Source organism: Triticum aestivum, chromosome 6A (genome assembly GCF_018294505.1).
Source record: "Triticum aestivum cultivar Chinese Spring chromosome 6A, IWGSC CS RefSeq v2.1, whole genome shotgun sequence".
NCBI classification, from domain to species: Eukaryota; Viridiplantae; Streptophyta; class Magnoliopsida; order Poales; family Poaceae; genus Triticum; species Triticum aestivum.
Window position 1 is genome coordinate 91629158 of NC_057809.1, and position 72089 is coordinate 91701246.

General features: G+C 45.6%; 1 protein-coding gene across 1 annotated transcript; it reads left to right on the forward strand.

The window, feature by feature from the left end:
• The first annotated feature begins 26237 nt into the window (after positions 1 to 26237).
• Positions 26238 to 36838, forward strand: LOC123132247 (DNA repair protein RAD5A). Its single transcript, XM_044552032.1, has 20 exons — positions 26238 to 26893; positions 26976 to 27109; positions 27202 to 27337; positions 27714 to 27767; positions 27839 to 27985; positions 28073 to 28224; positions 28317 to 28401; positions 28512 to 28781; positions 28972 to 29118; positions 29744 to 29899; positions 30082 to 30149; positions 31080 to 31202; positions 31268 to 31367; positions 31499 to 31611; positions 31785 to 32060; positions 32166 to 32366; positions 35050 to 35143; positions 35261 to 35332; positions 36284 to 36382; positions 36477 to 36838. The coding sequence occupies exons 1-20, from the start codon at positions 26354 to 26356 to the stop codon at positions 36597 to 36599; spliced, it is 3090 nt and encodes a 1029-aa protein (XP_044407967.1). The 5' UTR covers positions 26238 to 26353; the 3' UTR covers positions 36600 to 36838.
• Positions 36839 to 72089: the final 35251 nt, after the last annotated feature.

Below are 72089 nucleotides of genomic sequence, written 5' to 3' on the forward strand. Positions count from 1 at the left end.
TTTATTTATGACCTGCGTGTCAACATAAACATCATGTAATTACTTTACTTTATTGCTAAAGCGTTAGCCATAGTAGTAGAAGTAATAGATGACGAGACAACTTCAAGAAGACACGATGATGGAGATCATGATGATGGAGATCATGGTGTCATGCCAGTGACAACGATGATCATGGAGCCCCGAAGATGGAGATCAAAGGAGCAAATGATATTGGCCATATCATGTCACTATTTGATTGCATGTGATGTTTATCATGTTTTACATCTTATTTGCTTAGAACGACGGTAGCTTAAATAAGATGATCCCTCATAATAATTTCAAGAAAGTGTTCCCCCTAACTGTGCACCGTTGCGAAGGTTCGTTGTTTTGAAGCACCATGTGATGATCGGGTGTGATAGATTCTAACATTCGAATACAACGGGTGTAAGACAGATTTACACACGCAATACACTTAGGTTGACTTGACGAGCCTAGCATGTACAGACATGGCCTCGGAACACAGAAGACCGAAAGGTCGAGCATGAGTCGTATAGAAGATACGATCAACATGAAGATGTTCACCGATGTTGACTAGTCCGTCTCACGTGATGATCGGACATGGCCTAGTTAACTCGGATCATGTTATACACTGGAGGGATGTCTATCTGAGTGGGAGTTCATTTAATAATTTGATTAGATGAACTTAATTATCATGAACTTAGTCTAAAATCTTTACAATATGTCTTGTAGATCAAATGGCCCACGTTGTCCTCAACTTCAACGCGTTCCTAGAGAAAACCAAGCTGAAAGACGATAGCAGCAACTATACGGACTGGGTCCGGAACCTGAGGATCATCCTCATAGCTGCCAAGAAAGATTATGTCCTAGAAGCACCGCTAGGTGACGCACCCGTCCCACAGAACCAAGACGTTATGAACGCTTGGCAGACATGTGCTGATGATTACTCCCTCGTTTAGTGCGGCATGCTTTACAGCTTAGAACCGGGGCTCCAAAAGCATTTTGAGAGACACGGAGCATATGAGATGTTCGAAGAGCCGGAAATGGTTTTTCAAGCTCATGCCCGGGTCGAGAGATATGAAGTCTCCGACAAGTTCTTCAGCTGTAAGATGGAGGAAAATAGTTATGTCAGCGAGCACATACTCAAAATGTCTGGGTTGCATAACCGCTTGACTCAGCTGGGAGTTAATCTCCCGGATGACGCGGTCACTGACAGAATCCTTCAATCGCTTCCACCGAGCTACAAGAGCTTTGTGATGAACTTCAATATGCAGGGGATGGAAAAGACCATTACTGAAGTATTTGCAATGCTGAAATCAGCAGAGGTAGAAGTCAAAAAGGAACATCAAGTGTTGATGGTGAAGAAAACCACTAAGTTCAAGAAAGGCAAGGGTAAGAAGAACTTCAAGAAGGACGGCAAGGGAGTTGCCGTGCCCGGTAAGCAAGCTGCCGGGAAGAAGCCAAAGAATGGACCCAAGCCCGAGACTGAGTGTTTTTATTGCAAGGGAAGTGGTCACTGGAAGCGGAACTGCCCCAAATACTTAGCGGGCAAGAAGGCCGGCATCACAAAAGGTATCTGTGATATACATTTAATTGATGTGTACCTTACCAGTACTCGTAGTAGCTCCTGGGTATTTGATACCGGTGCGGTTCCTCACATTTGTAACTCAAAGCAGGAGTTGCGGGATAAGCGGAGACTCGCGAAGGACGAGGTGACGATGCGCGTCGGGAATGGTTCCAAGGTCGATGTGATTGCCGTCGGCACGCTACCTCTACATTTACCTACGGGATTAGTTTTAAACCTCAATAATTGTTATTTAGTGCCAGCTTTGAGCATGAACATTGTATCAGGATCTCGTTTAATTCGAGATGGCTACTCATTTAAATCCGAGAATAATGGTTGTTCTATTTATATGAGAGATATGTTTTATGGTCATGCTCCGATGGTGAATGGTTTATTCTTAATGAATCTCGAGCGTAATGCTACACATATTCATAGTGTGAATACCAAAAGATGTAAGGTTGATAATGATAGTCCCACATACTTGTGTCAGTGCCGCCTTGGTCACATAGGTGTCAAACGCATGAAGAAGCTCCATGCAGATGGACTTTTAGAGTCTCTTGATTACGAATCATTTGACACGTGCGAACCATGCCTCATGGGTACCAAGACTCCGTTCTCAGGAACAATGGAGCGAGCAACCAACTTATTGGAAATCATACATACTGATGTGTGCGGTCCAATGAGTGTTGAGGCTCGCGGTGGCTATCGTTATGTTCTCACCCTCACTGATGACTTGAGTAGATATGGGTATGTCTACTTAATGAAACACAAGTCTGAGACCTTTGAAAAGTTCAAGGAATTTCAGAGTGAGGTTGAGAATCAACGTGACAGGAAAATCAAGTTCTTGCGATCAGATCGTGGGGGAGAATACTTGAGTCACGAATTTGGCACACACTTATGAAAATGTGGAATAGTTTCACAACTAACGCCGCCTGGAACACCTCAGCATAATGGTGTGTCCGAACGTCGTAATCACACTCTATTAGATCTGGTGCGATCTATGATGTCTCTTACCGATTTACCGCTATCATTTTGGGGCTATGCTTTAGAGACTGCCGCATTCACTTTAAATAGGGCTCCATCGAAATCCGTTGAGACGACACCGTATGAATTATGGTTTGGGAAGAAACCTAAGCTGTCGTTTCTAAAAGTTTGGGGATGCGATGCTTATGTCAAGAAACTTCAACCTGAAAAGCTCGAACCCAAGTCGGAAAAATGCGTCTTCATAGGATACCCTAAAGAAACTGTTGGGTATACCTTCTACCTCAGATCCGAAGGCAAGATCTTTGTTGCCAAGAATGGGTCCTTTCTATAGAAAGAGTTTCTCTCGAAAGAAATAAGTGGGAGGAAGGTAGAACTTGATGAACTATTACCTCTTGAACCGGTAAGTGGCGCAGCTCAAGAAAATGTTCCTGAGGTGCCTGCACCGACTAGAGAGGAAGTTGATGATGATGATCATGAAACTTCAGATCAAGTTGCTACCGAACTTCGTAGGTCCACAAGGACACGTTCCGCACCAGAGTGGTACGGCAACCCTGTCTTGGAAATCATGTTGTTAGACAACGGTGAACCTTCGAACTATGAAGAAGTGATGGCGGGCCCGAATTCCGACAAATGGCTGGAAGCCATGAAATCCGAGTTAGGATCCATGTATGAAAACAAAGTATGGACTTTGACTGACTTGCCCGTTGATCGGTGAGCCATAGAAAATAAATGGATCTTTAAGAAGAAGAAGACAGACGCGGATGGTAATGTGACCATCTATAAAGCTTAGCTTGTCGCTAAGGGTTATCGACAAGTTCAAGGGGTTGACTACGATGAGACTTTCTCACCCGTAGCGAAGCTGAAGTCCGTCCGAATCATGTTAGCAATTGCCGCATTCTATGATTATGAGATATGGCAAATGGACGTCAAAACGGCATTCCTTAATGGTTTCCTTAAGGAAGAATTGTATATGATGCAGCTGGAAGGTTTTGTCGATCCTAAGAATGCTGACAAGGTGTGCAAGCTCCAACGCTCGATTTATGGGCTGGTGCAAGCATCTCGGAGTTGGAACATTCGCTTTGATGAGATGATCAAAGCGTTTGGGTTTATGCAGACTTATGGAGAAGCCTGCATTTACAAGAAAGTGAGTGGGAGCTCTGTAGCATTTCTCATATTGTATGTGGATGACATACTGTTGATGGGAAATGATATAAAATTTTTGGAAAGCATAAAGGCCTACTTGAACAAGTGTTTTTCAATGAAGGACCTTGGAGAAGCTTCTTATATATTAGGCATCAATATCTATAGAGATAGATCGAGACGCCTCATTGGTCTTTCACAGAGTACGTACCTTGACAAGATATTGAAGAAGTTCAAAATGGATCAGTCAAAGAAGGGGTTCTTGCCTGTATTGCAAGGTATGAGATTGAGCACGGCTCAATGCCCGACCACGACAGAAGATAGAGAAAAGATGAGTGTCGTCCCCTATGCCTCGGCCATAGGGTCTATCATGTATGCTATGCTGTGTACCAGACCTGATGTAAACCTTGTTGTAAGTTTGGTAGGAAGGTACCAAAGTAATCCCGACATGGAACACTGGACAGCGGTCAAGAATATCCTAAAGTACCTAAAAAGGACTAAGGAAATGTTTCTCGTTTATGGAGGTGATGAAGAGCTCATCGTAAAGGGTTACATCGATGCTAGCTTCGACACAGATCTGGATGACTCTAAGTCACAAACCGGATACGTGTATATTTTGAATGGTGGGGCAGTAAGCTGGTGCAGTTGCAAGCAAAGCGTTGTGGCGGGATCTACATGTGAAGCGGAGTACATGGCAGCCTCGGAGGCAGCACAAGAAGCAGTCTGGGTGAAGGAGTTCATTACCGACCTAGGAGTCATACCCAATGCGTCGGGCCCGATGACTCTCTTCTGTGACAATACTGGAGCTATTGCCCTTGCCAAGGAGCCCAGGTTTCATAGGAAGACCAGGCATATCAAGCGTCGCTTCAACTCCATTCGTGAAAGTGTTCAAAATGGAGACATAGAGATTTGTAAAGTACATACGGACCTAAATGTAGCAGATCCGTTGACTAAACCTCTCCCTAGAGCAAAACATGATCAACACCAGAACTACATGGGTGTTCGATTCATCACAATGTAACTAGACTATTGACTCTAGTGCAAGTGGGAGACTGTTCGAAATATGCCCTAGAGGAAATAATAAAATGGTTATTATTATATTTCTTTGTTCATGATAATTGTCTATTGTTCATGCTATAATTGTGTTATCCGGAAATCGTAATACATGTGTGAATACATAGACCACAACACGTCCCTAGTGAGCCTCTAGTTGACTAGCTCGTTGATCAAAGGATAGTCATGGTTTCCTGACTATGGACATTAGATGTCATTGATAACGGGATCACATCATTAGGAGAATGATGTGATGGACAAGACCCAATCCTAAGCTTAGTTCAAAGATCGTGTAGTTCGTTTGCTGTAGCTTTTCTGAATGTCAAGTATCATTTCCTTAGACCATGAGATTGTGCAACTCCCGGATACCGTAGGAGTGCCTTGGGTGTGCCAAACGTCACAACGTAACTGGCTGACTATAAAGGTACATTACAGGTATCTCCGAAAGTGTCTGTTGGGTTGGCACGAATCGAGACTGGGATTTGTCACTCCGTATGACGGAGAGGTATCTCTGGGCCCACTCGGTAATGCATCATCATAATGAGCTCAAAGTGATCAAGTGATTGATCACGGGATCATGCATTACGGTGCGAGTCAAGTGACTTGCCGGTAACGAGACTGAACAAGGTATTGGGATACCGACGATCGAGTCTCGGGCAAGTAACGTACCGATTGACAAAGGGAATTGTATACGGATTGATTGAATCCTCGACATCGTGGTTCATCCGATGAGATCATCGTGGAGCTTGTGGGAGCCAACATGGGTATCCAGATCCCGCTGTTGGTTATTGACCAGAGAGGCTTCTCAGTCATGTCTGCATGTCTCCCAAACCCGTAGGGTCTACACACTTAAGGTTCGATGACGCTAGGGTTGTAGAGATATTAGCACACGGTAACCCGAAAGTTGGTCGGAGTCCCGGATGAGATCCCGGACGTCACGAGGAGTTCCGGAATGGTCCGGAGGTAAAGATTCATATATAGGAAGTCCAGTTTCGGCCATCGGGAAGGTTTCGGGGTCACCGGTATTGTACCGGGACCACCGAAAGGGTCCCGGGGGTCCACCGGGTGGGGCCACCTATCCCGGAGGGCCCCATGGGCTGAAGTGGGAGGGGAACCAGCCCCTAGTGGGCTGGTGCGCCCCCCCTTGGGCCTCCCCCTATGCCTAGGGTTAGAAACCCTAGGGGTGGGGGCGCCACCCTTGCCTTGGGGGGCAAGGCACCCCCTTGGCCGCCCCCCCCTAGGAGATTGGATCTCCTAGGGCCGTCGCCCCCCTAGGCACCCTATATATAGTGGGGGGAGGGAGGGGTGCGCACCCAAGCCCCTGGCCTCTCCCTCTCCCTCCCGTGACACTCCTCCGTCTCCCAGCGCTTGGCGAAGCCCTGCCGAGATCACCGTTGCTTCCACCACCATGCCGTCGTGCTGCTGGATCTTCATCAACCTCTCCTTCCCCCTTGTTGGATCAACAAGGAGGAGACATCTCCCAACCGTACGTGTGTTGAACGCGGGGGTGCCGTCCGTTCAGCACTAGGTCATCGGTGATTTGAATCACGTCGAGTACGACTCCATCAACCCCGTTCTCTTGAACGCTTCCGCTCGTGATATACAAGGGTATGTAGATGCACTCCTCTCTCCCTCGTTGCTAGATGACTCCATAGATTGATCTTGGTGATGCGTAGAAAATTTTAAAATTCTGCTACGTTCCCCAACAGTCACCCGGTGTCCCTTTCTACCTCTTTTCGTGTACAGGTGTTAAACATTTTCGGATTGGACCGAGACTTGTCATGCGGCCTTGGTTTACTACCAGTAGACCGTCTGTCAAGTTTTGTGCCATTTGGACTTTGTTTGATACTCCAACGGTTAACCGAGGGACCGTAAAGGCCTCGTGTGTGTTTCAGCCCAACACCCCTCCAATTTGGCCCAAAACCCACCTAAACTCTGTCCATCATATCGGTCATTCGATCACGATCGCGTGGCCGAAAACCGCACCTCATTTGGACTCTCCTAGCTCCCTCTACCTATAAATATGCCCTCCCCGTCCATTTTTCGCGGACGAAACCCTAGATCTACTCCTCACCGCGCCGCTGGACATGTCCGCCGCCGTCCGGACATGTCCAGCCGCCGCGTCGGACCAACGGCGTCGCGCCACCTATCCCGCCGGCCCTCTCTCTCCTTGCACCATGCCCGGCCCGGGGAACCCGAATCAGGCCCCCGAGAGCCCATCGCCGCCCCGCAGTGCCCGAGCGCGCCCGCCGCCTTCCGCGCCGGCCACGGCCTCCGTCCGGCTCCGCCGCCCCGCCGCCTTGAGCTCACCGGCCGGTGCCGCCTCGCCTCTCCTTCGACTCCAGCGACCCGAGCTCCTCCGGTGAACAGGAACTCCGGCCATCCTCGTAATCCGCACCAATCCAGATCTGGATCCACTTCGACGGTTGACTTTCTTCCCGTAACCCTAATTATTTTGCATTTTTCATCACATCATAATTCTGCATCGTGCGTGTAGCATATCAAAATGTTCGTCTCGACGATTACATAATTTCATCTCATTGCATCATTTTCATTTGAGCTCATCTTGATGCCCGAAATGTTGTTGGAAGAGGGCTATGTGATGAATATGTCAGATCTGTTTCAGCAAATGGCCTTTTGTCATTTTTGTCATGATTAATGTGTGCATGCTATGATCCTGAGCTCTACATGTGTTTTGTAGAATGCCATGCCATCTTTACAGAGGTGCTTGCCATGTATTTTTTTTATCTATGTGGTGACTAGCACAAGCATGCAAAGTAGCTTACTCAATGATGCTGATTTCAGGGACTTAGAATTTCACCAAGTCTTTGTCCTGTTATTATTTTTATGCCATATGTTCATGTTGTTTCCTAGTGATCCGTGCCTCTTTTGAGGATGATCAGTAAGGATGTTTTGTAGATATTGTGGTGCTCTATCCATCCATGTCTTTGTTTGCATTTATGAAGGACCCTAGCTTGAGTCAATCGAGCTCTACTTCTGCTATAAAATGTTCCTGGAAGATTGTTGACATGTTTAGCAATTTTGCCGAGCTTATTGTTGTTTATCCGTGCATGCTATGTTGTTGTTCTTGCCATGTATAGCTTCTATGCCATGTCTATTTGCTGGGTGTATGCTTAGTTTGTCATGCCATGCTTTGTAGTGAGTGCATCGAGCTCGTAAACATGCCTACTTGTTAATCTGTTTTGCATGCTCCAGTTTTTCACTAAGTCTGAATCTGTTTATGTTTTTGCTATGTTCACATTCTTGCAATTGAATTCTCTGGTCCCTTTTGGCTCATGATCACTAAGGGACTTTTGTTACATGCTTTGAGTAGCTTCATGCCATGCCTTACTTTGCCAGCATGTAGTTTTCATGCTCTAAAGATTGCTTCCTGATGATAAATTCCAGACTTGTGTTAATTTCACTAAGTCTGAAACCTGTTATCATTTGCACTTTTGCCATGCTTGTTTGAACCTGTTAATGGATGAATTAGCCGTAGCTCAGTGTTCATCTTTTGTCAAGCATCATGATTGGATCCCTATCATGTATTTTGTTGCCATGTTTGAGTGCAGTAGCTTATTTATCTTGATGCATTTAGGAGGCTACTTCCTATTTATCGCAGACCGGTGCCATATTTGTTTTGCTTGCCATTTCCAAACCGTGCATCCGATTCCGGTGATCTTTATATTGATTTCGACCGAAATCAACTCCTCTTTCCAGTGGAACTCTTGGATTTCCATGTTGAGGCCAGGTTCAATCATTCATGTCCAAATCATGCATATGCATCGCATACCGCATCCCGCATATCATACCATGTTCGTGTGTTGGTTGTTTACTATGTTGTGTGCTTCTTTCCGGTGTTGCTTCTTCGGGTTGGTTCCGATAACGTCGCGTTTGTGAGGACCCATTCGACTACGTCCGTTTGTCTTCTTCATGGACTCGTTCTTCTTCCTTGCGGGATTTCAGGCAAGATGACCATACCCTCAAAATCACTTCTATCTTTGCTTGCTAGTTGCTCGCTCTTTTGCTATGCCTATGCTGCGATACCTACCACTTGCTTATCATGCCTCCCATATTGTTAAACCAAGCCTCTAACCACCTTGTCCTAGCAAACCGTTGTTTGGCTATGTTACCGCTTTGCTCAGCCCCTCTTATAGCGTTGTTAGTTGCAGGTGAAGATTGGAGTTTGTTCCATGTTTGGAACATGGATATTTTGTTGGGATATCACAGTATCTCTTCTTTAATTAATGCATCTATATACTTGTTAAAGGGTGGAAGGCTCGGCCTTATGCCTGGTGTTTTGTTCCACTCTTGCCGCCCTAGTTTCCGTCATATCGGTGTTATGTTCCCGGATTTTGCGTTCCTTACACGGTTGGGTTATAATGGGAACCCCTTGATAGTTCGCCTTGAATAAAACTCCTCCAGCAAGGCCCACCATTGGTTTTACCATTTGCCACCTAGCCTTTTCTTTCCCTTGGGTCGGCCAGCCCAAGGGCCATCTTTATTTAAACCCCCGGACCAGTGCTTCTCTAAGTGTTGGTCCAACCCAGAGCACCGTGCAGGGCCGTCCCTTGGCAACTTGGGTTACGTTGGCTCTCGTACGCTTAGCTTATCCGGTGTGCCCTCAGAACGAGATATGAGCAGCTCCTATCGGGATTTGTCGGCATAGCGGGTGGTCTTGCTGGACTTGTTTTACCATTGTCGAGGATGTCTTGTAACCGGGGTGCCGAGTCTGATCGGATTGTCTTGGGAGAAGGAATATCCTTCGTTGACCATGAGATCTTGTGATGGGCTAAGTTGGGACACCCCTGCAGGGATTTGAACTTTCGAAAGGCGTGCCCGCAGTTATAGGCAAATGGGAATTTGTTAATATCCGGTTGTACAAAACCTAAAGTTGATCTTAATTAAAATGCATCAACCGCGTGTGTAACCGTGATCGTCTCTTCTCGGCGGAGTCCGAGAAGTGAACACGGTGTTGGAGTTATGCTTGACGTAGGTTGTTCTAGGATCACTTCTTGATCATAGTTGTTCGACCGTGCTTTTGCCTTCTCTTCTCGCTCTCATTTGCGTATGTTAGCCACCAAATATGTTAGTCGCTTGCTGCAGCTCCACTTCATACCTTTACCTTACCCATAAGCTTAAATAGACTTGATCGCAAGGGTGTGAGATTGTTGAGTCCCCGTGACTCACAGATACTTCCAGAACCAGTTTGCAGGTGCCGATGTTACCGAGCAGGTGAAGCAACCAAGCTCAAGGACGAACTCGACGAAGATCTTGTCCTTTGTGTTGTTCCATTTCCAGTTGATCAGTAGTGGAGCCCAGTTGGGACGATCGGGGATCTGTGTAGCATTTGGGGTAGTCTTCTTTTATTTTGGTTCCGTAGTCGGAACTTGATTGTATCTGGTTGATGTAATGCTTTGTTCATGTAATTGTGTGAAGTGGTGATTGTAAGCCAGCTATGTATCTCTTTCCCTTATGTATTACATGGGTTGTGTGAATATTACCTCACTTGCGACATTGCTTTCAATGCGGTTATGCCTCTAAGTCGTGCTACGACACGTGGGAGATATAGCCGCATCAAGGGCGTTACAAATCGCTAATATTTCTTATACAGAGTGGTATACTAAGAACTGCCTCCGCATCGATAGGTAAAAAGACAGACCGGACAAGTGCTTCATTTCATGTGGCAGTTGTTGTAGAGATCAGTTCAGACACCATGATCGGCGACGATGGGATCCTCGAGGAAATAGGCCTCATCATGCCATGTCTTGGTAACCAGTTATGGCTCCATATGCATGTAGATTGCCCATTACCAATTCTACGGATTATCCCCAATCTTAGCATATCCCGGCCATCCAGGACCGCCCTCCAGATCTAAGACGGCCTCCCACCAAGTTCGGCATTCAGCAATGTGGTTTCCGGGAAGTAAGCCGCTTTCAGAATTCTCGCACTAAGAGAAGCAGGCTCAGTAAGTACTCTCCAGGCTTGTCTGGCAAGCAAAGCAAGGTTGAAAATCTCCATATCACGGAATCCCAGACTGCCCAAGTGTTTTGGTCTCATCATGATATCCCAGGCCACCCAGCTAGGTTTCCTCTTGCCCGCTTTGCTTCCCCACCAGAACTGGCAAAAAATAGATGTGATGTTCTCACATAGACCACGGGGAAGCCTAAAACAAGCCATAGAGTAGACCGGCAAAGCTTGGGCCGCCGCCTTTATGAGTACCTCCTTGCCCGCGGCTGATAACAAATTTTCCATCCAGCCTTTCACCTTCTCCCAGACTCTGTCTCGAAGATATCTGAAAGTACCCATCTTTGACTGCCCCACATCCGTTGGCATCCCCAAATATCGGTCACTCAAGGATTCATTCTGTACGTTGAGAGTGTTCTTGATATTATCCCTTAGAGGTTGCGGGCACCCCTTGCTGAAAAAGATAGAGGATTTGTCGTGATTTACCCTTTGTCCAGAAGCATTGCAATACAAATCCAGCAGGTTTGATACAGCTACCGCCCCCTCCACACTTAACTTGAACAACAACAGGCTATCATCGGCGAAGAGAAGGTGGTTAACAGCCGGAGCTGTGGGTGCCACCTTGATTCCACTGAGTGTTGATGATCAAGAACTAGATTTTAAAAGGCACGAAAGGCCCTCTGCTACGATTAAGAAGAGGTAGGGGGAGATCCGATCTCCCTGTCGGATGCCACGAGAAGGCAAAAAATTCTCAAGTCTCTCACCATTAAACTGATTTGAGAATGAAACAGAGCTGATCATCCCCATCACTATATCCACCCACTGTTGGTTGAAACCGAGCATGATCATAATTGCTTGGAGATAAGACCACTCCAACCTGTCGTATGCTTTCATCATGTCCAGCTTCAACGCACAACGGCTATTCGTCTTTGCCTTGCTTCGCTTCATAAAATGTAAACACACATATGCACATATGATGTTATCAGTTATGAGTCTACCTGGAACGAACGTAGATTGCTCCTTAGAAATAATGTCTGGTAGCACCCCTTTCAACCTGTTTGCAACCACCTTGGAGGCTATTTTGTAAATGACATTACACAAGCTAATAGGGCGGAACTGGGTTAGAAGAGTTGGATTGATCACCTTCGGAATGAGAACCAAGACCGTGTCATTCACACATGCTGCACTCTCCTCCCCTCGAACAATTCTCAATACCGCTTTAGTGACCTCCTCCCCACATAGATCCCAGTGCCATTGATAAAAGTGAGCGGGAAATCCATCCGGCCCTGGTGCCTTGGTGGGAAACATCTGGAAAAGCATTGTTTTCACTTCTTCATTTGTGTATGGTTGAAAGCACAAGTGCTCCCTAGGTGGTTTTGGTAATTAATGACAACATATCTCTTGTTGGACTAACACTTTTACCTAGTATGTTTCAGATAAGTTCAACAATGAAGTGGCATGGACTAGAGGATGTGGAACCCCTTCAAAATGCTAAGGACAAAGGATTGGCTCAAGCTCCAAGCTCAAGACTCCACATTTTCTATTTTAGCGATCCAAGATCACATTGAGTCTATAGGAAAGCCAATACTATTAAGAAGGGATGAGGTTTTGCTTAATGGCTTGCTTGCTCAAAGTGCTTAGTGATATGATCCAAAGCCCTCAACCACTTTCTCACTTCTAAATATGTCCTAAACCAAAAGTCAAACTCAGCCCCACCGATTCTTTCTATCCGGAGTCACCGAGTTCAGTTGACATAGCCACTGCCAGAAACCCTAATCAGTTCGGTCTCACCGATGGGATCTCGGTCTCACCGAGATGGGCTTGCAAACTCTCTGTTACCTGTTGCAATATTTTCGGTCCCACCGAGATATGCAATCGGCCCCACCGAGTTTGATTGGCCAACTCTCTGTTTCGCTTATTACCCAAATCGGTCCCACCAAGTTTGAGTAATCGGTCAAACCGAGTTTTGGTTTTACCCTAACCCTAGCACATCGGTTCCACCGAGTTGATCTAGTCGGTCCCATCAAAAACCCTAACGGTCACTAGGTTTGCTAAATCGGTCCGACCGAGTTTCTCAATTCGATCTCACCGAGATTGGTAAATTGTGTGTACTGGTTAGATTTTGTGTGGAGGCTATATATACCCCTCCACCCGCTCCTCATTCGTGGAGAGATCCATCAGAACATACCTACACTTCCAATACACATTTTCTGAGAGAGAACCACCTACTCATGTGTTGAGGCCAAGATATTCCATTCCCACCATATGAATCTTGATCTCTAGCCTTCCCCAAGTTGCTTTCCACTCAAATCTTCTTTCCACCAAATCCATATCCTGTGAGAGAGAGTTGAGTGTTGAGGAGACTATCATTTGAAGCACAAGAGCAAGGAGTTCATCATCAACACACCATTTGTTACTTCTTGGAGAGTGGTGTCTCCTAGATTGGCTAGGTGTCACTTGGGAGCCTCCGACAAAGATTGTGGAGTTGAACCAAGGAGTTTGTAAGGGCAAGGAGATCGCCTACTTCGTGAAGATCTACCGCTAGTGAGGCAAGTCCTTCGTGGGCGATGGCCATGATGGGATAGACAAGGTTGCTTCTTCGTGGACCCTTCGTGGGTGGAGCCCTCCGTGGACTCGCGCAACCGTTACCCTTCGTGGGTTGAAGTCTCCATCAACGTGGATGTACGATAGCACCACCTATCGGAACCACGACAAAAACATCCGTGTCTCCAATTGCGTTTGAATTCTCCAAACCCTTCCCCTTACACTCTTGCAAGTTGCATGCTTTACTTTCCGCTGCTCATATACTCTTTGCATGCTTGCTTGATATGTATTGTGTTTGTTAAACTTGTGCCAGAACTCCACTTCAACTTAAAGAAGTTAAAAACTGCAACTTTTAGCACTTAGTGTCTAATCACCCCCCTCTAGACACCTCTTCTCGATCCTTTCAATTGGTATCAGAGCTTTGGTCTCCATTGCCTTGGTTTAAACACCATTGGAGGAAGATGGATGAGTCTACTTTGGGGAGTCTTAGACATAGAGTGCCTATTCTTGATGAAGAATATTTTCATGAGTGGAAAAATGAAATGCTTGAGATTTTCAATGAATATCACTTGAACAAGTATATTGCTAGCCCTTGTGCACCTCATGTTGATCCCATGCATCCTACCCTTGATGAGTCAATTGACATGATTCGCAATCTTAGAACTGTTAATCTTATCACTAGAGGCTTGCCTAGAAACTTGATTGGATGTTTGCCGACTCTTAAGTGTGCCTACACCATATGGAAATTTCTTGAGGAACTCTTTCCAAATTATTCCTTGAAAGATCTAGATGAAATTCTCCATAAGTCTATTGCCTTGATTAAGATGAGTTCCAATGATCCCAAATTTGGTGACTGCTTATTTGAGCTTACTAATCTTACGAGTGCCAAAGGAGACGTTGGAATCATTAGCAATATCATTTCCAGAGCTATTAGAATTCATAAAGATAACTATAGAAATGATCATTTATCTAATGAATTACCCTCTCTAGGAATTGATCAACCACAAGATGATGTTGAACATGGATACTCTGATGAGGATGATGATGATAGTGACTATGATCTCGGTGATGCGATGAGACACTTTGGTCTTATGGCAAATCTTCGTGGCTACATGGCTGGAGGAAAGGAATGGGTCCTTGATAGTGGATGTACTGATCATATGACCGGAGATAAAGACATGTTCCGTGAGCTTGCTGAAAACGACGGCCCTCGAAAGTATGTCACTTTTGGTGATAATTCAAAGGGTAAGGTGGTTGGCCTTGGTAAGGTGGCCATCTCACATGATAGCTCCATACAAAATGTCATGCTCGTTGAATCTCTTGGCTACAACTTACTTTCAGTATCTAGACTTGCTGATTTCAGTTTCAATGTCCTATTTACTGAAGTAGACTGCCAAGTGTTTCGTAGAGATAATCATAAAATGGTCTTTACCGGTATACGTAGAGGAGATCTTTACATTGTTGATTTCACTAAAAAGGCTCAACCTAAAACTTGCTTAATTGCTAAATCTTCTAAAGGCTGGTTGTGGCATAGAAGGCTAGGCCATGTGGGCATGCGAAACCTTGACAAACTCATTAAAGGAAATCATATCCTTGGCGTTAACGATGTCATATTTGACAAGGATAGACTTTGTAGTGCTTGTCAAGCAGGGAAACAAGTTGGAGGAAGTCATCGCGCTAAGAACATCATGACCACAAGAAGACCACTCGAGCTACTTCACATGGATCTTTTTGGTCCAAATGCCTACAAGAGTCTCGGTGGTAACTCATTTGGTCTAGTCATAGTTGATGATTTTTCAAGATTTACGTGGGTGTTCTTTCTTGATGACAAATCGCAGGTCCAAAAGATCTTCAAAAACTTTGCTAGGAAGGCCCAAAATCAATTTGACGTGAAGATCAAGAAGGTTCAGAGCGACAACGGAATGGAGTTCAAGAACGCAAATGTGGACACCTTTCTTGATGAAGAAGGGGTCGCACATGAGTTCTCGGCTACGTACACACCTCAACAAAATGGAGTTGTTGAGAGGAAGAACCGGACTCTTATCGAGATGGCAAGAACGATGCTTGATGAGTACAAGACGCCAAAACACTTTTGGGCGGAAGCGGTAGAGACAGCTTGTCATGCAACAAATCGCTTGTATCTTCACAAGCTACTCGACAATACGGCATACGAGCTCCTCACCGGTAACAAACCCCAAGTTGGATACTTTCGAGTACTCAGCTCAAAGTGCTACATTCTTAATAAGCATCGTCGTTCTAAATTTGCTCCTAAGTCTCATGAAGGTTTCCTACTTGGTTATGGCTCAAACTCTCACACATATTGTGTCTACAACAATTTCACCCGAAAGGTTGAAGAAACGGTAGATGTGAAGTTTGATGAATCTAACGGCTCGCAAGTAGAGCAATTGCCAATTGATGTAGGAGACAAAGAACCCTCGGAAGCAATCCAAGACTTGTCTATTGGCAAGATTCGTCCAATGGAGATAAAGGAGAGTACCTCGTCCGTCCAAGTGGAAGCTTCTACCTCACGACAAGGTGAACCAAGAATTGTTATGGAAGCATCCACGAGTGGGACACACCAAGATGAAGAAAACGAGGAAGTGCACCAAGACGAACGTCAACAACCTCCTTCTCCACCACGACAAGAGAACGACAACGCTAACAATGAAGAAGGCCAAGAAGAAGAACAAGATGAAGAAGATGTTCAACAAAGACCCAAGCAAAAGCTTTCACGAGTTCGAGCAAGAATTGCTAAAGATCATCCCGTGGAGCAAATCTACAATGATATCCAAACCGGGAGAATCACTCGCTCAAAAACTCATTTAGCTAACTTTTGTGAACAGTATTCATTCATCTCTCGCATTAAACCTATGAAGGTTGAAGAAGCATTGGAAGATCCGGATTGGATAAACGTATGCATGAAGAGCTACGCAACTTTGAGAGAAATCAAGTGTGGACATTGGTCGAGAAGCCCGACAACAACCACAACATCATCGGTACCAAATGGGTATTTCGCAACAAGCAAGATGAAGATGGACAAGTGGTTCGCAACAAAGCACGTCTCGTCGCCCAAGGCTACACACAAGTCGAAGGTATGGACTATGGTGAGACATATGCTCCCGTTGCTAGACTTGAGTCCATTCGCATCTTACTTGCTTATGCTAATCACCATGATACCACTTTGTACCAAATGGACATTAAAAGTGCTTTTCTAAATGGTGAAATTGAGGAGGAAGTTTATGTTAAGCAACCTCTCGGCTTTGTCAATCCTAAGAAACTTAATCATGTCTACAAACTTCACAAAGCCCTTTATGGTCTTAAACAAGCTCCTAGAGCATGGTATAAATGCTTGACCAAGTTCCTTATTGAAAAAGGCTTTGAAATTGGAAAAATAGATTCTACTCTTTTTACTAAAAGGGTTAATGGAGAACTATTTGTATGCCAAATTTATGTTGATGATATTATATTTGGATCAACTAACCCTCATTTTAGTGAAAAGTTTGGGAAGCTAATGTCGGAGAAGTTTGAGATGTCTATGATGAGTGAACTCAAATTCTTTCTTTGTTTGCAAATCAAGCAAATTAAGGAAGGCACCTTTGTCTCTCAAACGAAGTACACCAAGGACTTATTCAAGAAGTTCAATATGCAAGAATGCAAAGGTATGACTACACACATGCCTACTAGTGGACATCTTGATTTGACCAAAGATGGTGAACCGGTTGGTCAAAAAGTTTACCGCTCTATGATTGGTTCATTATTATATCTATGTGCTTCATGTCCCGATATCATGTTAAGTGTGTGCATGTGTGCACGATATCAAGCTGCTCCTAAGGAATGTCATCTTAAGGCCGTGAAGAGGATAGTGAGATACTTAATACATACACCAAATTTTGGCATTTGGTATCCAAAGAGAGCTTCCTTTGATCTTGTTGGCTACTCCGACTCGGACTATGCCGGTGACAAGGTTGATAGGAAGTCCACTTCGGGTACTTGTCAATTCCTTGGTAGATCTCTTGTGTCTTGGTCTTCCAAGAAACAAAACTCGGTATCCTTATCCACCGCTGAAGCGGAATACATTGCCGCTGGTTCATGTTGTGCTCAATTACTCTGGATGACCCAGACTCTTAAAGATTATGGGATATATGTGAAACATGTTCCATTACTTTGTGACAATGAAAGTGCTATCAAGATTGCTCACAATCCCGTGCAACACTCTCGAACTAAGCATATTGAAGTTCGTCATCATTTCATTCGAGATCACGTTGCTAAGGGTGACATAAACCTTAAGCATATTCGCACTGATAAGCAATTAGCGGATATATTCACTAAACCACTTGATGAGAAAGTGTTTTGCAGGTTAAGAGGTGAATTGAACATCATTGATGCTTCAAACTTGGAGTAGGAACTCCATTGGATACACGCAAGACTTGAGCTTACAACTAATCACTTGATATTTTGATGATTATCTTATGTCTTGAAAATTTGCATCTTGCATGTTATCTAACCCTTGTAGGTACTTGGACAAATCTAATTCTATGAGATTGCAACTCACTCACATCTTGAGCAATCTCTACATCACCAAGTCTCTATACAATGGTGGTTGATGACAAGGAAGCACGAAACCTTTCAAACATATCCTTTGACAAATTCTATGTTGAGTTTCATGATTGTCATGTTGGATACACAAGTGCTCTTCCTTGCGAAAACTAACCCATGTAGGTAGATGAACTCAAAATCCAAAGGGTGCTCCCAACTCTTGATGGGCTACATCAACCTTGAGCAACCCACACAAGTTCAACTACATGATCAAGATCAACACCGCCACCCAAGGTATGTTATTCCATCTTAGAGTAGCTTTACTCCAAGTCATGAGTCAAAGCAACTCGACAAGATGTGAATACATCAAGATACTTAAACGAAAAATGGTAACCCCATTTTGAGCTGAAACGATGAGTACGACCTATGATCAAGTGATCTCACTTGACTCCTAAGTCAATGTACTCTAACATAGGTGACTTTGTCACCGCCCAACTCTAGATGAAGTTCTCTTGTGTTCTTTTCTGTGTTCTTGCACTTGTCTCATGCATATTTGTTTCTCCTTTCAAACTTCATCTAGACCTTTTAGTTTCTTTTATTTGTTCTTTGTTCTGCATTTTCTGCATCCAATTCATTGCAAATCTTTGTGAGATCTTATTTGTCTAGTGAGATGAGGTGACAAGTGTTTCTCTCTGTGATGAACTCGGTTCCACCGGTTTCATGATTCCGGTCTAGCCGAAGATTTTCGGGCCAACCGAAGCATCCAACTCGGTGACACCGATTTCACTACAGGAAAAACATTTTGCCACTTATTCCTGCTTTATTCTTGATCCAGCTCCACTCAATGAATCTTGTCCTCTGCAAGCATCACATTTACCTTAATGCTCTGTACTGTGATTCAAGGACCAAACCCATTCACAACAAATTCCAGAAGACCCTTCTTGGAAATTGATGTCAAAGGGGGAGAGAGAGATCACATCAAAGCTTAATCATATCTCTAGGGGGAGAGATCTCTAGGGGAGGGAATACTCTAGGAAAGAGTAATCTTCAAGGATCCCAGATGCTTGATGTTCAAGAGGAGAGATGCCACATGTCTTCTTGGGGGAAAGACATGTTCATATGTGCTTATTTGCATTAGCTTTGTTCATTTGTTTCTTTGAGCTCTGTTTTTCTGTTCCCTATCTTCTTCCAGCATCCCATTCTAGATTCAGGGGGGAGCAAGACATCCGAGGGAAAGAAATTCATTAAATTCATTGCATATCTTTCTCTTTGGGGACATGTCAATATCTATCGTGGTACTCTGTACTCACTCTACATGTCATCCCAGTCTTGGTACTCTTGTGGTTTCTTTTGTTTGCTCTAGCTAGTAGGTGCATCTGTGTTATCTAACCTTGTTTACGCAGGTTCATCCCATCCTAGCCAACTCAAGACCACAAGGTAAGTATATGCATCATGGTCATGTGTATGAGAAATTCTTGCTGATGTACATACTATTTGCAAGAAGGACTCGTGGGCATGAAGGTACATTTCTCATATTTTCATCACTTGCTCTGATGCATATAGCCAAGATACATGTAACACATTGCTACTCTGTCATGGTTATGCTCTCACATGCTTCTATATACCATATTCACATGATTGCATACATGTAGGGGGAGCCTATGCTTGTTACATGTCTTTCCAAAGCTTTACTTGCTACTCTCTATATCTTTATCTAAAGCTTTGATGTATGTTGCCATCAATTACCAAAAAGGGGGAGATTGAAAGCACAAGTGCTCCCTAGGTGGTTTTGGTAATTAATGACAACATATCTCTTGTTGGACTAACACTTTTACCTAGTATGTTTCAGATAAGTTCAACAATGAAGTGGCATGGACTAGAGGATGTGGAACCCCTTCAAAATGCTAAGGACAAAGGATTGGCTCAAGATCCAAGCTCAAGACTCCACATTTTCTATTTTAGTGATCCAAGATCACATTGAGTCTATAGGAAAGCCAATACTATTAAGAAGGGATGAGGTGTTGCTTAATGGCTTGCTTGCTCAAAGTGCTTAGTGATATGCTCCAAACCCTCAACCACTTTCTCACTTCCAAATATGTCCTAAACCAAAAGTCAAACTCGGCCCCACCGATTCTTTCTATCCGGAGCCACCAAGTTCAGTTGACATAGCCACTGCCAGAAACCCTAATCAGTTCGATCTCACCGATGGGATCTCGGTCTCACCGAGATGGGCTTGCAAACTCTCTGTTACCTGTTGCAATATTTTCGGTCCCACCGAGATATGCAATCGGCCCCATCGAGTTTGCCTGGCCAACTCTCTGTTTCGCTTATTACCCAAATCGGTCCCACCGAGTTTGAGTAATCGGTCAAACCGAGTTTTGGTTTTACCCTAACCCTAGCACATCGGTTCCACCGAGTTGATCTAGTCGGTCCCACCAAAAACCCTAACGGTCACTAGGTTTGCTAAATTGGTCCGACCGAGTTTCTCAATTCGGTCTCACCGAGATTGGTAAATTGTGTGTAACGGTTAGATTTTGTGTGGAGGCTATATATACCCCTCCACCCACTCCTCATTCATGGAGAGAGCCATCAGAACATACCTACACTTCCAATACACATTTTCTGAGAGAGAACCACCTACTCATGTGTTGAGGCCAAGATATTCCATTCCCACCATATGAATCTTGATCTCTAGCCTTCCCCAAGTTGCTTTCCACTCAAATCTTCTTTCCACCAAATCCATATCCTGTGAGAGAGAGTTGAGTGTTGGGGAGACTATCATTTGAAGCACAAGGGCAAGGAGTTCATCATCAACACACCATTTGTTACTTCTTGGAGAGTGGTGTCTCCTAGATTGGCTAGGTGTCACTTGGGAGCCTCCGACAAAGATTGTGGAGTTGAACCAAGGAGTTTGTAAGGGCAAGGAGATCGCCTACTTCGTGAAGATCTACCACTAGTGAGGCAAGTCCTTCGTGCGCGATGGCCATGATGGGATAGACAAGGTTGCTTCTTTGTGGACCCTTCGTGGGTGGAGCCCTCCATGGACTCGCGCAACCGTTACCCTTCGTGGGTTGAAGTCTCCATCAACGTGGATGTACGATAGCACCACCTATCGGAACCACGACAAAAACATCCGTGTCTTCAATTGCGTTTGAATTCTCCAAACCCTTCCCCTTAAATTCTTATAAGTTGCATGCTTTACTTTCCGTTGATCATATACTCTTTGCATGCTTGCTTGATATGTATTGTGTTTGTTAAACTTGTGCCGAAACTCCACTTCAACTTAATAAAGAAGTTAAAAACTGCAACTTTTAGCACTTAGTGTCTAATCACCCCCCTCTAGACACCTCTTCTCGATCCTTTCAATGGTGCAGTGAGCTGTTCATTCATAACATCGGTGACCTTGACGGGGACATGTTGTAACACTTGGTCAATGTCCGTGATGCCCTCGGAAGAGTAAAGATTCTGATAGAAATCAGACACCATACCTTTTAGGACTGCTTGGTCATCAATCATGGCTCCCAAGGAGTTAGCTAGCGCTTTGATCATGTTCTTCTTCCTCCGCATGCTAGATCTCATGTGGAAGAACCTCGTATTCTTGTCTCCCGCCGCTAGCCACTCTATGCGTGATCGTTGCCTCCACATAATCTCCTCCTGATGATATAGCTCAACAAGCCTTTCATTAATTTTTAGCTCAGCATGTGACGGCCCCACCCTGGTTGGCTCCCCTCTCAAACGGTGCAGCTTAGAGCAAAGGTGCTTTATCTCCTTCCAGACGCATCCAAAAGTCTCCCTGTTCCATCGACCCAAACTGCTTGAAATTGTTTTTAACTTCTCCCCGAGTCCCTCCATGGTTAATGAAACTTGCCCCTGGCTCCATTGTTGGGTGATAGTATCACGCCATGAATCGTGTGATTCCCACATAACCTCGTATCTGAATGGAGGTTTTGCCGGCGGGCGCCCCTGCTCGTCTGTTAGGCTGAATAGGATCGGACAGTGGTCAGAGCTGGCTGCTGTTAAGTGTTTTAGGTTTGCCTCCGGGTAATGTGCACTAAGCTCGGCTGACACCAGAGCCCGGTCTAGTCTAACCCTTGTATAGCTTCCACTAGTCACTTTTTTCTCAAAGGTCCAAAAATTGCCCTCATAGCCCACATCCATCAACATGCAAACATCAACAACTTCACGAAAACCCTGAATTTGAGCATTGCTTCGCTCTCCTATGCCTTCTTGCTCATCTGGACGTAGCACTTCATTAAAATCGCCCATGCACACCCATGGGAGCTCACTCAAACTTGCTATTCCCTTCACGGTGTCCCATGTCTGGTGCCTCAAGTGTGTGCGTGCCTCCCCATAGAAACAAGATGCGCGTCAATTATCGTGACCTTGTTCATCTATGGAGCATAGAATATGATACACCGAGTACCCCAAAATCTCAACTTTTATTGGATTGTTCCAGAAAATGCCAAGGCCTCCACTCCGGCCCTGACTACTAACATCAAACGAATTATCAAAACCAAGAGTACTAGCTAAATTTTCTACCCGAACTCTATCTAGCTGAGTTTCGACAATACAAAGTAGGGTAGGGACAAACTTCTTCGCTAAATCACGAAGTTCTCGGACTGTCGCGGCTTTGCCCGCGCCGCGGTAGTTCCAGCTCAAGATACTCATTGTACCCGGTGGTACTCCTCTCAGGAGTCCGCCGATGATGCTTCTGCTTCGATGCCTGATCTCTTGATGCTACTATGGAGTTGGTTCCCCTTGTCCTCCGCTGTCTCCTGCCGAGCACGCTTAGGGTCTTGCTTTGGGAGCAGGCTCAATGGGACATGTGGTGAAGGGAGGGCAAGGATCTCACCTCCCTTCAGTTTAAACTTGTATCCGCCCTGTATATTGGCTATTGCATCTGAAACTTGTGTGTGTTTTCTGTTTCCTTCTGCATCGACCATCTGTTCACCCGCATCAGAACTGTTTCGTGCCTACTGTCCCCCAGATTTGGCTTTCTCCTTGCTGCCGTTCCTTGCTCCACCAGGTCCTGGTCCCGCGCCTCTGAACCAGCCTTCAGGTTCTTGAAGACCAACGCCGACGATGGATGCACACCGTCTCCATGTTCCTTATACAAATGACCAAGTCTCACGCAAACGGCACACCAGTTCGGAAGACGCTCATATTTCACACGGAAAATCATCCTTCTATCGCCCACCTTGAGTGAAACAACATTCTTCAGTGGCTTACCCACATCGATCTTGACCTGGACCCTATAAAAATTGCCTTCAAAGTCATGTGAAGCTGGTTCGGCATAGATGAGTTCCCCTAGTTTCGAGGCCAGCGATGGGATCTGGGATACATATCCCTCTGGGAAGTCATGTATCTGAGCCCAAATTTCTAACCTGTCGAGCTTGATCGAAGACAGCTTTGAGAAACCATCATACGGTGCCAGAACCACAGCATCCCCTCAGAATACTCATGGACCGCCCCCCATTACTCGCTCCCAGTCCCCCAAGCATGCGAATTGGAGGGTGTACAGATTGTCCTCCAGAGGGCGGATGTTGACTTTCTGCGCAAGGTTCCAGGCTGCATGCATATTTTTATAGAACCAAAACTGACTATACTACTTCTCTGTATTTACCCTGGCCACCGCCATCCAGCGGGTCGCTTCGGGCGACACATATTGCTGATCCACCACCACATCATCCAGATCTTCCTCAAAGAGACCCAATTCCTTCATCATCGCTGCCAGATCATCCAGATCGCCCAATCCAGAAGCTTCAGTCGCCATGTTCTTGTTCCCTTGCCCGAAGACGAGTTCTACCGGGCTGTGACCTAACCCTAACCAACAAGTCATCGCTAGTTCATCTCCCAGAACGGGGAGTGAAACCAAAACGTCGCACCCGTCGTTAGACGGAGAGGACTCAACGATTAGAGGTAGGGAAAGAGATCTCTACATGCGGCGATGATCGCCGCCGAGAGGACATGAAACCCTAATGAGAGGGGACTACGCACCACCTGCTAGGTGCAGCGCTAAGAGCAACTCTAGCAGATCCCGCATCCGCTCCTGACCCGCAAAATAACTGCCAAAATGCGGGTGCGGGCCGGAAAGCCTGCCCGACCAGACCCCGATCCCGCCTCGGCCCGCAAAAAATTTTAGGGGCCGCGACAAATTTCTAGCCCCAGCCCAGGAAAACGCGGGTTTCCCCCTCGCGGCTGCGGTGCCCTGCATCACAGAGAAGTAGTTGGCGGGAGGGACATTTCAGCCCGCGCTCTTTTCCCCCCTCCTTCCGCCGCCGCCCACCCTTGCTTCCACCCGCCCGCCGCCGACGATTCCGGCCATATCTGCGGGTGGAATCGCTTCGCGGGGCCACCCCACACCCTCCCGTGCCGAGCCGCTGCACCGCCCCTCCGGATCCAGCGAGAAGAGCCGCCCCCAGCCGCCGCCGCCGCTGGGATCGACCACCGCCAAGTGCACCATCCTCGTCATCGCCCGGGATCACTCGCCATCGGTTAGTCCCCTTTTTATGATTTTCGTGAGCTATGAAGTAGATTGACGTGCCGGCGTGCATGTAGATGGAGTTGACCCTGTGCGAGAAGTTCTTGCTATCCGATTCGGACGACTCGGATGTGGAGACCATGCTTGCGACCTTTCAGCAGCAAACACTGGTCATGGCGCTTGCCGCGAAGGAGCATGAAGACGAGTACCGAAAGAGGAGGCGAGGATCTACTATCGGGCGTCTGTGCATTCTGCGGAATCGCCATCATGGAAATGAGATGTTGATGCAAGATTATTTTTCGGAGAATCCTACATATCCTGCACACCTCTTCCGCAAAAGGTATGGAATGCGCCGATCCCTTTTTGTGAAAATTGTTGAAGCTTGCAAGGCAAATTGTCAGTATTTCACTCAGAGAAGGAATGCCGCGGGCTTAAAGGGATTTAGTGCATATCAAAAAATCCCGGCAGCTATGCGGGTGATTGCATATGGCGTCCCGGCTGACTATGCCGATGAGTATCTTCGCATTGGTGAATATAGCACAATTGAGTCTGTGCGTAGATTTGCGAAAGTGATCGTCCGTGTCTTTGGTCCCGAGTATCTTCGGGCACCAAATGAAGATGACACAAAGAAATTGATGGCAGCTAATGAGAGGAGAGGTTGGCCTGGGATGCTAGGTAGCATTGATTGTATGCATTGGAATTGGAAAAATTGCCCCAAGGCTTGGCAAGAAATGTATTGTGGCAAGTCTCGTGATGCAACAGTTGGGCTAGAGGCCGTAGCAGCCGAGGATTTATGGATTTGGCATTGCTTTTTTGCTATGCCCGGCACACTCAATGATATCAATGTGTTGCAACGCTCTCATTTGTTTGCTAGGCTTGCTAGTGGTGATGCTCCTGCTTGCAACTACACTATCAATGGGCATGAATACACAAATGGGTACTATCTTGCAGATGGTATATATCCTCCTTGGCGCACATTTGTCAAAAGTATCAAAGAACCCAAAACAAAAAAACAATGTGAATTGCAAGGGTGCAAGAGGCAGCCAGAAAAGACATTGAAAGAGTATTCGGTGTTTTACAATCTAGGTTTGCTATTGTCCGAGGTCCTGCTTGTTTTTGGGATAAGAAAACCCTGAAGAACATCATGGCTTGCTGTGTTATCCTGCACAATGTGATTCTTGAAGATAAGAGAGGAATGGACTTAGAATTCTTTTACGATAATGTGGATAGCCGTGTCAAACCAGCTAGAGACCCAAACCGCATTAGAGCTTTTCTTCAGACATACAAAGAGATTGAAAATGCAGACACACACTTTCAACTTCAGAAAGATTTCATTGAGCACAATTGGCAAAGGGCTGGACAGTGACTAAATTTTGTATTCATTTGTATTTGTATTCATGACAAGTTTTGTATTGCATTATTTTAAGTTTGCTACGGTGATTTGAATAATTATTTGTAATGCGGATGGTTATTGTTTTATGTTTGATTTGAATAATTCAGTTTGTTTTCGATTGTTGAATTATGTTGGATTTGAGATTTGCGGGTTGATAGTTTGCGGGGATGCAACGGCGCAAAGAGCAGAACCCGCATAGCCGACCCGTAAAAAAGCATATTCCACGAATATACTTTTTTAAGAATTCGTTTGAAGGGTCTGCATCTGTGTCAGTCCGCGCCGGCCCGCAAAATCTGTTTTGCGCGAACTGCAAACGCGTTTTGCGAGGTCTGCTAGAATTGCTCTAACTGCTTGAGTTAATGAAGGCAACACCCTAAGTAGTCGAGCCCCTAGTGTGGGATAGCGTTGACCCATTCCGGCCCACGGTAGCGGGAGTTGGCGCGGCCCATGCGCCTGGGACGCGCGTTGGCACTGGTCACCGAGTCCTCCTGTCGTGGGAGCTGGCTGGTGGCCCCGGTATGTCAGGGAGGCTGACAAGCGCGGAGCCAGGGCCGTACTCATCAGTGAGCGCAAAGGGGAAAAGGGTCGGCCAAGGCGGCAATTTGGCTCCCCTTCCCGCTGAAGCTGTATAGGCGGCGCCAAGCGGGCCTCGTTCGCGGGAAAATTTCGCGAGCAAATCGGAGGTGCGAGGCCGATGGCGAAGAAGGGCGAGAGGGCGGAGCAAGTGGCGGCGGTGCGCGCGGTGCTCGGCGAGGAGACGCCGGAGATGGACATCATCCGCGCGCTCCACATGGCCGGCGACGACCCCACCAAGACCATCAACATCCTCCTCGACCTCCACCACAACCTGCCGCCGTCGCCGTCGCCGTCGCCGTCGCCCCCGCCCCAGCCCCCGCCGGTCCAACCCACCAAACCCTCCAGCAAATCGATCCCGCAGCCCAAAACCCCCGCGCAACCGAAGCCGGCGGCGGCGGCGGCGGCGGCCGGGAAACCTAGGCCCAAGTCCAACCCCGCGCCCACCGGCGGCGGCGAGCACTGGTGGCTGGTGGGGAGCGCCGAGATGGCCGGCCTGTCCACCTGCAAGGGCAGGCGCATCGCCGCCGGGGAACCGGTCACCTTCTCGTTCCCCAACTCCGCGACCGCGGCCGCCTCGGGCAAGGGCCGTCCTGGTCGCTTTGCCCTCGCTTCCTGCACCTCGGAGATCATGCGCTTCTCAACCCCGACCCACGGGGAGGTACATTACTGCATCACTAATGCTTCCCCCAACTCTCTGATGCACCCCAATGTATGGTGGTGTAACGCTTTCTTGTTTCTAGGTCGGCCGCATCCCCAACGAGTGGGCGCGGTGTCTGCTGCCCCTTCTCAAGGAGGGGAAGGTCAAAGTCGAGGCCCTGTGCAAATCCGCTCCTGAGGTTCTTAGCATCATGGACACCGTTCTCTTGTCTGCTAGGTATCTGAATTTTCGTCGATAAGGAACTCTCTACGGCACCCATTTATGCTGTTTCATGTACATTGCGTTTAGTGTGCTTGTGCATTTTGCAGTATATACATCAACAGCTCCATGTTCCGTGACCAAAAGCAGTCACCGCCCAAGGCAACGCGTGCTGCTACGGAGGACTCCACATTCCATCCACTCCCCGCACTTTTCAAAGTCATCGGGATTACCCCTTTTATGAAGGTGAGCGGTCTTCAGTTTGTTGCGTCCCTAAAGTATGTACTGATAAAAGATGAAAAAGTTATTCACAAGATCATGATTACAATAAATGCGTGCATGCTGGTATGATTGTTTGCAAGATGGTGTGATCTCTTGTTCATTCTAGCAGAAAAAGTATTGTAAAATGTCATCATTAGCACCTACCGGCTCTTGCTTTGATAAAAATATCATCAATGGATGATGAACAATAAAGTAGAACTGAGAAGTATGAAAGAGACCATGTAGTACATAATTGGAGAGATAAGGATGCAAATTGGGCAATTGTCTTACTTATGTGTTCTGCCCCAGAATCACATGCTCTAGTTCTGTTTTCATTTGCTTATATGTAAATAAACAACAGGCAGCATTTACTCCAGAAGATCTCTATTCCAGAAAGCGACCAATTGAAAGAAAGGTAAACTATTATTGGCTCATACTTTACACTACTGTTGTCATAATATATTGGGCTCACATCTGCCTGAACAGAGCAGTAACGGAGAGCCAGTCGCAAAGTTGACATCTGAGAAATTGAAATTATCTTCTAGCGGAAATGAAGATGATCATGCTGAAGGAACTGTTTCAGATTCGGATTTGGATGATATAATTGGAATCTCAGACAGTTCTGCATTGGAGGTAATTCAACAATCTTAGTTTTGTCATTTTCAGACATAAGTTGGTCTGTCCTGACTTCAGTAATGCTCCCTTTTATCCCTTATAAAGGAGAGGGATCCACCTGAGGCTCTGCAGTGTGATCTGCGCCCTTATCAGAAGCAGGCCCTTCATTGGATGCTGCAGCTTGAGAAAGGCAGTTGCTCCCAGGATGCAGCTACAACCCTTCACCCTTGTTGGGAGGCATATAAGCTTGATGACAAGTATGTCTGGCTTATATTTGCATCTTCTATTTCATTTTATTACGATTGTTCCAAATTTAATCAGCATTTGTAATCCTACTCATTTATTTCAGGAGGGAATTTGTTCTGTACTTGAATGTATTTTCCGGGGATGCCACCACTGAATTTCCTAGTACATTACAGCTTTCTAGAGGAGGGGTAAGGGTTATATAAAATACTTCACTGATATATCCTTGCCATGCCTGTCGAAAATCCTAATTGTGCTTTTAATTTGTGATAATTTTATTAACTGATTTAGTATATTGCAGATTCTGGCAGATGCAATGGGACTAGGGAAGACTATCATGACGATAAGTCTTCTTCTTTCTGATTCTAGCAAAGGGCGCGTCACAACTCAGCATAGTACTCAGATCTCTGGAGAAGCTAGTGGGCTGGGTGAAACTCCTATTCAGTCCCTTGATTCCGTGAAGAATCTAGCTAGCCCTTTTTCTTTTAGCAAGCTCAGGAAACCTAAGGCCCCACTGATTGGAGGTGGAAATCTAGTTATCTGCCCGATGACACTACTGAGTCAGTGGAAGGTATATTTGTAACAGTGGCACCACATACTATTTTCTATGTTGTACTATCTGTTTCAATTATGCAGATTTTTTTTGTGAAAACTTGAAAGATAAGCAGTGTTAGCATATTATATTTGTTTTGTTAGTTCATTTTTAGATGCAATGCTAGTACTAATGTTTTTAATACTGTAAACTGATATCTGAATTACAGGCAGAGATTGAAGCTCATACAAAACCGGATTCTTTGAATATATATGTTCATTATGGCCAAAGCAGACCAAAGGAAGCAAGCTTTATTGGTCAGAATGATATTGTCCTGACCACCTATGGAGTCGTGGCATCAGAATTTTCAACCGAGGTGACTCTGATAACTTGTAGGATACTTGTGTCTTTCAGCGCATTACTACTGCTCTTCGTTGTGAATTGCAAGATGGAGCCCGTCCATGTGGTAGACTGCTTGCTTGAATAATTGTCCCATTGTGGCTCCTTGCTGGAACTCGGCATCTATTGCTATTTAGTATTTATCACACATGTCCTGTTTTGTCAATAATACATGAACACTGACTAATATTGCCTCTCCTAAGTTCCTGCTGTGGACACTGACTGTAGGGTAAGTGGGTAACTGTACAGTTTTGGTTCTCATCTTGGTTTTGTTTTGTTTCTTTTTTGTCTTTTGCCTTGGTTTTGAGCTGTAAGACTGGCATCACGTGGATGTTTCTCTAGTACAAAATGACGTGCACTTATGTGCTTGTTTGAGGAAACACATGATCGAGTGCATATTGTTTAGTTGTTATGGCTTTGCGTTGTTAATGTTTAATGTGGCTTGGTAGAAGAATTGGTTATGAATAATGTGCAAACCACACGGATTAAATTGACATGCAAATGAGAGATATTTACTGCCGCCAGCTCATCTTTATTGTTGTTTTATCTTTTGTCTCATTGTGCAATCTATTCTTGACTGAACTACGGATACCTGCTTCTAGAGTTCTACAGAAAATGGTGGCCTCTACTCTGTTCACTGGTTTAGAATTGTGCTTGATGAGGCGCACATGATAAAGTCATCTAAAAGTTTAATATCCCAAGCTGCTGCTGCTCTTACTGCTGATCGGCGCTGGTGTCTTACTGGTACACCAATTCAGGTGAGCTTAGCTGCTTAGGTGAAGATCTAATGGTACATTGTTATTACTCATTGAATCGAACATGCTGGCCCTGCTAAAAAAGTATGTTTGGCGAGATAAATTTTTAAGGTCTCCATCCCTAGTTTCCTGCATGGATTTATACGGTTATGCTTTTAGTTTTATGTGATCTACTTTAACTGCAGAACAACTTGGAGGATCTATACAGCCTTTTTAGGTTTCTGAAGGTTGAACCATGGAGAAACTGGGCCCTGTAAGTTTTATTATCAATTTGCTTTCATTTGCCAGTCTTTGTTCTATTTGGTATACCTGTGCAGATCTGGTAAAATTTACTACTCCCTCTGTAAACAAATATAAGACGTTTTAGATCACTACTGATCTAAAATGTCTTATATTTGTTTACAGAGGGAGTACCATTTTAGAAACCATACAAAACTGAAAATCATGTGACCAAATAGAAGTTGATTGGACTGTTGTAGAATGGAAAAGTTGATTGGACTGTTGCAGAATGGAAATAAAGGCTTCTGTCATTTTTACAGTTCAGGTTCCCTGTTAATCACATCACATCAATTTATATGTTGTCTACATGATTAATTTGTTTCATAATGTCTTCATCCAAGTTTAGTTGTGAGAATGATATCTCTGCAAGATGCAACGCCACAGTATTTATATTTGTTACCGCCTCCACTCTCTTTTTTCTGTTGTTTCAATTGTTGATTCTGTCTTTCTAAAAATAAAACAGGACACACTGCCAAATGTGTGTTTTATCCATTTCTTCCTCTCATAACATCTTATTTAAGAATAGTTAAGAATATGTTGATACAGACACAATTAATCTTTTTTTCCAGGAAGCTATGGAAGTACTTGCGATGAAAAAATAATCAGAATGTCATTCCCATGTTGACAGATCGAAATAATTTTGTGCATATTACCGGTCATAGCTTTAGCAGTTTAACTGCATAAATATCAAAATTGACCTCTATTTAGGATGTAGGACTGGAGGTAGAAACATGGCTATGCACTTCACTATCGTTCCGCTCATCTGGGTCTCCTATATTTATATGGAAATAAAATATGTGAAACCATGATGTATCAGAGTTTACTATATTACCTTGCGGTGCAACAAATTCAAAAGGTTATTGCTATCCTCTATGCTAACTTTTGTTTCCCCTATGTTATTTAGGTGGAATAAACTTGTACAAAAACCATTTGAAGAAGGTGACGAAAGAGGCTTAAAGCTAGTGCAGACCATTTTAAAGCCAGTAATGTTGAGGAGAACTAAACATAGCACAGACAAGGAGGGCAGGTACACTCAAATTTTGGTATGGAGCATTCTAAGGCGCATTAACTTACACCCTTATTTTCTTGCAGACCAATCCTTACTCTACCCCCGGCGAATATTGAAGTGAAATATTGTGATCTATCAGAGTCTGAGAAGGACTTCTATGAAGCTCTGTTTCGACGATCTAAGGTAGTGTGCTGTCAGTTTAAGAAGGATCATGCACATGCAGTGAGGCAAATTCACAGCTTATGCTGGTAAAATTTGATCAAGAAACATGTTTGCGCAGGCGGACAAACTGATACAATGCGCTGTTTTTATAGGTGAAATTTGATCAGTTTGTGGAGCAAGGGAAGGTCCTGCACAATTATGCTTCAATTCTGGAGTTGCTTTTGCGCCTTAGGCAATGTTGTGACCATCCATTTCTTGTTATGAGGTTAGTTTTGAAACCATAGCCCTGTTATTAATTTTTCTAGTTTGGCCTGACAAATTAGGACCCATCAGGTCCCACGTGCAGAGCAATAGTTTCATCTAACATTCAGCATATGCATTCTCATTTTATTTATTTACCATTGGTCCTTTTTCATGACCGAGCTTTATTTTTATCAGTCGTGGAGATACACAGGAGTTTGCAGACCTCAATAAGCTTGCAAAGCGTTTCCTGCATGGTGGTAATAGTAATGTTAATGGGGATTCTTCTTCCCTTCCCTCTAAGGCTTACATTGAAGAGGTTGTCCAAGAACTGCAGAAAGGTGAGGGGGAATGCCCTATTTGCCTGGAAGCCTTTGAGGATGCTGTATTAACTCCCTGTGCTCATCGATTATGCCGAGAGTGTATTTTATCTAGTTGGCAGAGTCCAGCAGCAGGTCTTTGTCCTGTTTGTAGGTACTCTATTGTTGACTCTTCATTTGTCTCTCCAACATGTTTTATTTTCCTGTACATACATGCTTCCTATTTGTCATTCTTATCAATTTGATTTTACTGTTACAGAAAGTCGATGACCAAGCAAGATCTTATTACTGCTCCAACTAACAGTCGCTTCCAAGTTGATGTTGAGAAGAACTGGGTTGAATCTTCGAAGATATCTTTTCTTCTACAGGAATTAGAATCTCTTCGCAGTTCAGGCGCCAAGAGTATCGTGTTTAGTCAGTGGACTGCATTTCTAGATCTCCTGGAAATTCCACTTTCCAGGTAAGTTTTTTTTCTCAATTTTTCTTGTACTTGAACTTTCCATATTTTTAACACAAAAAGATACACATACCTTTTGCATGTTAAAAAAAGGAAATATTCAGTCATAACTCATAAGGAATTGGCTTGGTGTTATTGTTTACTACTCCCTCCGTCCGGAAATACTTGTCATCAAAATGAATAAAAGGGAATGTATCTAGATGTTTTTTTTTGAACGGTCACCGGGGGGGAGAGGATCCCCACCTGAATATATTGCTTAAAAAGCTGCCAAAGCCAAGAGTCGCCCCTTAGGCTTTGGCTGATCCAGTTTATAAGGAAAACCGGATCGAAAACCTAAACAAGTTGACCCCGTTTATGAGGGAAACCGGGCCAAAAACCGTACATGTAACAAGGTTACAGAAGGAAAAAATTGACGCCCAGGAGAAGGCGTGACCTAGCTAGCAGGCAGAAAGACCAACACCACGAGAGACACAAGTAGATGTGGGGTGCCGTTGAGGGATCACAATACCAAGACTCTGCAAACAACCTAACGCACCACACCGGCGTGCGTATCGAGCCCCACGGCACAACAAAGGATCATCCATAATCAACGAGTGCCAAACCTTGACTGGGAAATCCGCCACGGGCGGTCGAGACGATTAGCAGGTTGGTGAGGCATCATTGCGTCGTCATTGAGCAAAAGTGAACCGAGACAACACCAAGAGCCCGAGGCTCGCCGCAGCACAACGGCAACCATGGGAGGGTCTTGAGCATGCATAGCAACAGGACGGAGACCACACGAAGGACAACCGAAGAGAAAACACATGAAGAAAAACACAACAGCATGGATGACGCACAAGAAGATGGTCAAAGGCGGATGGATGGTGGCGAAGGGCTCGACGAGGAAGCAACACAACGGCAGCCATTGGAGGGTCTTGAGCAGGCATGACAACAGGACGACGCACCACCGAAGGGCAGGGGTCAGATGGGTTGGAGGCGGGATGTCACGGAGTCATGAGCATGAAGCTCGCCGCACCACAACGGCAGCCATGGGGGACTTGAGCATGCAGAGCAATATGGACGACCCACCAGACATTGGGCAGGGGCAAATGGATCATGGCGAAGGGTGTGATGAAGATGCAATGTCGACGGCAGTACGGGATGGACAGGGCGGGGATGAGCGGATTGACGGATGGATTCTTGCGCGACGCCTTCAGGAAGGTTGAATGACGCCCACGGGCGCCATCATCGCAGGGCTTTCGCCCGAACCCATAGCTGCACTGGGGCTCCACAGCAGCGCCTCCAAGAAGGGAAGCGGCGCTGAGAATGCGTCGCCGTTGCTGCCGCTAGCAAGGAGCTAGCAAAAGGATTTCTCCTGGAGACAGAGCAGACCAAGGTCTTGCGCAGACACCACACCAAATCCATCACGCAACAGAGCCAATGGATGGGAGGGGTGGATGCATTTTTGGATTAGAGAATCTGGAACCTGGCGATGGCGCATCTGGGCATGCAAGAGCATGCCGCACAGGAGCCAGGTGACCAGCCAAGGGCCACCCCGGCGCGGAACAGGTCCAGCGCACAGCCAATGGAGGCCCGGCCGCGCCCGGAAGATGCAGATCCGCGGAGCTCCACGCAGAGCGGCGCCGTCGGTGCTCCCCGTGGAGCGAAGCGGAAGTCGGGGAAGCAGGTGGTGGAGGAGGGCGCAAGGGTTGTGGTCGTGGGCGAAGGGATGGGCAGATCCAGGCGATGACGCGGCCGTGGCGAGCGACTCGATCTGAGCGCGGGGAGTAGGCCCGACGGCGGCACCGAGGCTCGAAGCAGCAAGGGGGAGGTATGTGGGCCGTGCAGGTAGCCGAGTGCCCGTAGACCGAGCGGCCGGCGGCGGGAGGCCACCTGACGGCCACCACGAGCGAAGGCGGAGATGGGGTGGAGGGGCGCAGAAGCACACGCGAACGGACTTCGATTTGGACGGGAGATGCGCCACCTGCTTTGAGGAGCCGCCTTCGCCGCCGCCGGCAGCCGTCGCCGGCGGCGGCGGTGAGGTTGTGGTGGTGGGGATCTGTGGCGGCTAGGGTTGGGGCGCCCCGGTGTCGCCCTACGAGCGACACCATCTAGATGTATTTTAGTTGTAGATACATCCCTTTTTGTTCATTTTGATGACAATTATTTTCGGACGGAGGGAGTACTTTACTTGGAGATCCAACAGCACGGCGTTTGTCTGCTGATGTATATTATTTAAAGATCTTATTTCAATTATCTATCTGGGCTTGACAACCTAGTTTCGCTGTAGTTATGCACATTGCACTTTCCCGCTTTAAAGACTCATCTTAGTATGAACTATAACCATTTTTTGTACAAAATACTCTGCTTCTGTGCTGTTAGTGCACAATGTACAGAGCTATGGAATTTGGCCCTTAGATGTTGTAATTTGGATTACAAATTGTTGGGCTGGTGAGCGGTTTCAACCAAGTACAGGAAAGTGTCAGAGATTTGCCCGAACTAACCAATCATAGGCAGCAGTTGTATGGCATGTTTTTAAATTTTCCTTCCTGGTCTGCATTACAGTACTGCATGCAGTTGTGGAGTACTCAGCTATAGTCCTTTGGAAGAATTCATTGGTTAATGTGTTCAAGATTTGGGCAGTTTATTAATTTCCTTTTATTTGTACGATTTATTCATTAATTATCTTTGAGTTTTTTCATGGCAGGCATGGCATTTCATTTACCAGACTGGATGGGACCTTAAATCTTCAGCAGAGAGAGAAAGTAATCCGTGAGTTTTCTGAGGACAAACGAATTCTGGTATGTTTTTTTTTGTTTCTTTATCTCACTCCTTTTTATTTAAGTTTATCTCCATGAATTGAAATGCCTGTTATATCAACAGAAAATGTTAAGGCATTGTGCATTTGATTTATGCAGGTTTTACTTATGTCTCTGAAGGCTGGTGGTGTTGGAATAAACCTCACAGCTGCCTCTAACGCGTTTGTCATGGTATATTTCATCAAAATTGTGTCTTAGGTTTATAGATGAAAATATTTCACTAGATGGCTTTGTTCAGTAGTTTTCTATGGCATCCTTCAGACCTTCACTAGTTCACTGGGAGGTTAAATCTTTGGATTTCCTTCAGGCTCTAATCGTCTCTATTTTTTGGACACCTATCCTCACTGTTGATATTTGTTAAGTGTTCTCCTTTGGAATGCCTTTTTTTTGTAGAAATTGATGAATCTTGAATGAAAGGCTGCCATTTATGATTAATGAGTATGGGAATATTTTGTGGAGCAATCACACTAATATGGAGTGTTAATTCTGTGTGATCTATTTTCTAGTGGGTCATAGGCTATCAGTGACTTACGAGGTTAATGCGGAATGTGCACTTCAAACAAATAAGGAAGCAAATAATAATACCATTGAAGCTTGCCAATCAATTCCTTTTTCTGTTTTCCACCTTAGCCACTGCTCTGGAAAAATGGTGTCACTTTTTTATTGAGACTCGGTACAGATTCATAGATGTTAGGATACACAGTCACTAATGTCAAGGAGTATTAATTCAGGTCTAGGTCTCTTTATGTAGTTCAGTAGTTATACTAGTCTAGATTTCCTTAACTGCATTCGAAACCTTTATGTATAAGAGAGATGAATGACTTTGTAAGTGCTGATATGACCAAGCTTACCCTCGATCAATGGATGGTCACGACTGAACACTCCTGGTGGTTGGGATAGTGTACTTACATTGAACTACTTTTCACTTAGTTAGCATAGGTAGAAATATGTCAATTATACTTCTCAGCAGTCAGGTTGTGAATCTCCTTAATTATATGGGTTTGCACATAGCCTGGGTGTGACCCTCATTACTGTTATTTTTGTGCTGCAGTGACTTGCTAATCTAGGTATTTTTGCCCTATTTCCTTTTGTGCCATCTGAATATGTCCTTTTTTCCTTTAGGACCCTTGGTGGAATCCTGCTGTTGAAGAACAAGCTGTCATGCGCATCCATCGAATTGGTCAAATGAAGAGTGTTTCTATCAAAAGATTCATTGTCAAGGTACAGGGCTTATTGGGAATACGAAGCCAGTTGGCAGCATAGCATGAAATCGTTGGTCATTCAAACTGTTACTGATTTTTCTGTCATGGCACAGGGTACTGTTGAGGAAAGAATGGAAGCTGTGCAGGCTCGTAAGCAGCGAATGATTTCCGGAGCGTTGACGGACCAGGAATTCCGCACAGCACGTCTAGAAGAACTGAAGATGCTCTTCTCTTGAGAAACACGGTGGTTGCTCATGAGCATTCGATCCTACAAGCCTCCTCCGCGTTTGCATCCGTAGCTAACAAACAACTCTCATACGGAGACAACTCGCCAGCAAGGGGTAAGAAATCCCCATATTGCCGCGCCTGTCGCTTCTTTCTTTGGGGTTTAATTGTTGTTGTAGGCATTTTTTTTGAGGGGTTGTTGTAGGCATACTTTTGTATATATTTGAACATGGACTTCAGAATTTTGAGAGTTGGCAGGAAGAAAATTCTACTCCCTCCGTCCCATAATATTAGGGCGGTTTTTACACTAGTGTAGTGTCAAAAATGGCCTTATATTATGGGACGGAGGAAGTACATCCTTGTTTATATAGGAACTATATAAAAGACCATACATAGCCTTTACGTTTTGCTCTCCTTGATGGTGTGAAAACTTTCTTTTCAATTATCCTGGTGGGCCCCACCTGTTAACCCATGTTTAAAATAATAGTATCATTGTAAAAGTGCTTGCGTAAAGAACTTACACCATATAGAGATTGCCTGCACGCAGGAAGTATTCCAAAGTGATCATGATAACCGGCAAATATAAGAAGATTGGTGTTGTGAGTGAAAATAGTGGTGCTGTGCGAGTGCGGGTTGTTTACAAATCAGTTTAATTATATTCAACCTACATTTGTACTGCCCTTGCTTTAACAATATATGATATAGCATCTTATGCTCTTTTTAACCTAGTTATCACAAACATACATTTAAGTTATCATAAGAATAAATACATAAGGTTCCTCCAAAAGAATAAATACATACTCCCTCTGTCTCATAATGTAAGACATTTTTTGACACTACATTAGTGTAAAAAAACGTCCTACATTATGGGACGGAGGGATTAACAATTATGTGGTTGCTTGACCATGTAAAAAGCATATTGGCAAAGAATAGTACTCCCTTTCTTCATAAATATAAGATGTTTTGGATATTTTAATATGAGCCACATACGGGTTGGAATGAGTGAACAAACACACTAAAATACATCTATGAACATACGGATCAAAAAAGGTTGGAACATCTTACAATAGTGAATGGAGGGACTAGATGATAAATCATCGAAAATTGCTCTTGGCTCAGTAATACAAATCACACTAACATTATGTATAAATGAATATTTACCATTAAAAGTAGTGACCTCCAACTTCAAGTCTTTTGCACCGGCATTTTTGCCTTCAACTTCGACTCTGGAATATGTTCACCTGCCATGCATGAGCATAGCATCTGCATCTGCTTGTTCATGATATTTTCCCTCCTGTAGTTCTTGCTCTTAGCTCTGCGGTTTTTGCGTGCGTCCTCTTCCTTTTCTGGTTCATTGTTCAGACTAGTTTGCTCAACCAGTTTGCATGGCTCAGGTTAAACTAAATGCCCTTGCAAGGACCGATGTCTGGTACCATGTTGAAAGTCTGAAATGTGTAGGCATTTTATTTAGGAAACATGTACTAGAATGTAACCGATGTTGCCAATTCCAATCACATGCACTCTGGAACAGAGACAAGCCCTTAACAAACAGATGTTCTGATATTTCCACACTGCAAAAAGACATCACACCATAATGAAACAACAATGAGAACACCTGCCAGGCTGCTAGCTGCTAAGCATCCCAAAAAAACGAAATCGTTGTCAAGCGACGAATTGGCTGCATCAGAGAAAGAGAAGTAACTGGCTAAGCAAAGCCCAGCCCTGAAACGATTAATCTTCGAGCGTTCTTCTTTATCAACACCACCTCTGGTTCGGGCACCGACACGGTCTCCACTCTCCAGACTTATATCCATAATACTAACCTTTTTTTTCTACATATATTGTGAGTTGTCAGCATCGCGCGTATCCTACGAGGGCGAGTGAAGAGGGAAAATATACGGCAAGAGGCAGTGAAACCGAGAGGTGAGGTACGCTTGCACTTTGCACGGCCCTTTGTCTCGACCCATCCGTGCCCTGATCTCGTGCACACATACGTTTTAGCAAGTACACCGTACGTGTGTGCGGCGTGCATTATCCTGGACGAAATGGTGGATGGTCGATGAGCCCAAGCGTCCCCATTCCTCACCATCCATCTAGAGAGAGAATGTGTACGTGTGTGATAGAGAGAGCAGAAAGTGGCAGAATTGGGAGAGAGGGATTGCACAAAGTGACAGAATTGGGAGATCGGGGGAGATGATAAGATGGCTGCAGGGGCAGGCCATGGGCTTGCCGATGACGGCGACAGAGGAAACATTTCGACTGTGCTCAATATATCTACTCCCACTGATGTCTCAACGTTGCGCACTGCTGCTTTTGCTTGTTTGGCTGATGTGGTTTGCAGGATACTACCACATCAGTAGATCTCCTGTAGGGTTTTTTGGTGCTTCTTTGACAGCAATTTGAATATATATATATATATATATATATATATATATATATATATATATATATATATATATATATATATATATATATATATATATATATTGTTCTACACGGGTCCATCAAGAGATAATATGTTGGGCTATCTAGGGATGGCAACCGGAGGGCTATTTTCAGTGTGGGCTCTTCTTTGCCCCCCGTCCGGAAATGAATGTTTCTTGTTCAAGTCTTGGTATTTTGTTCAGCTATCAAGAAACATTCTGTCACACAACCCTTTGTCAACTGGGGATTATTTTTGGGTCTATCTCGGTCGGAAGTTTTCGCCATACAGGGCTCCAGAGAGAGAGAGAGGGTTTTCACCACAACGATCCTAGTGCAGGGCTGAAGTGGGGGCCTAACGAGTGTCTACATGTTAGTGGTGCCGAGTTTATCTCGTAGGTTGATGTTATGAGATCGGTCCATCGTCTTCTTTGACATAGGCGTAGTGTCGGTCCTATATAACTTTACTGCTGCCAATGTGTCTTTTTTCTTTTTCTTTTGTGAGATTGTTGATTTTTGGTTGTGTGTATCTTAGTTGTGCAAGGGTCGGGTGTTGCTTATCATGCTTTGTATTCATTTGTTGCTACATTTTGAGTTAATAAAAGCGTCCTTTATCGGGAAAAAAAAATCATAGGTTGATGCAGTACTGTCAAAACAAGTACTCCGTCGTACAAAGTTGTACTAAATCAACGGCACTCATTTTAGAACAGAGGCACTACAATCGTTGCCAGAAAAAAAAACTTGTTGTGATCCAGGTAGCAGAAAACGTAGTCCTGAGATTAAGGTAAAACCCTATGTGAAGTGTAACACAAGGGCATATAGCCGAGTAGAGGTTTTAGTACATTGCATATTGTGTGCAGGTGCAGCGCGCGATAGCACACGGATCTACTCCCTTTGTTTTAAATTACTTGTTTCAAAAATGGATGTATCTAGAACTAAAATACATCTAAATACATTCATTTTTGCGACAAGTAATTCCGAACGGAAGGAGTAGGTCGCAGGTACACAAGCTCTCGGGAGCCGGGCTACAGTTAGGGTGTGCAGAACTAGTGCACGGAACAGCAACAGCGGTGGCACACCGTTAGGTGAGTGCAGAGACGAGCTATCGATATATCGGCAGCGGTGCTGTGCCACCGACTGATACCACTATTCACGGCCTGATCACTGCGACATACGATACGAACCGAGATTGCAGAGTGCATGCGCAGCAGGAGGAACATCTTCGTGTCCGAAGTTGTTGGCCATAAAAAAGGACTAGAAGCATACGAGCGCGCCTTGCTACACCGTTCTACGTTTCTACCGTTTATTTGTTTGGTTGTTAATTGACGAATAGATTGCTTGCTACTCTATTCGTAGGTCGGGGGTTGTTGTCTTTTTCATTGGCCTTTTTTGTTTTGCCTTCCATAATTTTGGGATGTTCTGCATTGCAGAATATATCTTTTTTTTGAAAAGGGGGTTCACCCCAGCCTCTGCATCAGAATGATGCATACGGCCATCTTATTAAAACAAATAAATAAGTTTCAATAAGGTCTTAAAAGTCTCGAATTGTAAAAAAAAAGGCTCACTCAGAACCATAAAGGCTAGAATGACAAACTAGCCAGATAAGGGACGCCACAACCAGCTGGCTAAAGACAGATAGGTAAACTAATTGCCTATCCTATTACATGACCGCCATACAAACCGGTTGAAGATATCCCGTGCTACCATCTCCCAACGGATAGATCCAGTAACCAAATGCTCCCTGGCCTCCATCGGAGTGAGTAGCGACCACGAACGGATCAATGCCGTGGCTCGGAAGATAACCTGCAAAAAACGAATGCATGATGTTCTGTTAAAAACCAAATCATTTCTGCAATTCCATATAGTCCACAGCAAAGCGCATACTCCCACACGGATATGTCTTGCTAAGCCGGGCTCAATCCCATTAAGCCACACCCCAAATAATGTGTTAACAGTATGCGGTGGCGTAATGTTAAAAGCAATGTGAAGTGACCGCCAAAGAACTTTGGCTAACGGGCAATCAAGAAAAAAGTGCTTAATCGTCTCATCCCGCTCACAGAAACTACACCTAGTAGATCATGTTCAATTACGCTTTGTCAGATTGTCCTTGGTTAATATAACTTGTTTATGGACAAACCACATAAACACTTTTATTTTCAAAGGTACTTTGACATCCTAAACGTGCTTAGAGGTAGGAGTGAAGCTCGAGTTGATAACATCAATATACATTGATTTAACTGTGAATACTCCAGACCTAGTAAGCTTTCAGCGTAATTCATCGGGTTGTTGGAAAAGCTGAACCTCCATCAGTCTTTTAACTAGATGGAGCCATTCTTCCCAACGATTGGCCGCTAGCGACCGTCTAAATTGAATATTAAGGGGGATAGATTGAAATATCGTTGCAAAGAACACCTCACGATGTTGAACAATCCGATATAAAGACGGGTATTGAATGGCTAAGGGTGTCTCTCCGAGCCAAGTATCCTCCCAGAAACGTGTACTAGCACCGTTGCCAATAATAAACTTTGTCCTATTAAACAAGGATTGTTTGACTTTCATCAGTCCTCTCCAGAAAGGCGAATCGGTCGGCCTAACTGTCACCTGGGACAAAGTTTTGGTCTGAAGGTACTTGCTACGAAGTATTTGTGCCCACGTGGCCTCAGTCTCATGGGATAACTTCCACAACCACTTACTAAGAAGGCATCTGTTCTTAACTTCGAGATTCTCGATACCAAGACCCTCTTGGTCTTTCGGTCTACAGATGACATCCCATTTAGCTAGCCGGTATTTTCTTTTTAGTTCATCACCCTGCCAAAAGAAACGCGAGCGATAAAAGTCCAGTCTTTTCCTGACTCCAACTGGGACTTCAAAGAACGATAAGAGAAACATAGGCATACTCGTGAGCACTCAATTAATCAAAATCAATCGGCCTCCGTATGACATAAGCTTGCCCTTCCAACAACTCAGTTTCTTTTCAAATCGGTCTTCGATACATTTCCATTCTCTGTTCGTGAGCTTACGGTGGTGGATTGGTATACCTAGGTAAGAAAAAGGTAACGCCCCCAAATCACACCCAAACAATTGCCTATAAGCCTCTTGGTCATCCTTGGCTCTACCAAAGCAAAACAACTCACTCTTGTGAAAGTTAATCTTGAGCCCGGTCAATTATTCGAAAAGGCATAACACCAGCTTCATATTTCTCACCTTGGCCAAATCATGCTCCATAAAGATGATCGTATCATCAGTGTACTGAAGGATGGACACACCTCCATCGACAAGATGAGGTACCAAGCCACCTACTTGACCATGCTCCTTAGCCCTTCCTATCATAATTGCTAACATGTCAACCACAATGTTAAACAGGATAGGGGACATCGGATCTCCTTGTCTTAGTCCTTTATGTGTCTAGAAGTAGTGACCAATATCGTCATTCACCTTAATTCCAACACTTCCTTTTTGCGTAAACGATTCAACCTGGTGGCGCCAGGCTTCATCGAAACCTTTCATACACAATGCTTGCTGGAGAAATAGCCATTTCACTTTATCATACGCTTTCTCGAAATCCACCTTAAAAATAACTCCATCTAATTTTTTTGAATGGATTTCATGGAGCGTTTCATGAAGGACAACCACCCCTTCAAGGATGTTTCTATCCGGCATGAAAGCAGTTTGGGACTGTTGCACCACAGAATGCGCAATCTGTGTGAGCCTATTAGTCCCGACCTTGGTGAAAATTTTGAAACTAACATTGAGAAGGCAGATCGGCCTGAACTGCTCAATTCTCACAGCATCCGTTTTCTTAGGAAGCAATGTGATTGTTCCAAAATTCAAGTGAAATAAATGAAGCTGTCCAGAGAACAGATCATGAAACATAGGTAACAAATCCCCCTTAATAATGTGCCAGCACTTTTTGTAGAACTCAACCGGGAAACCATCCGGTCCGGGAGCCTTATTGTTCTTCATCCGTGCAATAGCCTCAAACACCTCCTTCTCCGAGAACGGGGCAACCAAAATATCATTATCAGTAGCCGAAAGTTGAGGCACATCCTCAATCCTAGACTCATCGAGGGACACACAACTATCCTCCGGAGGTCCAAATAACTGCTTGTAATACTCGGTTATATAAGTTTTTAGGTTGTCCTGTCCTAAAATAGTTCCTTCATCTTGCTCAAGCTGAAAGATTCTCTTCTTTCTATGCTTACCATTAGCAATCAGGTGAAAGAATTGAGTATTCGCGTCCCCCTGGACAACTTTGCGGACCTTAGCCCGCAATGCCCACTTCAATTCTTCTTCGCGGAGAAGTTCTTTCAACCTCTTCTCCGCCTCGATTTTAACCTGATGCTCTGCTGGCTGCAAAACCGTGGATTCAGCCTTTAAGTCGAGGGTCTGAATCAGAGAAAGGAGCCTGTCCTTTTCAATCTTATACACTCCACTAAGATGCTTAGCCCACCCCCGTAAGAAACTTCTCAAATACCTAATCTTATTCTGCCAACGCTCGACCGAAGTCCTCCCTCCTGCACCCTTAGCCCATTCCCTGGCAATCAGGTCCAAGAAACCTTCGCGTTCAAACCAGGCCATCTCGAAAGAAAAGGTATTTTTGTTTCCAACGTGGCTCGGCTCCCCTGAGTCCACGAACAATGGAGTGTGATCGGAAATTCCACGCGAGAGGGCTTGTACCGTTACAAGAGGGTACTTCTGTTCCCACTCAACGCTCGCGAGAACTCGATCAAGCTTTTCATATGTCGGATTTGGCATAGCATTAGCCCAGGTGAACTTTCTACCAGAAAGCTCGATCTCCCTCAGATCCAAGCTTTCAATAATAGTATTGAACATAAACGACCACCTGCCGTCAAAATTATCATTATTCTTCTCCTCTCTTCTCCTAATGATATTGAAGTCACCTCCAACTAAAATTGGAAGCTGCTCAGACCCACAGATTCGAACAAGGTCCGCCAAAAACTCCGGTTTAAGCTCGGGCTGTGCGGCACCGTATACCGCCACCAAAGCCCAGTTGAAACCATTGGCTTTAGACCTGACTCGAAACTTAACCGTGAAGTATCCCATCACTACACTTCAGACTTCTAACGAGTAGCATCTCACACCAAGAAAGATCCCACCCGATCTTCCTCTCGGAGGAAGGCAATGCCAATCGAACTCAACACCTCCCACCAGAGAGGCAAGAAACTGAGGCGCAAAGTTTTCACAACCAGTTTCCGAGAGAGCAACAAAATCTAACCGATGCTCCAAGGATGCCTCAGCAAGGAACCTTCTTTTAGCCAAGTCTTTCAGACCTCTGCTATTCCAAAAGATTCCTTTCATACTTCATCATGAATTTTTTTGGCAGTCCGAATCCTAGCACTCCTACGAACTGCAGAATCGGGATAAATCTTCCGTTTCCACTTGCGCTTAGGTTTACTAGGTTCTTCCACCCGGTCCTCATAACCGGGCTCAGAGGCACTATCTACTGCATTGTTTAGAGGAACATCATCCTCCTCACACTCATGGTCGAATGGTGCTAGATCCGCACACATATTATCAAGCACTCAGACCCCCAACGCCTCAATCTCATCATCATTCAATGGTTTTACCGCAGCCAGATTACGAATAGTCTCTAATGCCCGTTCCGCCTCCAAATCTAAAAGATCATTAACCGACTTGGAAATTTCACTATCATTAGCCCCTAGCGAAACTCCTATTTGGTTTGCATTATTTATAATTTCCTCATTGGAAAATGCAATAAAGAATTGGAAATGTTGACGAACATACCAGTAGTAATCTCAGCATCACGAAGCTTGGCTGCCCTCATAGCGCACCTCAGCTGCATGTCATCAACCTCCGGGTTGTCCTGGAGACGAGAACTCATCCGACGCCCCGCCGAGACCGGATCGGGGATCCCACCAAACGAAATCACCTCCTCCCGTGTAAAACCGTGCGCTGAAGAGTCAGCCAAACATACCGGCGGAGGCGACGGAGGGCTCACACGCCCCACAGACATGACGCCGAGGGAGGGAAGCACGGGCGCCGCTGGCCCAAACTCTCCTCCCGCCCGGACTGTGTGACCTGAGGTCGTCGATGGCCTGACTGACGAAGGAGGAGGAGGAGTGGAGGCCACCTACCCCAGACCCGTCCCCAGCCGCACTGGAGAAGCGGCCACAGTAGCCGCCACCGTAGGAGAAGGGTCCGGGTCCGCCTGACCCATGCGGCCTCCCCCACGTACGACCATCGTCGGCGTCACCGGTGTCTCTGGCGCCAGGATAAGAGAAGGAGAGGCCGAGGCCACCTGCCCCGGACTCCCCTCCCCAGGCCGAACCTCCGAACCTGACGTCGTTTCCCAGCCCGAGACCACTGGGGTGGTGGTAACCACCTGAGGCTCCAACTCCCTAACCCCTCCCAAGGTCGTCGCCGAGAGCGTCCCCAACAAGCCATCCACCATAGGACCAACCACAACATCAAGCTCCAATGGCCGTAGCATACACTCAAAGCTATCATCAGAATCCACCCGGTCGCTCCAAAGCCTGGGAGGCGCCGACGCTGGCTCAAAGGACCCAAACCGCAACATACTCATCGGTATCGACGGAACCGGGGTTGGCTCTACCCCAGATCCATCCCCAGGCAACTGAGCAACCGGGCCCGAACCATTGGTCCTCTCACGTCCCGCCTCATTAGTCGGGTCCCCACTAGCACCGGCGTCACCATCTCCCTCGTGCATATCCACATCAGTCCCAGTAACCGCGTCAGCAAACATCTCAGAATCCTCAAACTCAATTTCAAGCGGAAACACCTCTCCCCTATAAAACCAGTTGACCACATTCGGGACGAACTCGATGCCCAGAACATCCACTAAGAGCCGGGCCACCCCATGGGCGCGGGTGAATGCCATATCCACTTTCTCAGTCTTTCCAACCATCATACCCAGACTAGCTACAACTCGAGCATCTGTCAAAGACTCAGATGCCCCCCCTGAAAACCGCAGCCACACCTGAGTGAGCGGTTTTTGAAGGAAATATGCCCTAGAGGCAATAATAAAGTTATTATTTATTTCCTTATTTCATGATAAGTGTTTATTATTCATGCTAGAATTGTATTAATCGGAAACATAATACATGTGTGAATACATAGACAAACAAAGTGTCACTAGTATGCCTCTACTTGACTAGCTCGTTAATTGAAGATGGTTATGTTTCCTAACCATAGACACGTGTTGTCATTTGATTAACGGGATCACATCATTAGGAGAATGATGTGATTGACATGACCATTCCATTAGCTTAGCACCCGATCGTTTAGTATGTTGCTATTGCTTTCTTCATGACCTATACATGTTCCTATGACTATGAGATTATGCAACTCCCGTTTGCCGGAGGAACACTTTGTGTGCTACCAAACGTCACAACGTAACTGGGTGATCATAAAGGAGCTCTACAGATGTCTCCAAAGGTAAATGTTGGGTTGGCGTATTTCGAGATTAGGATTTGTCACTTCGATTGTCGGAGAGGTATCTCTGGGCCCACTCGGTAATGCACATCACATAAGCCTTGCAAGCATTGCAACTAATGAGTTAGTTGCGAGATGATGTATTACGAAACGAGTAAAGAGACTTGCCGATAACAAGATTGAACTAGGTATTGAGATACCGACGATCGAATCTCGGGCAAGTAACATACCGATGACAAAGGGAAGAACATATGTTGTTATGCGGTCTGACCGATAAAGATCTTCGTAGAATATGTGGGAGCCAATATGAGCATCCAGGTTCCGCTATTGGTTATTGACCGGAGACGTGTCTCGGTCATGTCTACATTGTTCTCGAACCCATCGGGTCCGCACGCTTAAGGTTTCGATGACAGTTATATTATGAGTTTATGAGTTTTGATGTACCGAAGGAGTTCGGAGTCCCAGATGTGATCACGGACATAACAAGGAGTATCGAAATGGTCGAGACATAAAGATTGATATATTGGACGGCTATATTCGAACACCGGAAGTGTTCCGGGTGATTTCAGAGAAAACCGGAGAGCCGGAGGGTTACCGGAACCCTACCGGGAGAAGTAATGGGCCATATGGGCCTTAGTGGAGAGAGAGAAGGGCAGCCAGGGTGGGCCGCGCACCTCCTCCCCCTGGTCCGAATTGGACTAGGAGAGGGGGCGCGGCGCCCCCCTTTCCTTCTCCCTCCCCACTTCCTTCCCCCTCCTAGTAGGAGTCCTACTCCTACTAGGAGGAGGACTCCTCCTTGGCGCGCCTATAGGGCCGGCCGGCCTCCTCCCCTTGATCCTTTATATACGGGGGCAGGGGGCACCCCTAGACACACAAGTTGATCCACGTGATCATATTCTTAGCCGTGTGCGGTGCCCCCTTCCACCATAATCCTCGATAATATTGTAGCGGTGCTTAGGCGAAGCCCTGCGACGGTAGTACATCAAGATCGTCACCACGCCGTCGTGCTGACGGAACTCTTCCCCGATACTTTGCTCGATCGGAGTCCGGGGATCGTCATCGAGCTGAACGTGTGCTAAAACTCGGAGGTGTCGTAGTTTCGGTGCTTGATCGGTCGGTGTTGGGTAACGTAGCAATAATTCAAAATTTTCCTACGTGTCACCAAGATCAATCTATGGAGTCATCTAGCAACGAGGGAGGAGTGGATCTACATACCCTTGTAGATCGCGCGCGGAAGCGTTCAAGAGAACGGGGTTAATGGAGTCGTACTCGTCGTGATCCAAATCACCGATGATCCTAGCGCCGAACGGACGGCACCTCCGCGTTCAACACACGTATGGAGCAGCGACGTCTCCTCCTTCTTGATCCAGCAAGGGGGGAGGAGAGGTTGATGGAGATCCAACAGCACGACGGCGTGGTGGTGGAAGTAGCGGGATTCCAACAGGGCTTCGCCAAGCGCTGTGGGAGGAGGGAGATGTGTCATGGGAGGGAGAGGGAGGCGCCAGGGCTTGGGTCTGGTTGCCCTCCCTTCCCCCCACTATATATAGGGCCAAGGGAGAGGGGGGAGGCGCAGCCTTGGCCCTTCCTCCAAGGAAGGGTGCGGCCAGGGAGGAGTCCCTCCTCCCCAAGGCACCTCGGAGGTGCCTTCCCCCTTTAGGACTCTTCCTTTCCCTCTTCTCTTGGCGCATGGGCCTCTTGGGGCTGGTTCCCTTGGCCCATATAGGCCAAGGCGCACCCCCTACAGCCCATGTGGCCCCCCGGGGCAGGTGGCCTCACCCGGTGGACCCCCGGGACCCTTCCGGTGGTCCCGGTACAATACCGGTGACCCCGAAACTTGTCCCGATGGCCGAAATAGCACTTCCTATATATAAATCTTTACCTCCGGACCATTCCGTAACTCCTCGTGACGTCCGGGATCTCATCCGGGACTCCGAACAACTTTCGGGTTACCGCATACTAATATCTCTATGACCCTAGCATCACCGAACCTTAAGTGTGTAGACCCTACGGGTTCGGGAACCATGTAGACATGACCGAGACGTTCTCCGGTCAATAACCAACAGCGGGATCTGGATACCCATGTTGGCTCCCACATGTTCCACGGTGATCTCATGGGATGAACCACAATGTCAAGGACTTAATCAATCCCGTATACAATTCCCTTTGTCTAGCGGTACGATACTTGCCCGAGATTTGATCGTCGGTATCCCGATACCTTGTTCAATCTCGTTACCGGCAAGTCTCTTTACTCGTTCCGTAACACATCATCCCATGATCAACTCCTTGATCACATTGTGCACATTATGATGATGTCCTGCCGAGTGGGCCCAGAGATACCTCTCCGTTTACACGGAGTGACAAATCCCAGTCTCGATTCGTGCCAACCCAACAGACACTTTCGGAGATACCTGTAGTGTACCTTTATAGCCACCCAGTTACGTTGTGACGTTTGGCACACCCAAAGCACTCCTACGGTATCCGGGAGTTGCACAATCTCATGGTCTAAGGAAATGATACTTGACATTAGAAAAGCTTTAGCATACGAACTACATGATCTTGTGCTAGGCTTAGGATTGGGTCTTGTCCATCACATCATTCTCCTAATGATGTGATCCCGTTATCAACGACATCCAATGTCCATGGTCAGGAAACCGTAACCATCTATTGATCAACGAGCTAGTCAACTAGAGGCTTACTAGGGACATGGTGTTGTCTATGTATCCACACATGTATCTGAGTTTCCTATCAATAAAATTCTAGCATGGATAATAAACGATTATCATGAACAAGGAAATATAATAATAACTAATTTATTATTTCCTCTAGGGCATATTTCCAACAGTCTCCCACTTGCACTAGAGTCAATAATCCAGTTCACATCGATATGTGATTAACACTCAAGGTCACATACCCATGTGACTAACACCCAAAGAGTTTACTAGAGTCAATAATCTAGTTCACATTACCATGTGATTAACACTCGATCAGTTCTGGGTTTGAACATGTTATGCTTGTGAGAGATGTTATAGTCAACGGGTCTGAATCTTTCAGATCCGTATGTACTTCGCAAATCTCTATGTCATCTTGTAGATGCAGCTACTACGCTATATTTGGAGCTATTCCAAACAACTGTTCTACTTGGAGCTATTCTAAATTGTTGCTCCATTATATGTATCCGGTATCTCTACTCAGAGCTATCCGGATAGGTGTTAAGCTTGCATCGACGTAACTCTTTACGTCGAACTCTTTATCCCTCCATAACCGAGAAAATTCCTTAGTCCAATAGTTACTAAGGATAACTTTGACCGCTGTCCTATGATCCATTCTTAGATCACTCTTGTACCCCTTGACTGACTCATGGCAAGGCACATTTCAGGTGCGGTACATAGCATAGCATACTGTAGAGCCTACGTCTAAAGCATAGGGGACGACCTTCGTCCTTTCTCTCTCTTCTGTCGTGGTCAGGTTTCGAGTCTTACTCAATGTTCACACCTTATAACACAGCCAAGAACTCCTTCTTTGACTGGTCCATCTTGAACACCTTCAAGATCATGTCAAGGTATGTGCTCATTTGAAAGTACCATTAGGCATTTTGATCTATCCTTATAGATCTTTGATGCTCAATGTTCAAGTAGCTTAATCCAGGCTTTCCATTGAAAAACACTTTCCAAATAACCCTATATGCTTTCCAGAAATTCTACATCATTTCTGATCCATAATATGTCAACAACATATACTCATCAGAAATTCTATAGTGCTCCCACTCACTTCTTTGGAAATACAAGTTTCTCATAAACTTTGTATAAACCCAAGATCTTTGATCATCATCAAAGCATACATTCCAACTCCGAGATGCTTACTCCAGTCCCTAGAAGGATTGCTGGAGCTTTGCATACTTATTAGCATCTTTCAGGATTGACAAAACCTTCCGGTTTGTATCACATACAACCTTTCCTCAAGAAAATCGTCGAGGAAACAATGTTTTGACATCCTATCTGCAAGATTTCATAAATAATGCAGTAATCGCTAATATAATTCCAACAGACTCTTAGCATCGCTACGAGTGAGAAAGTCTCATCGTAGTCAACTCCTTGAACTTGTCGGAAAACATCTTAACGACAAGTCGAGCTTTCTTAATGGTGACATTTACCATCATTGTCCGTCTTCCTTTTAAAATCCATCTGTACTCAACAGCCTTACGACCATCGAGCTGTTCTGTCAAAGTCTACACTTTGTTTCCATACATGGATCCTCTCTCGGATTTTATGGCCTCGAGCCATTTATCGGAATCTGGGCCCACCATCGCTTCTCCATAGCTCGTAGGTTCATTGTTGTCTAGCAACATGACTTCCAAGACAGGATTACGTACCACTCTGAAGTAGTACGCATCCTTGTCATCCCACGAGGTTTGGTAGTGACTTGATCTGAAGTTTCATGATCACTATCATAAGCTTCCACTTCAATTGGTGTAGGTGCCACAGGAACAACTTCCTGTGCCCTGCCACACACTAGTTGAAGAGACGGTTCAACAACCATATCAAGTCTCCACCATCCTCCCACTCAATTCTTTCGAGAGAAACTTTTCCTCGAGAAAGGACCCAATTCTAGAAACAATCCCTTATTGCTTTCGAATCTGAGACAGGAGGTATACCCAACTGTTTTAGGTTGTCCTATGAAGATGCATTTATCCGCTTTGGGTTCGAGCTTATCAGCCTGAAACTTTTTCACATAAGCATCGCAGCCCCAAACTTTTAAGAAATGACAGTTTAGGTTTCCCTAAACCATAGTTCATACGGTGTCATCTCATCGGAAATACGTGGTGCCCTATTTAAAGTGAATGTGGTTGTCTCTAATGCCTAACCCATAAACTATCGTGGTAATTTGATAAGAGACATCATGGTATGCATCATATCCAATAGGGTGCAGTTATGATGTTCGGATACACCATCACACTATGGTGTTCCAGGCTGTATTAATTGTGAAACAATTTCCACAATGTCTTAATCCTATGCCAAACTCGTAATTCAGATATTCATTTCTATGATCATATCATAGATATATTATCCTCTTGTCACGACGATCTTTCAACTTCACCCTGAAATTACTTGAACCTTTCAATAATTCAGACTCGTGATTCATCAAGTAAATATACTCAACATCTACTCAAATCATCTGTGAAGTAAGAACATAAAGATATCCACTACATGCCTCAGCACTCATTGGACTGCACACATCAAAATGTATTACTTCCAACAAGTTGCTTTCTAGTTCCATTTTATTGAAAACGAGGCTTTCAGTCATCTTGCCCATGTGGTATGATTTGCATGTCTCAAGTGATTCAAAATCAAGTGAGTCCAAACGGTCCATTTGCATGGAGTTTCTTCATGCATATACACCAATAGACATGGTTCGCATGCCTCAAACTTTTCAAAAATGAGTGAGTCCAAAGATCCATCAACATGGAGCCTCTTCATGCGTTTTATACCGATATAACTTAAGTGGCAGTGCCACAAGTAGGTGGTACTATCATTACTATCTTTTGGCATGAACATGTGTATCACTACGATCGAGATTCAATAAACCATTCATTTTAGGTGCAAGACCATTGAAGGTATTATTCAAATAAACAAAGTAACTATTATTCTCTTTAAATGAATAACCGTATTGCGATAGACATAATCCAATCATGTCTATGCTCAACGCAAACACCAATAACAATTTAGGTTAACACCAATCTCGATGGTAGAGGGAGCGTGCGATGCTTGATCATATCAACATTGGAAACACTTCCAACACATATCGTCAGCTCACCTTTAGCTAGTCTCCGTTTATTCCGCAGCTTTTATTTCGAGTTACTAACACTTAGCAACCGAACCGGTATCTAATACCCTGGTGCTACTAGGAGTACAAGTAAAGTACACATCAACACAATGTATATCCAATATACTTCTATCGACCTTGCCAGCCTTCTTATCTACCAAGTATCTAGGGTAATTCTGCTCCAGTGGCTGTTCCCCTTATTACAGAAGCACTTAGTCTCGGGTTTGGGTTCAACCTTGGGTTTCTTCACTAGAGCAGCAGCTGATTTGCCATTTCATGAAGTATCCCTTCTTGCCCTTGCCCTTCTTGAAACTAGTGGTTTCACCAACCATCAACAATTCATGCTCCTTCTTGATTTCTACTTTTGTGGTGTCAAACATCGCGAATATCTCAAGGATCATCATATATGTCCCTGATATATTATAGTTCATCACGAAGCTCTAGCAGCTTGGTGGTAATGACTTCGGAGAAACATCACTATCTCATTTGGAAGATCAACTCCCACTTGATTCAAGCGATTGTTGTACTCAGACAATCTGAGCACAAGTTCAACAATTGAGCTTTTCTCCCTTTAGTTTGCAGGCTAAGAAAATCGTCGGAGGTCTTATACCTCTTGACGTGGGCACGAGCCTGAAATCCCAATTTCAGCCCTCGAAACATCTCATATGTTTCGCGACGTTTTAAAAACATCTTCGGTGCCTCAACTCTAAGCCGTTTAACTGAACTATCACGTAGTTATCAAAATGTGTATGTCAGATGTTCGCAACATCCACAGACAACGTTCGAGGTTCAGCACACTGAGCGGTGCATTAAGGACACAAGCCTTCTATGAAGCAATGAGGACAATCCTCAGTTTGCGGACCTAGTCCGCATAATTGCTACTACCAACTTTCAACTAAATTTTCTCTAGGAACATATCTAAACAGTAGAACTGAAGCGCGAGCTACGACATAATTTGCGAAGACCTTTTGACTATGTTTAGGATAATTAAGTTCATCTTATGAACTCCCACTCAGATAGACATCCCTCTAGTCATCTAAGTGATTACATGATCCGAGTCAACTAGGCCGTGTCCGATCATCACGTGAGACGGACTAGTCATCATCGGTGAACATCTTCATGTTGATCGTATCTACCATACGACTCATGCTCGACCTTTCGATCTCTTGTGTTCCGAGGCCATGTCTGTACATGCTAGGCTCGTCAAGTCAACCTAAGTGTTTCGCATGTGTTCCGAGGCCATGTCTGTACATGCTAGGCTCGTCAACACCCGTTGTATTCGAACGTAAGAATCTATCACACCCGATCATCACGTGGTGCTTCGAAACGACAAACTTTCGCAACGGTGCACAGTTAGGGGGGACACCTTCTTGAAATTTTAGTGAGGGATCATCTTATTTACTACCGTCGTTCTAAGCAAATAAGATGTATAAACATGATAAACATCACATGCAATCAAATAGTGACATGATATGGCCATCATCACTTTGCTCCTTTTGATCTCCATCTTCGGGGCTCCATGATCATCATCATCACCGGCATGACACCATGATCTCCATCATCATGATCTCCATCATCGTGTCTTCATGAAGTTGTCTCGCCAACTATTACTTCTACTACTATAGCTAACTGTTAGCAATAAAGTAAAGTAATTACATGGTGTTGTTCAATGACACGCAGGTCATACAATAAATAAAGACAACTACTATGGCTCCTGCCGGTTGTCATACTCATCGACATGCAAGTCGTAATTCCTATTACAAGAACATGATCAATCTCATACATCACATATATCATTCATCACATCCTTTGGCCATATCACATCACATAGCACACCCTGCAAAAACAAGTTAGACGTCCTCTAATTGTTGTTTGCATGTTTTACGTGGCTGCTATGGGTTTCTAGCAAGAACGTTTCTTACCTACGCAAAAACCACAACATGATATGCCAATTGCTATTTACCCTTCATAAGGACCCTTTTCATCGAATCCGATCCGACTAAAGTGGGAGAGACAGACACCCGCTAGCCACCTTATGCAACTAGTGCATGTCAGTCGGTGGAACCAGTCTCACGTAAGAGTACGTGTAAGGTCGGTCCAGGCCGCTTCATCCCACAATGCCGCCGAATCAAGATTGGACTAGTAACGGTAAGCATATTGAACAAAATCAACGCCCACAACTACTTTGTGTTCTACTCGTGCATAGTAACTACGCATAGACCTAGCTCATGATGCCACTGTTGGGGAACGTAGCAATAATTCAAAATTTTCCTACGTGTCACCAAGATCAATCTATGGAGTCATCTAGCAACGAGGGAGGAGTGGATCTACATACCCTTGTAGATCGCGCGCGGAAGCGTTCAAGAGAACGGGGTTGATGGAGTCGTACTCGTCGTGATCCAAATCACCGATGATCCTAGCGCCGAACGGACGACACCTACGCGTTCAACACACGTACGGAGCAGCGACGTCTCCTCCTTCTTGATCCAGCAAGGGGGGAGGAGAGGTTGATGGAGATCCAACAGCACGACGGCGTGGTGGTGGAAGTAGCGGGATTCCAACAGGGCTTCGCCAAGCGCTGTGGGAGGAGGGAGATGTGTCATGGGAGGGAGAGGGAGGCGCCAGGGCTTGGGTCTGGTTGCCTTCCCTTCCCCCCACTATATATAGGGCCAAGGGAGAGGGGGAGGCGCAGCCTTGGCCCTTCCTCCAAGGAAGGGTGCGGCCAGGGAGGAGTCCCTCCTCCCCAAGGCACCTCGGAGGTGCCTTCCCCCTTTAGGACTCTTCCTTTCCCTCTTCTCTTGGCGCATGGGCCTCTTGGGGCTGGTGCCCTTGGCCCATATAGGCCAAGGCGCACCCCCTACAGCCCATGTCCCCCCCGGGGCAGGTGGCCCCACCCGGTGGACCCCCGGGACCCTTCCGGTGGTCCCGGTACAATACCGGTGACCCCAAAACTTGTCCCGATGGCCGAAATAGCACTTCCTATATATAAATCTTTACCTCCAGACCATTCCAGAACTCCTCGTGACGTCCGGGATCTCATCCGGGACTCCGAACAACTTTCGGGTTACTGCATACTAATATCTCTATAACCCTAGCATCACCGAACCTTAAGTGTGTAGACCCTACGGGTTCGGGAACCATGTAGACATGACCGAGACGTTCTTCGGTCAATAACCAACAGCGGGATCTGGATACCCATGTTGGCTCCCACATGTTCCACGATGATCTCATCGGATGAACCACGATGTCAAGGACTTAATCAATCCCGTATACAATTCCCTTTGTCTAGCGGTATGATACTTGCCCGAGATTCGATCATCGGTATCCCGATACCTTGTTCAATCTCGTTACCGGCAAGTCTCTTTACTCGTTCCGTAACACATCATCCCGTGATCAACTCCTTGATCACATTGTGCACATTATGATGATGTCCTACCGAGTGGGCCCAGAGATACCTCTCCGTTTACACGAAGTGACAAATCCCAGTCTCGATTCGTGCCAACCCAACAGACACTTTCGGAGATACCTGTAGTGTACCTTTATAGCCACCCAGTTATGTTGTGACGTTTGGCACACCCAAAGCACTCCTACGGTATCCAGGAGTTGCACAATCTCATGGTCTAAGGAAATGATACTTGACATTAGAAAAGCTTTAGCATACGAACTACATGATCTTGTGCTAGGCTTAGGATTGGGTCTTGTCCATCACATCATTCTCCTAATGATGTGATCCCGTTATCAACGACATCCAATGTCCATGGTCAGGAAACCGTAACCATCTATTGATCAACGAGCTAGTCAACTAGAGGCTTACTAGGGACATGGTGTTGTCTATGTATCCACACATGTATCTGAGTTTCCTATCAATAAAATTCTAGCATGGATAATAAACGATTATCATGAACAAGGAAATATAATAATAACTAATTTATTATTGCCTCTAGGGAATATTTCCAACAGTCGGGCCGTGAAGACGTACGACTACATCAACCGCGTTGTGCTAACGCTTCCGCTGTCGGTCTACAAGGGTACGTAGATCACACTCTCCCCTCTCGTTGCTATGCATCACCATGATCTTGCGTGTGCGTAGGAATTTTTTTTGAAATTACTACGTTCCCCAATAGTGGCATCCGAGCCTAGGTTTTATATGTTGATGTTATATGCACGAGTAGAACACAAGTGAGTTGTGGGTGATATAAGTCATACTGCTTACCAGCATGTCATACTTTGGTTCGGCGGTATTGTTGGACGAAGCGGCCCGGACCGACATTACGCGTACGCTTACGCGAGACCGGTTCTCCCGACGTGCTTTGCACAAAGGTGGCCAGCGGGTGTCAGTTTCTCCAACTTTAGTTGAACCGAGTGTGGCTACGCCCGGTCCTTGCGAAGGTTAAAACAACACCAACTTGACAAACTATCGTTGTGGTTTTGATGCGTAGGTAAGATTGGTTCTTGCTTAAGCCTGTAGCAGCCACGTAAAACTTGCAACAACAAAGTAGAGGATGTCTAACTTGTTTTTGCAGGGCATGTTGTGATGTGATATGGTCAAGACATGATGCTAAATTTTATTGTATGAGATGATCATGTTTTTTAACCAAGTTATCGGCAACTGGCAGGAGCCATATGGTTGTCGCTTTATTGTATGCAATGCAATTGCGCTGTAATGCTTTGCTTTATCACTAAGCGGTAGCGATAGTCGTGGAAGCATAAGATTGGCAAGACGACAACGATGCTACGATGGTGATCAAGGTGTCGCGCCAGTGACGATGGTGATCACGACGGTGCTTCGAAGATGAAGATCACAAGCACAAGATGATGATGGCCATATCATATCACTTATATTGATTGCATGTGATGTTTATCTTTTATGCATCTTATCTTGCTTTGATTGACGGTAGCATTTTAAGATGATCTCTCACTAATTATCAAGAAGTGTTCTCCCTGAGTATGCACCATTGCGAAAGTTCTTCGTGCTGAGACACCACGTGATGATCGGGTGTGATAGGTTCTACGTTCAAATACAACGGGTGCAAAACAGTTGCACACGCGGAATACTTAGGTTATACTTGACGAGCCTAGTATATACAGATATGGCCTCGGAACACGGAGACCGAAAGGTCGAGCGTGAATCATATGGTAGATATGATCAACATAGTGATGTTCACCATTGAAACTACTCCATCTCACGTGATGATCGGACATGGTTTAGTTGATTTGAATCACGTGATCACTTAGAGGATTAGAGGGATGTCTATCTAAGTGGGAGTTCTTAAGTAATGTGATTAATTGAACTTTAATTTATCATGAACTTAGTCCTAGTAGTATTAGCATATCTATGCTGTAGATCAATAGCTCGCGTTGTTGCTTCTCTATGTTTTATATATGTTCCTAGAGAAAACTAAGTTGAAAGATGTTAGTACCAAAGATGCGGATTGGATCCGTGATCTGAGGTTTATCCTCATTGCTGCACAGAAGAATTATGTCCTTGATGCACCGCTAGGTGACAGACCTAATGCAGGAGCAAATACAGACGTTATGAACATTTGGCTAGCTCAATATGATGACTGCTTGATAGTTTAGTGCACCATGCTTAACAGCTTAGAATCGGGACTTCAAAGACGTTTTGAACATCATGGACCATATGAGATGTTCCAGGAGTTGAAGTTAATATTTCAAGCAAATACCCGAGTTGAGAGATATGAAGTCTCCAACAAAGTTCTATAGCTAAAAGATGGAGGAGAATCGCTCAAGCAGTGAGCATGTGCTCAGATTGTCTGAGTACTACAATCGCTTGAATCAAGTGGGAGTTAATCTTCCAGATAAGATAGTGATTGGCAGAATTCTCTAGTCACTATCACCAAGTTAGTGGAACTTCGTGATGAACTATAATATGCAAGGGATAACGGATACAATTCCCAAGCTCTTCGTGATGCTAAAATCGACGAAGGTAGAAATCAAGAAAAACATCAAGTGTTGATGGTTGACGAGACCACTAGTTTCAAGAAAACGGCAAAGGGAAGAAGGGGAACTTCAAGAAGAACGGCAAGCAAGTTGCTGCTCAAGTGAAGAAGCCCATGTCTGGTCCTAAGCCTGAGACTAAGTGCTTCTACTATAAAGGGACTGATCACTGGAAGCGGAACTGCCCCAAGTATTTGGCGGATAAGAAGGATGGCAAAGTGAACAAAGGTATATTTGATATACATGTTATTGATGTGTGCTTTACTAGTGTTTATAGCAACCCCTCAGTATTTGATACTAGTTCAGTTGCTGAGATTAGTAACTCGAAACGGGAGTTGTAGAATAAACAGAGACTAGTTAAGGGTGAAGTGACGATGTGTGTTGGAAGTGGTTCCAAGATTGATATGATCATCATCGCACACTCCCTATACTTTCGGGATTAGTGTTGAACTTAAATAAATGTTATTTGGTGTTTGGGTTGAGCATGAATATGATTTGATCATGTTTATTGTAATACGGTTATTCATTTAAGTAAGAGAATATATTGTTGTTCAGTTTACATGAATAAAGCCTTATATGGTTACACACCCAATGAAAATAGTTCGTTGGATCTCGATCGTAGTGATACACATAATCATAATATTGAAACCAAAAGATGCAAAGTTAATAATGATAGTGCAACTTATTTGTGGCACAGCCGTTTAGGTCATATTGGTGTAAAGCGCATGAAGAAACTCCATGCTGATGGGATTTTTGGAATCACTTGATTATGAATCAGTTGATGCTTGCAAACCATGCCTCATGGGCAAGATGACTAAGACTCCGTTCTCCGGAACAATGGAGCGAGCAACAGATTTGTTGGAAATCATACATACTGATGTATGTGGTCCGATGAATATTGAGGCTCGAGGCAGGTATCATTATTTTCTGATCTTCACAGATGATTTGAGCAGATATGAGTATATCTACTAGATGAAACACAAGTCTGAAACATTTGAAAAATTCAAAGAATTTCAAAGTGAAGTGGAGAATCATCATAACAAAAATAAAAGTTTCTACGATATGATCGCAGAAGTAAAATATTTGAGTTACGAGTTTGGCCTTCAGTTAAAAACAATGTGAAATAGTTTCACTAATCACGCCACCTAGAACACCACAGCATAATGGTGTGTCCGAACGTCATAACCGTACTTTATTAGATATGGTGCGATCTATGATGTCTCTTACCGATCTACCACTATCGTTTTGGGGTTATGCATTAGAGACAGCTACATTCACGTTAAATAGGGCACCATCTAAATCCGTTGAGATGACACCGTATGAACTATGGTTTAGCAAGAAACCCAAGTTGTCGTTTCTTAAAGTTTGAGGTTGCAATGTGGAAAAGTTTCAACTTGATAAGCTCAAACCCAAATTGGAGAAGTGCGTCTTCATAGGATACCCAAAAAGAAAAATGTTGGGTACACCTTCTATCACAGATCCGAAGGCAAGCTATTCGTTGCTGGGAATGGATCCTTTCTAGAGAAGGAGTTTCTCTCGAAAGAAGTGAGTGGGAGGAAAGTAGAACTTGATAAGGTAATTGTACCTTCTCCCTTATTGGAAAGTAGTTCATCATAGAAATCTGTTCCTGTGACTACTACACCAATTAGTGAGGAAGCTAATGATGATGATCATGTAACTTCAGATCAAGTTACTACCGAACCTCATAGGTAAACCAGAGTGAGATCCGCACCAGAGTGGTACGGTAATCCTGTTCTGGAGGTCATGTTACTTGACCATGACGAACCTACGAACTATGAGGAAGCGATGATGAGCCCAGATTCCGCAAAATGGCTTGAGGCCATGAAATCTGAGATGGGATCCATGTATGAGAACAAAGTATGGACTTTGGTTGACTTGCCCGATGATTGGCAAGCCATTGAGATTAAATGGATCTTCAAGAGGAAGACGGACGCTGATAGTAGTGTTACTATCTACAAAGCTAGACTTATCGAAAAAGGTTTTTGACAAAGTTCAAGGTGTTGACTACGATGAGATTTTCTCACTCGTATCGATGCTTAAAGTCTGTCTGAATCATGTTAGCAATTGCCGCATTTTATGAAATCTGGCAAATGGATAACAAAACTGCAATCCTTAATGGATTTCTTAAAGAAGAGTTGTATATGATGCAACCAGAAGGTTTTGTCAATCCTAAAGGTGTTAACAAAAATGTGCAAGCTCTAGCGATCCATCTATGGACTAGTACAAGCATCTCGGAGTTGGAATATACGCTTTGATGAGTTGATCAAAGATATAGTTTTATACAGACTTGCGGTGAAGCCTGTATTTACAAGAAAGTGAGTGGGAGCACTACAACATTTCTGATAAGTATATGTGAGTGACATATTGTTGATCGGAAATAATGTAGAATTATTCTGTAAAGCATAAAGAAGTGTTTGAAAGGAGTTTTTCAAAGAAAGACCTCGGTGAAGCTTCTTACATATTGAGCATCAAGATCTATAGAGATAGATCAAGACGCTTGATAAGTTTTTTCAATGAGTACATACCTTGACAAGATTTTGAAGTAGTTCAAAATGGAACAGTCAAAGAAAGAGTTCTTGCCTGTGTTACAAGGTGTGAAATTGAGTAAGACTCAAAGCCCGACCACGGCAGAAGATAGAAAGAGAATGAAAGTCATTCCCTATGCCTCAGCCATAGGTTCTATAAAGTATGCCATGCTATGTACCAGATCTATCGTATACCCTACACTGATTTTGGCAAGGGAGTACAATAGTGATCTAGGAGTAGATCACTGGACATCGGTCAAAATTATCCTTAGTGGAATAAGGATATGTTTCTCGATTATGGAGGTGACAAAAGGTTCGTCGTAAAAGGATTACGTCGATACAAGTTTTTGGCACTGATGCGGATGACTCTAAGTCTTCATCTGGATACATATTGAAAGTGGGAGCAATTAGCTAAAGGAGATCCGTGCAGAGCATTGTAGACATAGAAATTTGCAAAATACATACGGATCTGAATTTTGGCAGACTCGTTGACTAAGCTTCTCTCACAAGCAAAATATGATCACACCTTAGTACTCTTTGGGTGTTAATCACATATAGATGTGAACTAGATTACTGACTCTAGCAAACCCTTTGAGTATTGGTCACATGACAATGTGAACTATGGGTGTTAATCACATGGTGATGTGAACTATTGATGTTAAATCACATGGCGATGTGATCTAGATTATTGACTCTAGTGCAAGTGGGAGACTGAAGGAAATATGCCCTAGAGGCAATAATAAAGTTATTATTTATTTTCTTATTTCATGATAAATGTTTATTATTCATGCTAGAATTGTATTAATCGGAAACATAATACATGTGTGAATACATAGACAAACAAAGTGTCACTAGTATGCCTCTACTTGACTAGCTCGTTAATCGAAGATGGTTATGTTTCCTAACCATAGACATGTGTTGTCATTTGATTAACGGGATCACATCATTAGGAGAATGATGTGATTGACATGACCCATTCCATTAGCTTAGCACCCGATCGTTTAGTATGTTGCTATTGCTTTCTTCATGACTTATACATGTTCCTATGACTATGAGATTATGCAACTCCCGTTTGCCGGAGGAACACTTTGTGTGCTACCAAACGTCACAACGTAACTGGGTGATCATAAAGGAGCTCTACAGGTGTCTCCAAAGGTAAATGTTGGGTTGGCGTATTTCGAGATTAGGATTTGTCACTTCGATTGTCGGAGAGGTATCTCTGGGCCCACTCGGTAATGCACATCACATAAGCCTTGCAAGCATTACAACTAATGAGTTAGTTGTGAGATGATGTATTACGAAACGAGTAAAGAGACTTGCCGATAACGAGATTGAACTAGGTATTGAGATACCGACGGTCGAATCTCGGGCAAGTAACATACCGATGACAAAGGGAACAACGTATGTTGTTATGCGGTCTGACCGATAAAGATCTTCATAGAATATGTGGGAGCCAATATGAGCATCCAGGTTCCGCTATTGGTTATTGACCGGAGACGTGTATCGGTCATGTCTACATTGTTCTCGAACCCGTAGGGTTCGCACGCTTAAGGTTTCGATGACAGTTATATTATGAGTTTATGAGTTTTGATGTACCGAAGGAGTTCGGAGTCCCGGATGTGATCACGGACATAACGAGGAGTATCTAAATGGTTGAGACATAAAGATTGATATATTGGACGGCTATATTCGGACACCGGAAGTGTTCCGGGTGATTTCGGAGAAAACCGGAGAGCCGGAGGGTTACCGGAACCCTACCGGGAGAAGTAATGGGCCATATGGGCCTTAGTGAAGAGAGAGAAGGGCAACCAGGGTGGGCCGCACGCCTCCTCCCCTTGGTCCGAATTGGACTAGGAGAGGGGGGGCGGCGCCCCCCTTTCCTTCTCCCTCCCCACTTCCTTCCCCCTCCTAGTAGGAGTCCTACTCCTACTAGGAGGAGGACTCCTCCTTGGCGCGCCTATAGGGTCGGCCGGCCTCCTCCCCTTGATCCTTTATATACGGGGGCAGGGGGCACCCCTAGACACACAAGTTGATCCACGTGATCATATTCTTAGCCGTGTGCGGTGCCCCCTTCCACCATAATCCTCGATAATATTGTAGCGGTGCTTAGGCGAAGCCCTGCGACGGTAGTACATCAAGATCGTCACCACGCCGTCGTGCTGACGGAACTCTTCCCCGACACTTTGCTGGATCGGAGTCTGAGGATCGTCATCGAGTTGAACGTGTGCTAAAAGTCGGAGGTGCCGTAGTTTCGATGCTTGATCGGTCGGGCCGTGAAGACGTACGACTACATCAACCGCGTTGTGCTAACGCTTCCGCTGTCGGCCTACAAGGGTACGTAGATCACACTTTCCCCTCTCGTTGCTATGCATCACCATGATCTTGCGTGTGCGTAGGAATTTTTTTGAAATTACTACGTTCCCCAACAGTTTTCCCTTAGGCTCCACCTTCTTCCACTCGTGAAATTCCAGAATGCATTTAGTACCAGGGACCTTGCACAACCCAAAACTCAGTAGCTTCTGCAAATCGTCCACCGTTGGTAAATCAACCCTAAACACATTGTCCTCAATCTGGACAAGCTCCACTGAAAATCACCTGGGCCAGTTCCTGAAGTCACTGCACAATTTGAGCCTCAGACACCACTCCGTGGGTAGCTTTCACAATTCAACCAGAATCTCTCTCGCCGCCGGAGACTCAAAGAACGTGAGCTCAGTGCAATATACTCCATACATCGTGAGAGCAGGAGCCTGATCACGCAGAACCGGGTAGTCCCCCATAGTATGAGCTGTCTTACCACACGAGCCACATAGTTCCGCCATGCACTCAGCAATAAAGTGACCCTTCTCGCCACATCGATAGCAAAGCATATTTTCCTTCTTACGCGCCCACTTGGACGCCCTCTCAGACTCAGACCTGTCCCCTGCCTCAGCAGCAACTCCAGTCGCAGGAACCTCCACATTGGCCAAAGCCGTCACTACCTCCATCGCCTGGCTAGGCAATTCGGTCGACTGCACGGGATCTGCTGCCATATCTGAAGCCTGATGGTCTACCCCGACCGGTGGCGGAGGAGGTCTGCAGTACCGACCACGTTCACCGCCACGGCCACCACGATGCCCACGGTAGCCACCTCTCTGCCGGTAGTTCGGACCTGTAGCACCCTCGACAAAACCACCCGCCGGACCAAGGAATGGTCTCTCATCAGAACCATCACTCTGCCATGCATAGCCGCGTCCACCTCCCGCATACGATGATCCACGGTGCTGGCCATCCCCGTAAGTATCAAAACCATCGTCCCCCCACTGTCCTCTGGGTAGCCCATCAGTCACTCCATCACCCGCGTTCAGCCGCGTCTGCGTTGGGCCCGAACTTTTTTGCGCCGGCCTCGCGACGTAGTGCGGCGGTGGCGCGGCACGAGGCAGCGGCAGCACAACACCCTGCCCCATAGCCGCTGGCACCGGAGGATTCAGAGGAGGGGCGCCGCTCCCCACAACCGCATAGACCGACGCGGGAGGTCGCAGTCCACCTCGCCCGACAACTGGCAACACCCCGGTCGGCAACGCCGGACGAGATCCGTGCGGGACTCCCCGTCCATCATTCCCCGGGCCCTGAAGCGGCGACCGGGCACCAAGGCCACCACCCCGACCCGAGGCAGCAGCAGAACCGGAGCCGGCGGGCGGAGGCCGAGTGCTCCAGCACCACGGCCCATGGCCGACAGTTTTGCACTGGCCGGTGCCACTCCCCGACCCGCCGCCTGCACTACTGAGGGCGCCGCTCCACGGCTGGCCCCAGGGGCAACGGCACCACGGCCGGTTCCCGCGGCCGGCGGCACCACCGCTCCACGGCCACTACCAGAGCCAGCCGGCGGCATGACTCCGGCACGGCCCGTCCCAGCCGGCTCAGCCGTGCTCTTTCCCACCACCCCACGACCCGCCATGGGTTGTAGCGGAGGGATTCGACGGGCGCGGCCACCACGATCCACACGTCAAAGAGGAGGCCGACGAAGGAAAACCCTACGGTGCGCGATGGAACGAGGAGGATCAGATTGATCGCTGCATGCACCTCGCACGTAGTTAGAATCAAAATAGAAAGAACATATTTGAAATAAAAGCAATGGTTTGCACCGACTAACTAACGACGGGAAAGGGAATGAAGCATGTTTATAGCAACCTCTAAGAGGAAGAGATAGAAATGGGAGGATCAAGAGATAATAGTACAGGTGATTGGTCTCAGTTTTTATTTGAATGTAACATTACTGATGCATTAATAAGGCCTAATCAGCCGTGTACATAAGCGACCCGGTGACAATTAACCAAATTATCTTCAGAGGAAAACCTAATTATCATCTTGTCTTATTGTTTTAGTGCCAATTAAATTCAGTTAAAGACCATGCTCCTTACGCTTGGAACGATATCCTAATTAATACTCCTTCCGTTCTAAAATATAGTACATACTTTGTTTGGAGAAGTCAAACGTACCAATGTTTGACCAAGTTTAAAAAAATATCCACATGCACTATTATAATTTATTTATTTAGTACTCCAGATATTGATAGTTTATTCTATTAAATTGGTCAAATGGATATCTTTGACTTAAAAAAACTAATATGCACTGCACCGTGGAACCGAGGCAGCATAAAGCATGCCATGTATAAACTGTGTGAGGTTGTTAATCCACAAGCACGGAGATGGTACTTAAATAGTGAAGCACGAGGTTTTCAAATAGGGAAGCACTGAAGTGATGGAGATTGAATTTGAATCAGGCTGCCAATGAAAGGATAACAGAGGGAGATGAAGGAGGTATTGGGAGTTGTACTACAAACTTTGTGGGTCATGGCGTGTTGATGAAGGCGACCAAGTTCCGAAGACGATAGTCGTCTCTAGGCCCTGAGCGTCGTCGTTGTTGGACGCTAATTACCGCGGAAAAGAAGGAGAGAAAGATGGAGCAATGGGCGGGGTGTGCGGTGTGGTGGTGGACAGGCAAAGCCCATGCAACCTTGTGGTGTAGAGGAGGCGGTGTGGGACGGGCTCCCGTGCAACCGTGTGGTACGAAGGAGGCGGTGATGGACTGGCTGCGCCCGTGCAACCATATGATGCGGAGGAGTAGATGATGGGTCGGGTGCCTGTGCAACCGTGTGGTGTGGAGGAGGCGGTGATAGCTCGGGCGTACCGCCATGAGAGAAGGGGGGAAAGATGGAGAGATGGGTGGGGCATGCGGCGTGGTGGTGGACTGACAGCGCCCAAGCAGCCATGTGACACAAATGAGGCGGTGATGGGCCAAGCTGATGGTCACGTGCCGTTGTGCGATGGCACATCACTTTTATAGGCGTGGATATAGTTGTCGGCATCATTAATTTTCCTCGTGCCAGATGTACATGAGCGACATGTAACCCTTTTTTTTCTCGCAAAAAGGTAGTCCCTCTGATCTAAAATAAATGTTGTGGTTTTAGTTCGGGGAGTAAGTGAGACGTAACATATGAGTTCTGGACACACGTAGTTGGATGGTTGACCCAAATAGTAAACAATACCTAATGTTGAATGGTTAGAAGGACATTTGTATCCCGTGTCATCAGAATTCAACTCCCAGACTTGACATTGATGCTCGCATTTTCCTGTATTTATTTCAGGCCTTTCGGCAATATGCGTTCAGTGGGAGGAGACGTTCCCATCAACTACGAAGACGTTTATGAAGACTTCGTCAATCTCAAGATGATATGCCGGCTCAATATCTCAGAGGTACTCATAAAAGTAGGGTGCGTGCATGCATTCATAGGGATGGGCGTATGCTCGTATATGTGAGCGAGTTTGATTGTATTGTGTTAAAAAAACACCTACTTACCTAATAATACATCATGATTTTTCTAAGAAAATCGAAGTGATTCAGCTTAAAACATAAAAGACGTGGTCACTTGACCATCCCAGCCCGGAGAGCTCACGGCGCTTAATTTCGAGGGAGCTTAGATGTTGTACTGATATGTATGGTAGCCCAGCCCTGCACTGGCGCCCCTGCCGTTTCCTGAATTGAATTCAGACTCGGGAGACGAGAGCGAGAGAGGAGACCCTGAGCCTGGCTAGACCTACCTGGAATGCATTCTTCTTCTTCTGCAGCCTGCAGGGGGGGATTGCGTCCAGCTCTTGTTCAATCATCTGCGAGCGTGCTGCGTTCGCGCGGCGATCAACGCAGCACAGCAGGGAGAAGATGATGAACTTGGATTGCTCCACGGATTTGTCTCCTCTGACCAGCAAGACGGTGAGAGGTACCAACGGCAAATTTACGTACACGATCGATCTTTCCGCATGCACTGCGTGAACAGAGCCATCTCGCGTGAAATCGTCGTCCGTGTTCCAAACACGCACGTACGCCGTCCTTTTTCCAGCTTCCAAGCTCTGCGTGGCGAGCCGTTCCGTCCTGTTGCTGCATGCGCTGGCCTGCCACGGCGAGCCGTCGCGCACGTACGTACGTACGTGTGGACTGTGGACCGACCGTGCTGATGCTGACGCTGCCGTGCGGGCGCGCAGGCCGGCATATCCGTTTGTTTTGCCCTCTGCTCTGCTATTTCTCGACCGGCTCAGTCCGGAGGCGGCCGGGCGAGCGGATCAGGTCAGGGACTGTGCGAGGCGATCGGTGCGACGCGCGCAGTGCCGGCCTACACGCACAGTGCGTACGTGGTGGAACTAGTACTGCGTGTACTTGACTTCAGCCGTGTGCTGGCCCGTGTATCTGCACTCTCTCGCTCTACATCTCTGCTACTGCTTTTTTTTTTTTGAAACAAGGCTACTGCTTTCTTTGAAAGTGCACATCCCTGCTATGCTACTGCTAACATATAGGAGTACGTAGTTTCGTGTAAAAAAACACGCTCTCTCTTTCTCTCTCTACATTTCACCCGTCCGCGTTCAAACTCTCTCTCTCCACTGCTATTTCGGTTCACTCCGGCGGTGGTATCTCTCTCTCTCTCTCGTGTAAAAGTGCGCTCTCTCTCTCTCTCTCTCACCCTCTGACTCGTGTGAGCCACCGTTCTCTCTCTCTCTCTCTACAAAGTCACATGCATCGATGGCAGCGTAATTTGGTTTCATTAGGGCAGCACAGACGTTCTTGGATCCATCTATCCATGTATGCATGCATGCACACCCGCAAAGACGAAGATGAGTCCAACAGTGCAACCTCCAAACCAATTCCAAGCGCCCCAGAAGAAAAAGCTACCTATTGCTGCGTGCGTGCATGACGGTGTGTTTGTATGATCCGTCGATCGTGTCACAATATCCGATCGAGGACCGTCCACACCACCACTAACAGAGTCTAGATACCTTCGTATTTAAACAAATCGAAGACAAATAATTCGGAACGGAGGGAGCCCGGCCTGCTGTACGTACGCCTGCCAGCCCGCCCTTGGATCTTTCTGGTAAATGGAAAAGAGGATCCGGGTCATTCTTAATTGGTTACTGCGCGACGTTACCCTCTACTATCGTGATCGCGATTGCGCTCGCATGCGTCGGCAAAAGCTGCACACCGCGACGCATCCTATGGTCGGGAGGGAGTGAGGGAGGCGCATGTGTACATGTGCAACTGTGCGCCCATAGGCGCCACTCCTAGTCCTACAGGTCTACAGGCACAAGTGTTGACATGGGTGGCCTTTGCACAAGAAGAATTACCTGCGTGCGGTGAGCCAACAGATCTACAGTGCATGCAAGGAAATAAAAACCAGCACCGGAATAGCCACCGGCGATGCGGTACGACGGAGCCAGAGGTTGACGATCCTTGCTGAGGTGGCGGCGACAACAAGAGTGGCGTACGGGAAGTTACAGTAATTTAGTACCTGCACGAGACCTTTAAAAGGTTGAACTTTTTTTAGGCCAAGAACTGCAGGACAATAGTTCTACTCCTACAATGTTTATGTTACTAATGGACAAATATGTACATACACGTGGAAAAAAGAGGAAAAAAAAAGAGATTATTCAATGCCCGGTCTACGTGAGATGGTGATCATCATCAAAGATTAAGGACCAGAACTAGGACACCGGCATCAAGGAGGGCTGTCAATCCACATCTGTAAGCATTCTTGCTTTCTATCATGCTCCTAAGGAGAATAAGATCATGTTCGAGGAGAAATTTTCATGTGCTCACTGTTGAAACATCATTTTTGAAAATCTTTCCATTTCTTTCGCTCCAACTATTCCAGCACACCAGAATAATGATTTGCAAAGCAATGTTTTTTTTGAGGTCTCAAGAAGCCAGAAAATTTACCTCCAAATTTATTTTATCCGAGGTAGAGATGCCCCTTAGCTTGTATGGAAGAATGGAAAGACAACAATTCTGAGCAAAGTTGCAGTCCCAAAAGAGACGTAGTGCTATCTCTTCAGAGCTTTTCATTATAGAAAATACAGTTATAACATTATAAGTGCATGGATTTCCTTTTCAGAAGATTTCTTTCGCTTATTCTGTCATGGAGAAGAAGCCAGCAGAAAACTTTATGTCTTAGCTTACTTGCCCTCTTCCAAAGCCATTTGAAAATAATGTGGGCTTCCATCATTCATTTATACATTACAGAGATGAATAACCTTATCTTTTCTAGTGATAAGACCATCTGTCAGGGTTTTGAGTGATGATTCCCCAATCCAACTCTGCCTGAATTTCATTGAACTGGGCAAAAACTCGCATAGGCAATGTCCTATGAAAATGGTCAACAAGGTCTTCAGAATTTTTCATTGTAGCAAAATAGACCTTGTCCTTGGTAGCAAAGGAGTGCATTTGTGGAAGTTGTTGAGTGAGGGGTTGCCCTTGCCATGCCATGTCAAAAAAGAATGGAGCCATCGTTACCAATAGAGCATGTTGTTGTTTTCTTGAAATCTATCAATAAACTTAAATGTGCTTTCCACCAGAATGACCCTTCTCTTTTTTCCAATGGAAAGATGCCACTATAGTAGATCTCCCAAATAAGTTTCACCCAAGGCAAGTTTTCATAGTTAAAGAATTTGTGGAGGTTCTTGATCAGTAGTGCTTTGTTGTGCTTTTTCACATCTAGAATACCTAAGCCCCTAAGCCCCATTGTCTTTTAGGGAGCGCCCCTGTTACCTTTTCCATACTTCCTTCAAAGAAATGCATGAGGTATTTGTTCACTTGATATGTGAGAGTGACTGGCATTGCTGGAGAGCACATGTAGAAAATGGGAGGGATGAGAAGACCGGTTTGATTAATTGTAGTATGCCATCATATGAAAGCAAAGTAGAGCGACCGACAAGCCTTCTTTCAATCCTTGACACATTGGGGTGAAATCAAAACTTTAAATCTAGCCATGCGGTGTGACATTTTTGTTCTTATTTCAGCTCTTTCTCCTTCATTCGGACCAGAGTCGGGAAATGGGGCGCTCATTGGTATGATGTGGTCACGATCGAGGAGGCAGTGTTATTTGTAGTCATCCAATGTTGTCATGATGCGGCCTGCGGATATAGTCGTTGTAATGGTGTCAATACATTTTATGTTGACTATGTGGGGAGATGATGACAACATATATTGTAGCTCTAGAAAGAAATAGGCGAGACCTAGAATGGCGGTTCATCAAACTAGTTGAGACCGGCCATGACATATGGTTTCTTTATAAAAAGGAACGTCTCGGGTTATCATACACTAAACATGCGCTAAACCTAGGTCGCGTGAGCAAGGGATATGGGGTTGCTCAGCCCCGAAAACAAGAGCGGGCTACGTTAATATGCTATTCAGTCCCATCCCATGGCGCCGGTTCGAGCCCATAGCCATGCTTCGTCTTGGATCCACGAGAGAACGCTCGAGGTCAAGGACTAGCTAGTTAGTAGATACCCTCGAAAATGCAGCCATTGCGGTGCTTCTTTTTTTTTGAACACACATTGTGGTGCTTCCATAAGCTCCGAGCAACGAGGGCGTCACAACCATCCAATTTACATGCGGGTTGCCACCCTAGCGATCGCGATCGATGCCGTCTCCGTTCCAGACGGAACCACACTTGATATTGTCAAGTTTGACGCGTGTCCACTTTATAACCAACTTCATCGTGCAAAATTACATTATGTAAGTTGTTGAACTAAATCGGCCCCGACTCTCCAAAACTAGCCACGGATTGCGAACCAACCTATGGTTGGATGATTAGAGGGACAGTGGTATCTCCAGCCCACTAGGGTTCAAGTCCTGATGCTCGCATTATTCCTGAATTTATTTCAGAATTTTCGGTGACGCGCTTTCAGTGGAAGGAGACGTTCCCGTCGACGACGAGGCGTCTACGGTGACTTCGTAAATGTCAAGATGACATGCCGGCTCAGTCTCTCGAGGTGCTCATGGAGATAGGGTGTGCGTGTGTGCCTTCATAAGGGTGAGTATATGCGCATATGTATGAACACTTGCGTCTGTACTGATGTTAAAAAAACTAGCCACGGATCCTAGGACTCACCGTGCATTTTTCACTCGACCTTTCACCACTCGCCGCGCAAACAAAGGCCAGATCCCAAATCTGCCACAAACTTTGGCCCCTCCCCGCTCATCCGTGCACCCGAAAAAGAACAAAACGGGGCGCCCGGGCGGTCACTGAAGTTACTGTGGAGTTCTAAGGACGCACACCTCTACTGAGAAACTGAGTAATGAATGCATCATGCACACACGAACTCGCCATTGGCCTTTTGATTTGATCGACCGCAAAAGACGCAAACGGACGAGACGCGCGACAGCCCAGCAGGAAAAAGGGATAGCTGCCCGTCGCCGGTGGCAGCACCGGCGCAGAGGGTGGAGAGAGAGAGCGCCCGCCTCGCACAAGTCGTCGATCGGTTTGGCCCCGGCCGCCTGGCCGGCTCCCCAAAAGCACAGGGCAGCATGCACCCAGCTGGGCTGCAGTGCAGAGGAGGAGGAAGAAACCGCCAGCCTGAACCAAGTCCAGCAGCGTACAGCAACTGTCTCTGGCTAGCCAGCTAGCCGGAGCAGCAGCTACGCCCTCCTCTGAGACTGCAAGTGACAAAGTGTGTGTAGACTGCGTGCACTGTAGCCATCCACCGGTTCTGCGCTTGCTCTTTGTGGAAACAAGTCAATGAGACTTTCAGGAGGAGAGCGGCAAAACTAGCGGTGCACGGTATATACCGTGCCTGGATCTGCCACTCATTGTGTTATCGAGATTCGCGCCCAAAAACAAGTGCATGCAAAACCACTAATCACCACCCCTTCTATCACAGGCTCAGTTGTGTGTGTCAGTGCTTAATGTCCCTGTGTATTGCTGTGCCCCTCATGGCAACTCTATCAGGAAATATATTATCTTTTTCTGTGTAAACGATTTAAATACCTCATATCTTCTAATAGAAAAGTGTGTCTTACATT

Coding starts and splice junctions, on each gene's coding strand:
- LOC123132247 (XM_044552032.1), top strand. CDS start 26,354: ATGGCGAAGAAGGGCGAGAGGGCGGAGCAAGTGGCGGCGGTGCGCGCG. Junction 30,150..31,079: donor CCATGGAGAAACTGGGCCCT/GTAAGTTTTATT, acceptor TATGTTATTTAG/GTGGAATAAACTTGTACAAA. Junction 31,203..31,267: donor AGCACAGACAAGGAGGGCAG/GTACACTCAAAT, acceptor ATTTTCTTGCAG/ACCAATCCTTACTCTACCCC.